The 60,948-nt window shown below is 56.9% G+C and overlaps 6 protein-coding genes across 6 annotated transcripts; all 6 read left to right on the top strand.

Moving 5' to 3' along the window:
* The first annotated feature begins 288 nt into the window (after positions 1-288).
* On the top strand, positions 289-6,290 carry LOC126049898 (uncharacterized). Its single transcript, XM_049827025.1, has 11 exons — positions 289-1,004; positions 1,458-1,611; positions 1,865-2,121; positions 2,510-2,595; positions 3,011-3,099; positions 3,185-3,308; positions 3,708-3,831; positions 4,278-4,413; positions 4,446-4,860; positions 5,148-5,273; positions 5,824-6,290. The coding sequence occupies exons 2-11, from the start codon at positions 1,491-1,493 to the stop codon at positions 5,888-5,890; spliced, it is 1,545 nt and encodes a 514-aa protein (XP_049682982.1). The 5' UTR covers positions 289-1,004; positions 1,458-1,490; the 3' UTR covers positions 5,891-6,290.
* Positions 6,291-14,565: 8,275 nt separating this feature from the next.
* LOC126049970 (outer dense fiber protein 3-like) lies at positions 14,566-18,058 on the top strand. The gene is made up of 6 exons (XM_049827150.1): positions 14,566-14,797; positions 15,596-15,796; positions 16,017-16,118; positions 16,476-16,597; positions 17,026-17,166; positions 17,972-18,058. The coding sequence occupies exons 1-6, from the start codon at positions 14,566-14,568 to the stop codon at positions 18,056-18,058; spliced, it is 885 nt and encodes a 294-aa protein (XP_049683107.1).
* A 3,498-nt stretch (positions 18,059-21,556) lies between these two features.
* LOC126049899 (coiled-coil domain-containing protein 81-like) lies at positions 21,557-25,990 on the top strand. Its single transcript, XM_049827026.1, has 9 exons — positions 21,557-21,767; positions 22,509-22,570; positions 23,024-23,177; positions 23,431-23,687; positions 24,076-24,161; positions 24,577-24,665; positions 24,751-24,874; positions 25,274-25,397; positions 25,844-25,990. The coding sequence occupies exons 1-9, from the start codon at positions 21,689-21,691 to the stop codon at positions 25,988-25,990; spliced, it is 1,122 nt and encodes a 373-aa protein (XP_049682983.1). The 5' UTR covers positions 21,557-21,688.
* Positions 25,991-35,424: 9,434 nt separating this feature from the next.
* On the top strand, positions 35,425-38,918 carry LOC126049972 (outer dense fiber protein 3-like). Its single transcript, XM_049827151.1, has 6 exons — positions 35,425-35,656; positions 36,455-36,655; positions 36,876-36,977; positions 37,336-37,457; positions 37,886-38,026; positions 38,832-38,918. Exons 1-6 carry the CDS (start codon positions 35,425-35,427, stop codon positions 38,916-38,918), a joined length of 885 nt encoding a protein of 294 aa, XP_049683108.1.
* Positions 38,919-42,416: 3,498 nt separating this feature from the next.
* Positions 42,417-46,850, top strand: LOC126049900 (coiled-coil domain-containing protein 81-like). Its single transcript, XM_049827027.1, has 9 exons — positions 42,417-42,627; positions 43,369-43,430; positions 43,884-44,037; positions 44,291-44,547; positions 44,936-45,021; positions 45,437-45,525; positions 45,611-45,734; positions 46,134-46,257; positions 46,704-46,850. Exons 1-9 carry the CDS (start codon positions 42,549-42,551, stop codon positions 46,848-46,850), a joined length of 1,122 nt encoding a protein of 373 aa, XP_049682984.1. The 5' UTR covers positions 42,417-42,548.
* A 10,130-nt stretch (positions 46,851-56,980) lies between these two features.
* Positions 56,981-60,464, top strand: LOC126049973 (outer dense fiber protein 3-like). The gene is made up of 6 exons (XM_049827152.1): positions 56,981-57,212; positions 58,001-58,201; positions 58,422-58,523; positions 58,882-59,003; positions 59,432-59,572; positions 60,378-60,464. The coding sequence occupies exons 1-6, from the start codon at positions 56,981-56,983 to the stop codon at positions 60,462-60,464; spliced, it is 885 nt and encodes a 294-aa protein (XP_049683109.1).
* The last annotated feature ends 484 nt before the right edge of the window (positions 60,465-60,948 follow it).

Genomic DNA, 60,948 nt, shown 5'->3' on the forward strand with positions numbered 1-60,948 from the left:
GGGCTGCGCTGGGGGGACCCGTTGTGACCGGCAGAGTAGCAGGGGCACATCGGAGAGGAGTTTTGGGCACGGAGCTGCGAAGAGCATCCCTTTTCCTGAGCGGAGGACAAGCGGCAGGCGCGATGGAGGGCTGCTGCACCGTGGCCATCAGCTTGGAGCTCAGCAGCTTGTTCCCCACACTCCTGCATCTCTCCACCAAGGGTAAGGGGTTTGGGAATTCCATTCTGAGGGGTTGCATGGGGGCTGGCCTCTGGAAAAAGCTGCAGGTGCCGGGCTGTGGGGGTGACTGGACAGGGCTGGGGGCTGCTGCGAGAGCCCTGCCTGGGGGTCCCACTGGACTCGGGGGACGACGTGGCAACCAGGTCCTGGTGCTGTCCGGAGCCCTGAGGCTCCCCTGGGAATGGCTCCGTCCCCTTGCGAGGGGGGCCATCCAGGGCCAGCTTTCCCTGGAAGCTGGCCCCTCGTGGGGTTCTGGCTCTGGGATGAAGAGGGCTTCTGCGTCCCGGGGGCTGGGGGGGACAGCTACAGCTCCCACAGGGCTCTCGCGAGCTGGCTGGAAATGCCTGTGCTGTAAATCAGCCCTTTCCCTTGAACAAAGTCTCCTTTGGGAGAACCTCTCGTCCTCCCCGTGGGACCCCCTTGTGCCACCATGCTGGCAGATCACGTCCTGGGCTCTGGGGTGCCAAGGCTTTCTGGGGGTTAGATGGCCACAGCCCCTGTCCTGAGCCCTTCCCACATCCCCATTTGTACCCCAGCCCTGCCCCGGGAGCAGAGTACGGCTAGCAGTCGGAAATTGGGGCACAGCCCAGCTCCGCAGCCGTGGCCGCGTTTGTCTGGGCTGTTTGCGGACGCTGGCATCTGTCAACCCCTGGGCGAGGAGCTTGCCGAGAGGCTGTGAGCTGGCTGGCCCGGAGCCCGACACCTCTTTCCTTTGCTTTCCAGAGGTTGTGGCTATTTGGGATGCTGTGTCTGCGTACATCCTGGGACAGCTGAAGCAGGACAAGGTAGGCTGGCGTCTTGGTCCCCCTTTGCCCCAGAGGGCCTGCACCCCGGGAAGCGAGCCCTCCCTGAGCATCGTGGCGGCACACTGAGACAAGCCCGTGTGCCCAGAGCTGCTTCTTGGTCAACCGGGAGAGAAACCAAGTCCAGATCTAGTCTGAGAAAGAATTCAGCACACGATAGGGCTTCACCCTTCGCTGTGGTCAGAGCGGAGAGGCCGAGCAGAGAGGCAGGCAATTATGCTGGTGCCACGCCAAGGATAATCCCTGGGAATCAGTCCCAGGGGTATTCCCTCCCTGTGCTGGAATTGCCTGGGATCTTCTCTAGCCAAGGGATGTTAGCGAATATTTTGAGGAGGGCAAGAAAACAAATGGAGAACACAGGCCTTTTCCTAAGCTTTTACTTTTCCCATCTCTGAAGTACTCGCTCATCAGCCTTTTTGTCTTTTTCCTGGGCAGGGTGTCCTGGTCGCAGGACTCGGGACCTTCGCTATGGTCCAAGAGCAATTCCAGGGCAAAGAAGAGGTGTATGTGGTTCGAAGACCCGTCTTCCGACTGGAGCTTGATGTGTTGTGTCTGCAGGAGCTCGCGTTCCCCACAGTGGTTATCCCCGGTGAGAAAGCAGCGGCCACCCTCCGCTTTCCCCCTCCATGTCTGGGGGGGGAACGTGTGCTCTCGGCTCTTTGGGAAGGGCTGGGAGAAGTAGGGAACTGCCTCTAAAGGTCAGGGGGTGGCTTGAGCTCCCCCAAAACTAACCGCTCCCCAAGGGCTGTTTCTGTGAGCACCCTTCCCTCTGGCATTTTGTTATGAATCTTACGTGGAAATTTGGCCTGCTGTGACAGTGACCACGTTCCTCTTCCTCGCAGGCAACGTCAAGATCAAGCCGCTGAACTACAAGCGGCTGTCGCGAGCCACCTCCTTCCCACAGCACGTGGTGAAGGACTGCGTGCAAGAGACCATCCTCTTGTACTCTTCCCAACTGAAGAACGGGCAGCGCCTCTCCTTCGCCTTCAAGGACATTGGTGTTCTGTCCTGCAACGACGACCTCCTGTGCATGCGGTTCTATTCTGACTGCGTCACAGGGCTGGAGAGGAAGGCCAGCCGGATTGCGCTGCTTCACACTGTAAGTTGCTCGAGGTTTTGAGGGCTGCTTCCGTGTCTTTGGGAAGCCTAAGGAAGGGTGAGCAACCCGGTCGCCGTTGGCCAGCCTGGACGTGGCAGGACAGTCAAACACCTTTCCCCGTGCTTGCCCCCGCTGACTTCTCCATTAGCAAAGAAAGTTTCTTCTGGGTCCTTGCCCTACAAAAAGCCCAGCGGTGTTATTGCGCGGTCTCAGTGTTGGCTGTGCAGCTTCTCCAGAGCAGAGCAAGGGCTAACGCTGATGGAGGAGGATTTGGCGGAGAGGTTTGGAGAAGCGGCTTGCTTTTGGAGCGGGAGACAGGTCTGCTTCCTTAGGGAGCCAAGAGGAAACTGCCTTGGAAACCTTCTGATAGGTCTGTGTCACTTTGCAGAGGCTGTGGATGCCTGGGGCAGCTGTCTCCGGTGGAGCGACCGCCGCTCAGGAGATGCAGGCTGCTCCTGCCCACGCGTTCCCGAGGTGAGTGCTTTTCCTCTGCAGCCCTTGACCGGCCGAGCGGGCGGCTTCCCAGCTCCTGCTCAGGAGCACGCGTTGTCAGGGCTTGACATTCGGCATCGAGTCAGGGATCAATCGTGAAGCGACTGGTTTCTGGTTAACTAATGCTGAGCTGGCACTATGCGTGTATTCTCCTGGAGTGACCCGGCATCGTGATCGTGTTTCTCACGCCCAGCCTGTTGTCATTGCCATCAGCGAGAGCCAACTGCACATGGTGAGGCAGCGTTGGGTTGGGGGAGATTGCCGATAAAACCTGTGCAGGGCCACAAAGGAAAAGGGATGCGACGCCTCGCACGACAGTCGGGAGGATTAGTGCTGGCAAGCTGCAGAAGGTAGGAGGTCACCATTCTTCAAGCCTGTGTCATCATTCGCGTTCCAGGTTTCAGTTCCTGGTGATCAGCAGATCGGCGTCCAAGGCTTTCTCCGCCTGGCACAAGAAGGTTGCAGAAAAGCACAGGGTCAGAAGAGGTACGGGAAGGGGTCCTTGCTGTCCAGAGCCCGGTTCAAACGCACTCCCCACGGGGCTGCTCTGAAGAGCTTCCTCCTTTCCCAGGTACAGAGGGAAGCCAGGCGCCTGACAAGCTGCTGGAGAGGCGGGTGAAGTATTCCCTCCCCGCGCTGCCAAACCAGGGGCCGGGCACCAGGCAGCAAGACACGGAGAAGAAGCCTTCTGCCAGGTGAGACCCTTGTGGGAAGGGGTGGAAGGGATGAAGGGGACCCTTGCGCCCACGTAGGAGAGATGTCCCCTTTGGAGACTCCGTCTGTAGGGACTCGGGAAGGTGCCTGGCACGTGCCCCACGGTTTTCATGAGCTTGTTTGCCCCATCACAGGCCCCATAGTGGGGAAGGCAGCGGAGGTTGAGCGCACGCCACATTACTCTGCTTGCTCCTACAGCAGACCTGAGGTGGTCCTCTCCCATCCATCCGATGGGGCTCAGGAAAGGCCCCCCCTTGCCATGGGAAACGGTCCCACCTCCACCGCTTCTTCTGCCAGCCTGGGGAGCTTTGATACCAGATGGAGAGCGTGGGGCACCCACCTGCCCCACGCTCACGCCGACTCCTGGTGTCTCTTTGCAGTCTGCTCCCACCATGTCCAGGCAGCTCCCCCAGGACGAAGGAGGCAAGCAGGCAGAAGCCAGCTCCTCCAGCCAGGCCCACCGCTGCGCTCCCGTCTTCTGAAGGCTGCAGGAGAGCGCTGCAGGTACGTGCTCTGCCTTGCTGTAACTACCGTGCTGTTCGAGACTCGGCAAAAGCCTCTTTGTGCAGAGAGCCGTCCTGAAAGGGTCCCTTGGTGTGCGTTCATCGTCACCTCCTTCAGATCTTCTTCAGGAAAAGGAAGGTGCTGCACACCCTTCCCGCCTGCTGTTGCCCCCGGGTTGTCATGAAACACTTTTTCTTCTGGCCAGGGGCTATGGAAAATGTACAAGTCCTTTCTAGGTCATTGACAGTGGAGGTCTTTGGTCACTCCGCTGTGTTTGCCATGAGTTGAGGAGCCTGGCGTGACTCCACGGCCCCCGATCTGTTAGGGCCAAAGCGCTGCTGACCAACCGGCTGAGGCAAGGGGCACCAACGCGGGTCAGACCCGAGGGAAGCCCTGCCGGGAGCTGAGACTAATCCTGACTGCTGCTGCGCTTCTGTCCCCTCCAGGAGGTCTGGAAGCTGTCTGCAGAGTGGGAGCGAGTGAAGACCCGGTGGGAAGAGCGGCGACAGCAAGCAAAGGCAGAATGGGCGGCATGGGAGGCCTGGTCTGCAGGGGAGGACCAACAACCACCCCAGGTACAGGGCAGCGATTGACACCGCTGAGAGCAGCAGCAGCCCTCTCCGTCGGGGCGGCAGGTCTCCAGGGGGGTGGGAGCGGGACTGACACGCAGCCGCAGGGCAGGGGTTTGCCCGCTCATCTCCGTGAGGGAGAGATTGGCAGCAGGACCCGAGGGGCAAAAGCAGCTGTCAGCCGTGATGACGGGCACGCTGGTGCTGAGCCTCCCGGCTCCCAGGTCCCGCTGCAGGCTCCTTTCGAGAGGTCCTCTGGGAAACGGCACCTCTGTTTGCCGTCTGGTTTGCTGACAGCGTCTCCTCCTCGGCAGGTGCTCAGCACTGAAGGCATTCGGGCTCCCCACCCTCCAGCCCAGCCCAGGAGAAAGGAGGTCGGCGGGAGGTGGAGGAAGGCTGAAAGCCCTCTCCCAGCAGAGGAGATGGCAGCAGCCGCCCAGCTGCAGAGACTCCAGCCTGAGTAAGTGTGCGCCGGCTCCGGCCGCAGCCTGGGGGCACTCGAGCGGCCGTGACCCCGCAGGGATGTCCGTGTCCCCCGTCCCTGCGTCCTGGGGTTGCGTAGGACACCTTCCGATGTCTCCTAACGCGGGGATGACCTGGGTTACCCCCGCAGCTAAGACCCAAAGCTCACCGCAGGGTGAAAGGCTGAGTACACGCAGCACCGGGTGGGTGCAGGGGCTGTGCGAGGGCAGAGGCAGACGGGGTCTCCGGCAGAGGCTGAGGGATGACGTTTCCCTGTTGTTGCAGCCACCTTTCCCCACGAGCGGCCCAGGTCCTCAGAAGGCTGGAGCCGCATCAGGAACGGAGGACCATCTTCAGGAATGTCACTGAGAACAAGCAGCGGAAGCTGGAGCAGCAGAGGCAGTTCCCCTGGTAACTATCTCCAAAGAGGGATGGTGCTTCCTCGGCTGCGAGGCCCGTCCCTCCACCGAGGGCAGCCCTGGGGGAAAGAGGGCATTTCTCTGACACCCCTGGTGAGACAGAAGCAGGTTCTGGAGGCTGGCTTTGGGCTGGACCTCCCTGGCAGCCAAGGGGGCTGCCTGGGCACCTAGAATTGGCTTTCCATGTGGGACGTGAAAGTCCTGGCTGAAGACAGAGGGATCCCTCCGATGGCTGCCTTTCCCCGTTCCAAACCAGAGAGCACGTCCTCCCCTCGCACAGTCCTGCCCCAAGACACCTTGCCCCGAGGGGCACCCCTGTACGGGACCCCCAAGGTCTCTGCCCCACTTGACTCAGCCCCAGGCTCATCAGCTGCACCTGGGACCTTCTCAGGGCCTCGGGCATCAGGGGCCTCCCCTCTTCATAGACAACTGGAGGCTTTGTCGCAAGCAGATCCCATCACCGGTGGCCTGAGTGACGCATGCAGGATTTCTCTGCCTTCTCCCTGTCCGTACGGTCACAGGCTTTCTTTCTTCCTCCCTAGCACGCGATGCTGGTACCGCAGTGGAGGAGAAGGTGCCGGAGGCGGCGGCTGTAGCAGTGGCTATTAGCAAAAAGGGGCTGGGAGGCTTCTCAGCTTCTCAGATCCACCTAAAAATACAAAATAAAGGGCTCTGGGGCTGTTCCCAGCTGGACTGACTAGTCTGTGCCTGGTGATGGTCTAAAGGGGTTACACACCCCCCGTGCGTGATCCCAGAACGGCTCGTAGGGGCAGGAGGGAGTAAAGTCCACGCATACCCCACAGCGCAAACACGTGCAGCCCCTCTCCCGCGCATCCCAACACAGAGGTAGCACGGTGGAGGAGGCTCTCGCCCCCTTCCCAGGGAAACCAGCACAGCTGGTGCTTCCCTGAAGTGCCCGCACACTCCCGCACGCAACGTGGAGAACCACTCGCAGGGCCAGAATCTGCGTGGGATTACAGGGCTGTGACCATGCTAGGACCATGGGGGTGTGGTGGATAGATGGCACCGTGGGAGGGCTGCGGTGGAGGGACGCAAGCTTGTCGGGAAGGACCGGCCGGGAAGGCGAGGAGATGTACTTGCCTCCTGCTTGGGGTGGGACAGGAGCCAGCCTGTGGTTCAGGGTCAGCAGACAGACCAAGATGGCTGCTGTGTTAGCAGGGATCTGCTAGAGACCTCCTGTTCAGGAGAAAGAGGTAGCTGAGGTCTTCTTCAAACCAGTAAAGAAGGAAGCCTCACGTTCACAGGCCCTGGTCCTCATGGGGGACCTGAACCACCCTGGTACTTGCTGGAAGGACGGTCCAGCAGGGCTTAGGCAATCTAGAACGCTTCTAGAGTGCAGTTCCTGGCACGGGTGATGGAGGAAGCAAGGAGATGGAGGAACCCAGAAGGAGAGGTGCTCTGCTGGACGTGGTGCTGGTGATGGAGGAACCCAGAAGGAGAGGGAGGAACCCAGAGGAGATGGAGGAACCCAGAAGGAGAGGTGCTCTGCTAGACCTGGTGCTGGTGATACAGGAACACGGAAGGAGATGGAGGAACCCAGAGGAGAGGGAGGAACCCAGAAGGAGATGAGGAACCCAGAGGAGAGGGAGGAACCCAGAAGGTGGAGGAACCCAGAGGAGATGGAGGAACCCAGAAGGAGAGGTGCTCTGCTGGACATGGTGCTGGTGATGGAGGAACCCAGAAGGACAGGGAGGAACCCAGAAGATGGAGGAACCCAGAAGGAGAGGTGCTCTGCTGGACCTGGTTCTGGTGATGGAGGAACCCACAAGGAGATGGAAGAACCCATGAGAGGTGCTCTGCTGGACCTGGTGCTGATGATAGAGGAACACGGAAGGAGATGGAGGAACCCAGAGGAGAGGGAGGAACCCAGAAGGAGATGAGGAACCCAGAGGAGAGGGAGGAACCCAGAAGTTGGAGGAACCCAGAGGAGATGGAGGAACCCAGAAGGAGAGGTGCTCTGCTGGACCTGGTGCTGGTGATAGAGGAACACGGAAGGATATGGAGGAACTCAGAAGATGGAGTAAGCCAGAAGGAGAGGAGGAACCCCAGAAGGAGGGGGAGGAACCCAGAAGGAGAGGTGCTGAGCTGGACCTGGTGCTGGTGAACAAGGAGGAACTGGTTGGGGATTTGAAAGTCGGCAGCAGCCTTGGCTGCAGTGACCCTGAGGTGGTGGAGCTGAGGATGCTGAGGGGAGGGAGCAGGGCGAAAAGCCAAGGCCACAGCCCTGGCTTGCAGGAGAGCGGACCGGGCCCAGCCTTGGGAACCAGCTGGTGGCAACAAGGAGACCTAACAAGGCGGGGGAAGAGCGGGGTGGGGAAGGCACGGCCTTAGTTCTGGCTGGGCTCCGGGACAGCATTCCGAGAAAAAGTCACGGACATCCCTCCGTGGATCCATCCGTCCACCTTCGCCAGCGGCAGGGGGCAGCTCTGTGAGGAGAGGCCTCATCTGCCCCTGCCGGCCTGGCAACAGCTGCGCCATTGGCCACGGCTGAGCCAATCAGCGGAGCCGGAGGCTGGCTGTCAGTCACAGATAGAGGGGGCGGGAGGCTGAGCAGCCTGAGGAGAAATTGCGGAGAGATGGGGTGGGGGCAGCCGGGGCGAGGAGGGGGATAGGGATAAGGATAGGGATAGGGATAGGGATAGGGATGGGGATAAGACCAGGACCAGGACCAGGACCAGGGGCAGGGGCAGGGGCAGGGGCAGGTATCTCCCAGCGTGGACGGGGCTGGGGGGGACCTGGATTCCTCACGGCCCACGGGCCCTTCCGTGGTCGCCAGCCCTGGGCCCGAGCGCCCAGCCCCAGGGACAACCCCACAACCAAGGTCGGAGCGGTTCCTGCGGCTGCCCCGAGGGTCGCCAGCCCCCCGTCAGCCCTGAGCATCTGAGCTGGGGTGAGGTGGAAGAGGCTGGAAAACAGTTGATGGAGAGGAGGCGATGGCAGCAGGTACAGGGCCTGTGGCTCCTGGGATTAACTGAGACTGTTACCGTTAAGTCGGCGCTTCAGAAACTCTCTAAGGCTCAATTTTGGAGTGTTAGAAAGCAGGCGTTCTTTTTTGCAGCGCTGGATGGACGGGGGGATCATTCTGCCTACCTGACAATTCCTGGTGCTGGAAGGTCAGTGCTGTATCCCCACCTCTGAGTGAGATGAAGGTGCTGATGCAGGGGCAAGCACCGAGCTTTCCCAATGCCTGCCTCAGTGCTGGAGAGGGGACGGATGCAGGGAGAAACTCCCACAATCTGCATCACCACAGAGGTATTCCTAAACCTCGCTAACTGAGAGCCGCCAGCAGCAAATTCTGCTGACTAACACCGGGCCCGACTCACCCTCCCCAGGAGGAAAACCATAGATTGAGAGACACCTGGAAAATAGGACACGAAAAAGAAGTTCCAGGTGTTCAAAGCTACATTCCTATTATTAGGTCAGCCCAACAGTATAAGAACACAAGGCTGCCAGATTAAACGCAGAAATTACATCAGTTTTTTCCCTCGTTGCATGTTTCTGCCGTGCAGACCTCATCAAGGTCTGGCCCTGCCAGCTGGACGTCCCCAGCTCCCCATCAGCCGTATGATGCAACAGCCCATAGGACAGGCGCCTGGAGCTCACATCTTCCCAGTCACAGCAGGCAAGAGCAGAAGGACAAAGCGCTGCCACCGAGTTCTCTTTTGGACCCTCTGTCCCTCCTTTCCGGCCTCTTTGTTGGCAGGAAAGCCCATCGGGTCTCCCAGGTTCCCCTGCCTTCCTCAGAGAGGACAGCTGCTCCCTACTGTAATGAAGCAACTCGCATGCTGCATCAAGGCCTGTCAGGAAGGCGCTCAATGCACACACCGTAAGACCACCTGTAGTTTGCCTGAAGAGCAGAGGGTAGTTCACATCTGTACAGCCAGGCCAGGGGATTCTCTTTGCGCTTTGGTCACCGTTATGCTTTGATTCAGCCTTCCAGCTCTGCCCCAAATTCCGCGGAGCTGTTCAGCCGTCACTCTGCAACCAAATTTCTTCTCCTTCCTGCACTAGTAAGGTACGTGCTGGTCTCCAACGGGAGGGAAATCCTTTTGGATGACTGACATTTCCCAGGCCCCCTGTTACCTTGCCGTAGAGCATGTGTGGGTTTTTTGCTCTAAAGGCCGTATGACGGGACTCAAGCCCTCAGTAACGGGTACTGCTCTGGCTCTCCTGAGCTCTGAGGAGCATGTTCCTGACCAGGTGTTTGCAGTTTCTCTTAAAAAGGATTTCTTGGCTTTTTCTGCAAGAAGGAAGCCTACAGTTGGTGCAGCAGCAATCACGTTGGAGAACAGGACCTGGAGCTGAGGAACGGGGAAAGGCCTTTGGCTACTGTAGAAACATAAGCTGCAGAATTATTCATGTCACAAAGACAGACGTGACACCGACCTCAACTTTCCAAGGAAAGGAGCTTTGCCACTTTGCTCCAATTCTCACTAACCTGGGCAACGAGGGTGGGAAATGGGTTATAGCCTTATCGAGAAGGAGACAGAGTTGAAGCGTGTCAAAAATCGCTGGGGCCGGGGTCTGTGATTTTGGGGGACGAGCAGTGAGGGCCTGTCACGACCCAGACTGGACAGACCAGGGAGTCGTGTTTAATTTGAAATTCCCTCGGGCTAAATTAAGGTGAAACGACACCAAACGATCGGTTAGAGATTTTATTCATGACCGAAGGCAACTGAACTGGGGAGGCGTGGTAGTAGGTGGCAGGGTTTCTCACAACAGGAATTGGCATCAGACTACTTCTGTAAACCGTGTAACCATATACATCAACTGAGGGAATAAGGAGATCCCTCCCGTTGAGTCAGGAGGGTCAGAGCAGACCCCCTTGCTTTCCAGACTCCTCCTCAGAGAAGGGTCTAGGGGCGGCTGGATCTACTCTTGGTCTCAGACTTGGTCAACAGTTTATATCTTGAAATGGATGAGGTGTAGGGACTGTGGCAAAGTAAAAGGAAAGAGAGAAGAAGACAGAGGGAGAAAAAGGAAGAGAGAAAGATTTCACCGGTCCTGGGTCTGTCCAGCCTTGGTTCAGTCAGCTGAGGTGTCCGGTCAGCCGAGGGGTCCAGTCCTGGTGGGCTTGTCCGGTGGACACATTTCCTCTTGTCCTATCACAAGTTACTTGATGGAAGAGACCAGCAGCCACCGCACTACAATCTCCTTTCAGGTAGTTGGAGAGAGCAATAAGGTCTCTCCTCAGCCTCCTTTTCTCCAGACTAAACACCCCCAGCTCCCTCAGCCGCTCCTCGTAAGACTTGTGCTCCAGGCCCCTCACCAGCTTGGTTGCCCTTCTCTGGACATGCTCCAGCATCTCCATGTCTTTCCTGTAGTGAGGGGCCCAAAACTGAACACAGGACTCGAGGTGCGTCCTCACCAATGCCGAGTACAGGGCAACAATCACCTCCGTTCTCATGCTGGCCACACTATTTCTGATACGGGCCAGAATGCCGTTGGCCTTCTTGGCCACCTGGGCACGTTGCTGGCTCATATTCAGCCGGCTGTCAACCAGCAGCCCCAGGTCCTTTTCCACCAGGCAGCTTCCCAGCCACTCTTCCCCAAGCCTGTAGCACTGCATGGGGTTGTTGTGACCGAAGTGAAGGACCTGGCACTTGGCCTCGTTGAACCTCATACAATTGGCCTCGGCCCATCTATCCAGCCTGTCCAGATCTCTCTGTAGAGCCTTCCTACCCTCAGGCAGACCAACCCTCCCTCCCAACTTGGTGTCGTCGTCAAACTTGCTGAGGGTGCACTGCATCCCCTCATGCAGATGGTTGATAAAGATATTAAACAGAGCCGGCCGCAATACTGAGCCCTGGGGAACACCACTTGTGACCCACATTTTCTCCTGCCTCCAGGGTTTGTCAGCTTTCTATCAGCCACAGCTTTGCCAGATTACCAGTCGAGGTGACTGGAGGCAGTTTTGCTCCTGCCCCACTTGGTTTATGTAGTTTTGGGCTGTCCCCCCTCGGGACATCTGGTATAACCCCTTGTTCCCACTCAAAACATAGCCCCATGCCAGCTACCGTGAAGAAAATTAACTCTATCCCAGCCCAAACCAGCACACCTCCCCTGTAAAAGAGAGGGGTTTGATGCCAGGACAAACGACAATTTGCCGACCTGGCAGAGTACGGGTGCCCTGAGATGTCTCAGGAGAGGCAGGCTGGGCTAAAGCTTCTCTCCTCCTCCTCCTCCTCCTCTCCGGGTTCTGTGGTCTAGCGGAGCAGCTGGGGCTTTGCCGCAAGGACACCCTGGGTCCCGGTCTGCTGTCCTGCAGGCAGCAGCACAAGCCAGGAATGACACTGTCTGCTCAGCACACTCTGGGTGTTCTCCATGGGAAGGACAGCATGGGACTGGGCTTGTTGTTCCAGCTTTATTAAAAAAAATAATTTCGTAAAATACAGCTGTTTTTCAGAGGAGGATTTCACTTCTTCAGGGCTCACCAGGGGCCAGCAGCACAGTGACTGCAGGCTCCATCCTGATCTTGGCATCTCTCTTATCAGGATGAAGATGGCCTCCGCTGCCAGAGTCCTGACCGAGAGTTCAGGGTCTTTCGCCAAGGGCAGAAGGGCTGCAAGAGAAGGAAGCAGAGCAGACATGACCCCCCACTGCCTGCAGAGACCCCCAGGAGTCCCCTCCAGACCATGGCACCCTGCCCAGGCCCCGTCCCCTGCCCCACCAGCCCCTCCTCGCCGTCACAGATATCCCGCAGCTTCTGCCTGCTCAGGTTCCTCGGGTGCCATGCGGCAAGACCTTGCTGCCAATGCGGTGGTGGGGACTGGGGCCAGGCTGGCAGAAGAGGAACCCTGGGGACTGTGGCCCACCGATGAACCTGATGGCCACCTCTGGCAAGGTGGCTTGAGTGTCCCGCAGGTACGGCAGCCTCTGCCAGAGGTCTTCTTCCACCCTCTTCCTGTTGTGCACTAACTAGAGAGAGCACAAGGGCACAGGGACTGGTACGGACCCTCCCAAGTTGGCCGGACCAGTACCTCCCCCCAGTACCCCCTTCTCCCTGGCGATTCCTGTCTCCCAGCCAGAGCTGGCAGAGGTTCAGACAGCCGCAGGCAGTGGGGGCCCAGGGATCCTGAGACCCCCTCTTTCATATTGCTAGGGCCCATATGAGTCAGCATTTCCAAAGGGCCGTTTCTAAAGCCTAAACCCAAGGATTTTGGCCCTAAAATGGGGCTTTGGACCCTACAACTGGGTCTTTGGATGCTCATTATATGCCTCGGACATTAAGGAAATGAGGCTTTGAGCCCTAAGTGAGGAGTTTGTACCTTAAAATGAGGGTTGGCACCCTACAATTGAAGTCTCTCAATCCTCGAATCAAAGCTTTGGACCCTAAGCCTGAGCTTTATGGACCTAAGCCTGAGGCTTTGAGCCCTAAAAGTGGGCTTTGGATGCTCCAAATGAGGGTTTGGACACTCCAGATGCAGCTTGCACCCTAAAAATGCCTGTCTGGATCCTAAAAAAGAGGCTTTGGACCCTGAAAATGAGACTATGCAAACTAACACTGAGCCTCTGCACCCTGAAAGTGAAGGTTTTGGAAACTAAAATGAGGCTTTGGAAGGCAAAACTAAGAGTTTGGAAAGTAAAAATAAGGCTTTGGACTGTATAAGTTTGGATTTAGACCCTACAGATGAGGCTGTGGTCCTTCCAGATCAGACTTTGGGGCTTAAAAATGATGCTCTGGGCCCTTAAAATGAGTCTCTGAACCTTAAACATGGAGCTTGGAACTAATAAATTAGTTTTTGTACTCCATATCTGTGGGTCTGGACCTTAAAATGACTGTTTGCACCCCCAGAAGTAGGCTTTGGTCTTTTAAATTTATGCTTTTTGCCCTAATATTGAGGCTTGCATTATAAAAATAAGGCTTTACACTTGAAAAAACTCAGGGTTGAATTTTAAAAACGATGCTTTGTAAAGCACAAAATCGTGCTTGTTCACTGTAGCTATCACCATGGCAGGTTAAATTTCTCGCCGTCTATTCTGTGTTTTAGTTTCCTCCTCACGCAAACCATGGTGACAAACAGTACCCAAAAGGCTCTGGTGCTTCCAGACAGTGGCTTGATGGCTTGCGTAACCTACCTCTAGCCCCATCCCACGGAACGTAGGAACGGTGTTACAAGTAAATAAGGTAGCGTCCTGCTTTAGGAAGAAATAAAAAAGGAAACCAACGGATGTGACAGCAACCACAGACCACCTTTCACCAGCAGGCAGATGCCCAGCCATCTTGGTGCAGTGGCTGCCTTGGAAAGACTCCCCCAGTCCCGGTTTTCTTGCTGAGCATGACACTACGTGGTATGGACCGTGGTGCCCCTTCGGTCAGCTCGGGGCAGCTGTCTCTGCTGTGTCCCCTCCCAGCCAGCTCCCTGGGGCAGCAGAGTGAGAAACAGAGAAGACCTTGGTTCTGCATAAGCACTGCTCAGCAGCAGCTAAACATCGGTGTGTGGTCAACGCCGAAAACAGCACCGTGCAGGGTGCAATGACAAAAAAATTACCTGTATCCCAGCCAGGCCCAGTACAGAAACCCTTCTGTGCCCGCTCACGATTCTTATTCCTGTGAGAAACCCATGAAAAATAGGGCATTTGACTTATCGGGGAGAAATGTGAACACACTCCCGATCTCTGGCTGGCATCTCGCTTTACTTGCATGACCTAGAAGGTACACACAAGTCTACGCGGTTTCTTCTGCACCTTGGGAAAGGGCTCTCTTGCCTCGATTTCCAGGGAGAAACTCCCCAAAGCGGCACCACAGAGGTATTCCTAAACCTCGCTAACTGAGAGCCGCCAGCAGCAAATTCTGCTGGCTAACACCGGGCCCGACTCACCCTCCCTAGGAGGAAAACCGTAGATTAAGGGACGCCTGGAAAATAGGACACGAAAAAGAAGTTCCAGGTGTTCAAAGCTACATTCCTATTATTAGGTCAGCCCAACAGTATAAGAACACAAGGCTGCCAGATTAAACACAGAAATCACACCAGTTTTTCCCTCGTTGCATGTTTCTGCCGTGCAGACCTCATCAAGGTCTGGCCCTGCCAGCTGGACGTCCCCAGCTCCCCATCAGCCGTATGATGCAACAGCCCATACGACAGGCGCCCGGAGCTCTATGACGTCACTGGGCGTCTCCGTGACGAGCCAAGGCCTCTCCCCAAGGCCACCTGGCAGCCGAGACCACAACCTCTCCTGCGCGATCGCTGCCTGCCCTCACTCTCGCCGTGCTCTGCGACCGAGAGGTGCAGCGGCCAACAAGCTCATCCGCACCCAGTCCGATGGCCAAGATGGAGAAAGGTGAAGCGTTGCTGCTCCTCCCGGGGAGGTTTCACGCCGGGCCTCCGCCAGGGAAGCCCCTCGGCAACTCTCCTGCTCTTGCCATAGGCTCAGTAGCTGCCTCCGACGTGGACGGAGCCTGGGTGGGCACCTGGAGACCTCATCGCCCACGCGGCCCCATCATGGCCCAGTTCACCAGCCCGGGACCCAAGTACTCGATCCCCGGGACAACAGGTAAAACCACCGTCGCAAGCGGGGTGCACCACATCCGCTGCCTCTGGGGGACAAGCAGCCACGGCTCCGTTCCCCGTTGCTCCAAGCCTCCATGCTCTCAGCTGCAGCAAGCACGCAGGTGGGCCAGAGGAAGGCTCAGGCTGCTCCGGGGAAAGGCCGGGAAAAGAGCTGCCGGACTCTGCTGAGCACAGAGGTGGCCGTAGCAGCACAGGAGGAAGCTTCTTCTCTGTCTTTGCTCTGAACTTCCTGCTCCCACCTCATCCTTTTCTTCTTCTCTTCTTTTTCTTCTCCTTCTCTTCTCCTCTTCTTCTCCTCCTTCTTCGTCTTCTCCTATTCTACTTCATCTTCTCTTCCTATTCTTCTCCCCCGTTTTCATCTTCTCTTCTTCTCCTTCAACACCACCTTCTCCTTCACCACCTTCTTCTCCTTCACTTTCTTCCTCTCCTCCTCCATAGTAGCAGGAAGGTTTCAATTTCTTTCCCACTGGGGCTGCGGGAAAGCAAAACGTGATAGAGGCAATCTTTACATCTGCTTTAAGTTAGCGTGGCAACTGTTTGGGGATTTAATACTTCATAATAATTGCATTTTGGTGGTATTCTGATTAATTGCACAGTGCCTACACTGTTCTTGCCGGAAGTCATTGTACCATTGTATTGGCCTGCCGGTATCATTCTTGGAGGACAAAAACCACACAGGAAGGGAAATTCTTGTGGCCGGCAACTCCAGCTACTCCACTTAGAAACTAGCTTTAACTATGGAGTTGCAGGCAGGTGTCCTTTCACAGGCTTTTCTTCCTAGGTTACCTGGTTCACAATCCCACCAAAACCAAAGCCCCTGCGTACACTTTCCAAAGGGCCAAACCTCCCGGCACAGACAGTTGCTCCCCGGGCCCTCGGTACTACGTCCAGCCCTCCATCACCAGGAACGGGAAGTACGTGGCTCCGGCACAGCACATGGGCAGACTTCCCAAGATAACGACCGAGGTCACCCCTGGACCAAGTGAGTACCATTTCTCCAGCACTTCTTCCAGGCGACACAAGCAGCACACCTGCCTTTTTGCCCTGTGCTACCGGGGCACAAAACCATCAGCTCGCGTCCCGAAGGAGCTTCAGAGGTTTCCAGGCAGAAGGCAAACGTGGCTGAGCACCTCCTCCTGACCTTTCCTCTTTGGCTTGAGGAAGAGAGCCCAGCTTCCCTGCTTTTCTCTGCTTCTCCCTAGGTGACTACTCCACCGACAAGGCCAACCAACACCTCTACAAATGCGCGCCGGCGCCGTCCATGGCCTTCCGGCACAAGGCCTTCAAAACCAGTGAAACTCCAGGTAAGGGAACTCGGGGAAATACACACGCTTGCAGCCCGCTGTCCTCCAGAGAAAACCTGCCGGGCAGCTTTTTTGACAGGCCTAGCGAAAAGCCTACACAGCAGGGCGCAAGGGTCTCTTGACGAGCTTGCTTGATGTCCCGGAGCACCATCTCCTCCCATCCCACAAAAGAACCGGCAACTCAGGCTTGGAGCTGCCGACACACGCCACGTGTGACAAAAGACAGAGGTGTTGGGAGAGGGGCGAGACATCCTTCAAGCTCCTTGCAGCAGGCTTGGCAGGCTGCTTCTCTCCCACTCAGGCGCTGCTCCTCTCCCTGCCGGACTCACACACGCTCTCTTCCCGTTCCCCTTCCAGGTCCTGGCACCTACACCCTGCCCAGGCTGGTGGGACCCAACACAGCCTACACCCACGCCAGCCCCTGCTACTCCATAAAAGGGAAGAGTAAGCACAACAGCTTTGCTGAAGACCTCGCCAAGGTGAGCTACACTTCTCTGCTGTCTCGCAGCTGCTCTCCTCAGGGCCGGAGGGCTCTGACTCCTGCTGCAGCCTCTCTTCATGCCCACTTCCCTGCACCAGCAGCAGCACCCAAGAAGCCGTGGGTCCCGTGGCTCTCCTACTGCCAACAGCAACGCCAACACCCGCAGTCCCTCGCTTTCCAGCCCTAACAGTTTTGGTGGGGCAAAACTCATCGGCAGTAATGGGAATCTCCCTCTCCCCTGCAAAATCTGCCTCTCTGCAGGGGAACAGGAGGGGCCCTTGTTCCAATCGCTCCGTGCCTCTCACACCACTTCTCTGGCCAGCCAGATCAACTAGCGCAGCCTGCGTGGGCACCCAGCAAGAATCAACTTTTGTTGTTCTTGTTTGCTGCCTTTTGTACCCAACAACCTCCCTGCCTCTCTTACAGACGCCAGGTCCTGCTGCATTCCCCAAGGTGGAAGTGGACACCTACAAAAAAAGGGCTCCCGTGTACACGATGGGAAGCAAAAGCGGAATTGGAGGCGACAAAACAGTGAAGCCAGGACCGGCAGACTACTGCCCGGGAAAGGTAAGGCAGCCTGCCCAAATCTCCTCCCCTGCTTTGCAACAACCAGCCCTTAAGCATCTGCCCCTTCCAACGGGGCTTCTCAGAACTCCAGACCACCTTACTGGAGTGACAAACCGCAGGACAGCAGGCCTGCTCCCTTGCCTTGGCCCAAAGCCGAGCAGAGTGAGGCCAAAGAACACATCTTTGCCTCTGCACTAGCTCAGGCGCTCAGTGCTGACACATGCTCACACATTACAAGCTCTTCAGGAGGACACCCTGCTGCAGAAGGCACAAGCGGAGCCAAGGGCAGACCTTTCTCACGCAGGGGGGATCAGCTGGGAGGGCAGCGGCGTCTAGCAAAGTCTGGCTGGAGCTAGAAAGGCTCTGGACTTGGAGCAGCCATGCTCCAGCCATGAGCTTGCCCTGCCAGACGGAGTGGGCATGTTGCTCCATTTTGTGTCAAACACAGGCTCTTTGCTTTGAGCGGCCCTCTGATAACGCTCGAGGGATGGATTTTACGTGCCCCTAAACTCTTTTTTTTTTTCTCTTGCCTTTATATGCCTCTCCAAAAAGGGAGAAATGCCAATCAGTAACAGCAGCAGACCCTTAGAAACGTCCTGATCCCACAGGAGGTTTCCATCAAGCGTGCCACTGGCACAGGGGGAGTTAGCTGAAAGTGCCCGGGCACGCACACAGCAACGCACGGCAAACGGCAAATGCACAGCCATCAACTTGTTATGCCAGACGGCCTTTGCTGAAGACAAAAGTCTTCTTGTGAACAAGGCACCACGGTCACCTTTTTTTCTTCTCGCTTTTCCCCTTCCAGGTGACGCTGATCAAGCCCCAGGCCCCTGCTCCCACTTTTGGACTCCGCCATTCCCTCTACACAACTCCTCTACTATCTCTGCAATAAAACAACATACCCCCAAAGGTCTGGTCTGTTCACCTTCAGCTGTGGAGAGAGGGGGTGCGCGAGGGTGAGGACGATGGGCCGTCCCCATTTTGTGTCTATGCCTCAGCCAAACATTGCAAGATGAGGTCGAGGGGAGAGCAGCGAGATCAACAGCGCAAGCAAGGCAGAGAGCTCTGACAGCACCGTTTCACCTGACCGCAGCTAAACGCTGCCCCGTGAAAGCAGTCCGGCCCTTCCCCACGCACTCTCACCCGACGGCCGAGCGTCCCGCAGGCACAGGCTTGCCCCCGAGGACACAGCCCACCTGGGCACCCCAATTTCAGTGCACGCGGGTGGCTTGTCTCCAGGGTGCAGCCAGAAACACAGCCGCTCGGCGTGACCTCTTGCCGTGGGCTGAATAGCACAGGCGAGTCCCCAGAACGACAACAGTTGAGGAGAAGGAGTCCAACAGACATGATGACAGTTGCGTCCTCTGGGTCACCTTATAAAAGTGCACGTTCTTGCTCAGGGCCCAGGAAAGACTCCTGTGCTGCCCCACTTGCCAATGGCCAGAGTGAGGGGACAACTCTATCATCAATGGAGATAGAGTAAATGGATGGAGGAGACAAAAATCGCAGAAGAAGGGGTGGAGGTCAGCAGGAGCACAGAAGACCATGCCTGACTGCAAGGAGGTGTTGGCCACCGTGGCCAGGAACCCGCCGATCCATGGCCCAGCTGCCGGCGGGATCTGGCCCTCACCAGGGCTGCACAGTGCAGCAGCCTGCAGACGGGCACGTCGTGATGAGAGGACGTCAGCGCCAGGAGTCAGCGCTCTGCTTCCATGAGAGAAGCCAAGCAGGAGAGTCGCAGGATGCGGCAGCAGACAACGATGGGTCTGTCCCCTCTGGGGAAGTTGGACAGAAGCCTGTGCAGGAAGGTGGAGCTGCAGCAGGCGTCCGGGGAGAGCAAGTGGCCCGGGAAGAGGGATGCAGCCGGGGTGCAGAGGGAGAGCAGCAAGAGAGGAACCTGCAGCCCAAGGTGACGGCTGCATCCCAGGAGCACGGCTGTTTGACGCAGCCCATGCCAAGGCATCCTGCCTGCTGGGGGCGGTTCATAAGCGTGAGCAATACTCGCTCGCTCCATCAGACTGCACGGCAGCCTTGCAATGAAGGCAATCTGGGAAGCGGGAGCCAGGTAGGAAGCTGGAGCTGTGGGATCTGGTGGTGTGAGCCCAGCCCTGAGCGGTAGAGCAGGGAGTGACAGTCGGTCGTTCCACGAGTCGCCGCCGTGCAGTATAGGACCCACAGCTGGTGGCTTTGGGGCCTGGATGGCATCACCCGTCATCCTGAGACATAGGCAAAGACTCTGCTTATGTCCTAATTAAAGAGGAGCCCAAGCACCCCTCGGGAGTCTGTGGATACCGAGAGGAGTGAGAGTGACATGTCCCCCCCTTACCGCCCCCACCTTGCAGCATGGACACCCCCCAGGCCATGTCCTGCCCGTAGGGGCTCCGCACCAGCCCTCAGCCATACTCGAACATACTCGGCAGCAGGGCGAGTACCGCGGGGCGGTGACGGTGACACTGACATGGTGACGGTGGCACGGTGACAGTGCCGCCATCCATCAGCAGGATGGGTACTGTGAGGTGGTGATGGTGACACACTGACACTAATGGTGTCCCCATTCCCAGAGGGCCAAGTACTGCATGGTGGGGTTGGTGACAGTGACATGGTGATGGTGACACAGTGACACAGTGATGGTGATGGTGACAGTGACACAGCGATGGTTACATGGCAACGGTGATAGTGACACAGTGATGATTACACGGTGACACAGTAATGGTGACAAGGGGACTGGTGCATTAAAGCGTAATGAAGTCTGGCAGAAAATAAACGCCCGTGCATTCCAGCTTGTCCTCAGATATCAGAGGGGCTGGGGGCGGCCAGGCTTAGATTCTGAGTGGTGCACAATTCAGCACTCTAAGTCCGGTCACGTTCGATTTATTGAACTATCACGATTACAGATGCACTGATAGTGCACTGTCCTTTCAATTTAGTCACGTTCAGCGAGCTATCACGGCTAGATTTTAATGAATAGTACAGTTTATTAAAGCAACAGGAGTACAGGTTCTTTTGGATTGCCGGTGACACGTACACTGTCTGCAAAGCACGTGCAAATAATAAGGCAGTCGACTACAAGCACACTAAATTATGGAAAAACTCTACAGAGTTTTCTGAGTTTCCTGGGGAGCACTCGGTATCACTGAGGGTCCGAATCTCACCCAGTAGTCATCTCATTGGGGGGTGGGGGGTGGGAGGAGACGTTCAGCCCCTTGACTGATGCCAGAAGTCAGCGATGTCCTCCCGACTTGTCTACGATGGTATCTTCCCCAGCATTCCTCCTCTCTAAGCCCTTTTATACTATTTTCTTCTTTTTAGGTGGAGCTTGAGTGACTCTAGTCATACATACCTTTGTTATGATTGGTGTAAAATCTCCTCGCTTTACTTTTAATGGCCTATGCTAGAGAAAATTCAGAGCGCATGCTCAGTGAGGGGTGGTGGCACCTTAGAGGCGGGTAGCTTTTGGGACAGAGGTGTGTTTTGCTATTATAATGAGCAAAGTTCCATGTCAGTACTCCAGAGCTGGGCGCTTACAAATCAGAAGTAAGACAACAGCGTTGACAGAACCCCATTGTTTCGCCTCCTTGCTGTAGTGGATTCAATGCAGGAACCTTCCATTCTTGTTCCTATGGTTCCAGTTCCCCATCCCTGCGGTGATTTTGCAGAGCCTGGCCACGGTGTCTCCGCTCTGCTCCGCCCTCTGTGTTGTTCCTCAGAGTCAGCACACCAAGCTCCCCTTGTGTTGCTGACATCTAAGGTTGCAGGTTATGTTGCTTAGGGAATTATTATGGAACAGATTCCGTGCGTATCCACTGTATTCCACCGTGGAGGCTCACCTTCCCTTAAGAGAGGCGGGGGGACATATCAATAAGTCACCTCCAGCAATTATTCCACACTGGGCTGGCATTCTTCTGAAGTTATGTCATTCTCTTGGAATCGTTTCCTTGGTCGTCTTCATTCTGCTCCCATCTGCCAGTTTCAGCTAGTTCTGGGTTAGCAGCATTAGCTTTATCAAAAAGTTGACTCTCGCTCAGCTCTCGCGGCCTGAGGCTTCAACTCCTTTAGCTTCTAGTGCTAAGCCAGGCTATTCATCCCAACGATTCCCAGCACAGGTAGCGGCAAGCTCTGCCGGAGCAACTCGGAGAGGACGGGGATGACTGCTTCCCAGGACAAGAAGGGAAATCCATCTTCTCTCTCCCCAGCTGTGCCGGCTCCCTGCTGGCGTCATAATGCACCTTCAAATGATGCGGGCTGATGTCACAGAGGGATGCCCCGCATCCCAGGGAGGTCTCCCCAGCGCTGCCGGCACTTCCCGGCGAGGCTTGGGCGCTGCTGGGCACTGCTCAGGGGCTCCCCACTGCTGCGCTTCAGAACTGCTCCACAGCCAGAAGCGGGATCGGGAGGCAGCGGGGCTGCGCTGGGGGGACCCGTTGTGACCGGCAGAGTAGCAGGGGCACGTCGGAGAGGAGTTTTGGGCACGGAGCTGCGAAGAGCATCCCTTTTCCTGAGCGGAGGACAAGCGGCAGGCGCGATGGAGGGCTGCTGCACCGTGGCCATCAGCTTGGAGCTCAGCAGCTTGTTCCCCACGCTCCTGCATCTCTCCACCAAGGGTAAGGGGTTTGGGAATTCCATTCTGAGGGGTTGCACGGGGGCTGGCCTCTGGAAAAAGCTGCAGCTGCCGGGCTGTGGGGGTGACTGGACAGGGCTGGGGGCTGCTGCGAGAGCCCTGCCTGGGGGTCCCACTGGACTCGGGGGACGACGTGGCAACCAGGTCCTGGTGCTGTCCGGAGCCCTGAGGCTCCCCTGGGAATGGCTCCGTCCCCTTGCGAGGGGGGCCATCCAGGGCCAGCTTTCCCTGGAAGCTGGCCCCTCGTGGGGTTCTGGCTCTGGGATGAAGAGGGCTTCTGCGTCCCGGGGGCTGGGGGGGACAGCTACAGCTCCCACAGGGCTCTCGCGAGCTGGCTGGAAATGCCTGTGCTGTAAATCAGCCCTTTCCCTTGAACAAAGTCTCCTTTGGGAGAACCTCTCGTCCTCCCCGTGGGACCCCCTTGTGCCACCATGCTGGCAGATCACGTCCTGGGCTCTGGGGTGCCAAGGCTTTCTGGGGGTTAGATGGCCACAGCCCCTGTCCTGAGCCCTTCCCACATCCCCATTTGTACCCCAGCCCTGCCCCGGGAGCAGAGTACGGCTAGCAGTCGGAAATTGGGGCACAGCCCAGCTCCGCAGCCGTGGCCGCGTTTGTCTGGGCTGTTTGCGGACGCTGGCATCTGTCAACCCCTGGGCGAGGAGCTTGCCGAGAGGCTGTGAGCTGGCTGGCCCGGAGCCCGACACCTCTTTCCTTTGCTTTCCAGACGTTGTGGCTATTTGGGATGCTGTGTCTGCGTACATCCTGGGACAGCTGAAGCAGGACAAGGTAGGCTGGCGTCTTGGTCCCCCTTTGCCCCAGAGGGCCTGCACCCCGGGAAGCGAGCCCTCCCTGAGCATCGTGGCGGCACACTGAGACAAGCCCGTGTGCCCAGAGCTGCTTCTTGGTCAACCGGGAGAGAAACCAAGTCCAGATCTAGTCTGAGAAAGAATTCAGCACACGATAGGGCTTCACCCTTCGCTGTGGTCAGAGCGGAGAGGCCGAGCAGAGAGGCAGGCAATTATGCTGGTGCCACGCCAAGGATAATCCCTGGGAATCAGTCCCAGGGGTATTCCCTCCCTGTGCTGGAATTGCCTGGGATCTTCTCTAGCCAAGGGATGTTAGCGAATATTTTGAGGAGGGCAAGAAAACAAATGGAGAACACAGGCCTTTTCCTAAGCTTTTACTTTTCCCATCTCTGAAGTACTCGCTCATCAGCCTTTTTGTCTTTTTCCTGGGCAGGGTGTCCTGGTCGCAGGACTCGGGACCTTCGCTATGGTCCAAGAGCAATTCCAGGGCAAAGAAGAGGTGTATGTGGTTCGAAGACCCGTCTTCCGACTGGAGCTTGATGTGTTGTGTCTGCAGGAGCTCGCGTTCCCCACAGTGGTTATCCCCGGTGAGAAAGCAGCGGCCACCCTCCGCTTTCCCCCTCCATGTCTGGGGGGGGAACGTGTGCTCTCGGCTCTTTGGGAAGGGCTGGGAGAAGTAGGGAACTGCCTCTAAAGGTCAGGGGGTGGCTTGAGCTCCCCCAAAACTAACTGCTCCCCAAGGGCTGTTTCTGTGAGCACCCTTCCCTCTGGCATTTTGTTATGAATCTTACGTGGAAATTTGGCCTGCTGTGACAGTGACCACGTTCCTCTTCCTCGCAGGCAACGTCAAGATCAAGCCGCTGAACTACAAGTGGCTGTCGCGAGCCACCTCCTTCCCACAGCACGTGGTGAAGGACTGCGTGCAAGAGACCATCCTCTTGTACTCTTCCCAACTGAAGAACGGGCAGCGCCTCTCCTTCGCCTTCAAGGACATTGGTGTTCTGTCCTGCAACGACGACCTCCTGTGCATGCGGTTCTATTCTGACTGCGTCACAGGGCTGGAGAGGAAGGCCAGCCGGATTGCGCTGCTTCACACTGTAAGTTGCTCGAGGTTTTGAGGGCTGCTTCCGTGTCTTTGGGAAGCCTAAGGAAGGGTGAGCAACCCGGTCGCCGTTGGCCAGCCTGGACGTGGCAGGACAGTCAAACACCTTTCCCCGTGCTTGCCCCCGCTGACTTCTCCATTAGCAAAGAAAGTTTCTTCTGGGTCCTTGCCCTACAAAAAGCCCAGCGGTGTTATTACGCGGTCTCAGTGTTGGCTGTGCAGCTTCTCCAGAGCAGAGCAAGGGCTAACGCTGATGGAGGAGGATTTGGCGGAGAGGTTTGGAGAAGCGGCTTGCTTTTGGAGCGGGAGACAGGTCTGCTTCCTTAGGGAGCCAAGAGGAAACTGCCTTGGAAACCTTCTGATAGGTCTGTGTCACTTTGCAGAGGCTGTGGATGCCTGGGGCAGCTGTCTCCGGTGGAGCGACCGCCGCTCAGGAGATGCAGGCTGCTCCTGCCCACGCGTTCCCGAGGTGAGTGCTTTTCCTCTGCAGCCCTTGACCGGCCGAGCGGGCGGCTTCCCAGCTCCTGCTCAGGAGCACGCGTTGTCAGGGCTTGACATTCGGCATCGAGTCAGGGATCAATCGTGAAGCGACTGGTTTCTGGTTAACTAATGCTGAGCTGGCACTATGCGTGTATTCTCCTGGAGTGACCCGGCATCGTGATCGTGTTTCTCACGCCCAGCCTGTTGTCATTGCCATCAGCGAGAGCCAACTGCACATGGTGAGGCAGCGTTGGGTTGGGGGAGATTGCCGATAAAACCTGTGCAGGGCCACAAAGGAAAAGGGATGCGACGCCTCGCACGACAGTCGGGAGGATTAGTGCTGGCAAGCTGCAGAAGGTAGGAGGTCACCATTCTTCAAGCCTGTGTCATCATTCGCGTTCCAGGTTTCAGTTCCTGGTGATCAGCAGATCGGCGTCCAAGGCTTTCTCCGCCTGGCACAAGAAGGTTGCAGAAAAGCACAGGGTCAGAAGAGGTACGGGAAGGGGTCCTTGCTGTCCAGAGCCCGGATCAAACGCACTCCCCACGGGGCTGCTCTGAAGAGCTTCCTCCTTTCCCAGGTACAGAGGGAAGCCAGGCGCCTGACAAGCTGCTGGAGAGGCGGGTGAAGTATTCCCTCCCCGCGCTGCCAAACCAGGGGCCGGGCACCAGGCAGCAAGACACGGAGAAGAAGCCTTCTGCCAGGTGAGACCCTTGTGGGAAGGGGTGGAAGGGATGAAGGGGACCCTTGCGCCCACGTAGGAGAGATGTCCCCTTTGGAGACTCCGTCTGTAGGGACTCGGGAAGGTGCCTGGCACGTGCCCCACGGTTTTCATGAGCTTGTTTGCCCCATCACAGGCCCCGTAGTGGGGAAGGCAGCGGAGGTTGAGCGCACGCCACATTACTCTGCTTGCTCCTACAGCAGACCTGAGGTGGTCCTCTCCCATCCATCTGATGGGGCTCAGGAAAGGCCCCCCCTTGCCATGGGAAACGGTCCCACCTCCACCGCTTCTTCTGCCAGCCTGGGGAGCTTTGATACCAGATGGAGAGCGTGGGGCACCCACCTGCCCCACGCTCACGCCGACTCCTGGTGTCTCTTTGCAGTCTGCTCCCACCATGTCCAGGCAGCTCCCCCAGGACGAAGGAGGCAAGCAGGCAGAAGCCAGCTCCTCCAGCCAGGCCCACCGCTGCGCTCCCGTCTTCTGAAGGCTGCAGGAGAGCGCTGCAGGTACGTGCTCTGCCTTGCTGTAACTACCGTGCTGTTCGAGACTCGGCAAAAGCCTCTTTGTGCAGAGAGCCGTCCTGAAAGGGTCCCTTGGTGTGCGTTCATCGTCACCTCCTTCAGATCTTCTTCAGGAAAAGGAAGGTGCTGCACACCCTTCCCGCCTGCTGTTGCCCCCGGGTTGTCATGAAACACTTTTTCTTCTGGCCAGGGGCTATGGAAAATGTACAAGTCCTTTCTAGGTCATTGACAGTGGAGGTCTTTGGTCACTCCGCTGTGTTTGCCATGAGTTGAGGAGCCTGGCGTGACTCCACGGCCCCCGATCTGTTAGGGCCAAAGCGCTGCTGACCAACCGGCTGAGGCAAGGGGCACCAACGCGGGTCAGACCCGAGGGAAGCCCTGCCGGGAGCTGAGACTAATCCTGACTGCTGCTGCGCTTCTGTCCCCTCCAGGAGGTCTGGAAGCTGTCTGCAGAGTGGGAGCGAGTGAAGACCCGGTGGGAAGAGCGGCGACAGCAAGCAAAGGCAGAATGGGCGGCATGGGAGGCCTGGTCTGCAGGGGAGGACCAACAACCACCCCAGGTACAGGGCAGCGATTGACACCGCTGAGAGCAGCAGCAGCCCTCTCCGTCGGGGCGGCAGGTCTCCAGGGGGGTGGGAGCGGGACTGACACGCAGCCGCAGGGCAGGGGTTTGCCCGCTCATCTCCGTGAGGGAGAGATTGGCAGCAGGACCCGAGGGGCAAAAGCAGCTGTCAGCCGTGATGACGGGCACGCTGGTGCTGAGCCTCCCGGCTCCCAGGTCCCGCTGCAGGCTCCTTTCGAGAGGTCCTCTGGGAAACGGCACCTCTGTTTGCCGTCTGGTTTGCTGACAGCGTCTCCTCCTCGGCAGGTGCTCAGCACTGAAGGCATTCGGGCTCCCCACCCTCCAGCCCAGCCCAGGAGAAAGGAGGTCGGCAGGAGGTGGAGGAAGGCTGAAAGCCCTCTCCCAGCAGAGGAGATGGCAGCAGCCGCCCAGCTGCAGAGACTCCAGCCTGAGTAAGTGTGCGCCGGCTCCGGCCGCAGCCTGGGGGCACTCGAGCGGCCGTGACCCCGCAGGGATGTCCGTGTCCCCCGTCCCTGCGTCCTGGGGTTGCGTAGGACACCTTCCGATGTCTCCTAACGCGGGGATGACCTGGGTTACCCCCGCAGCTAAGACCCAAAGCTCACCGCAGGGTGAAAGGCTGAGTACACGCAGCACCGGGTGGGTGCAGGGGCTGTGCGAGGGCAGAGGCAGACGGGGTCTCCGGCAGAGGCTGAGGGATGACGTTTCCCTGTTGTTGCAGCCACCTTTCCCCACGAGCGGCCCAGGTCCTCAGAAGGCTGGAGCCGCATCAGGAACGGAGGACCATCTTCAGGAATGTCACTGAGAACAAGCAGCGGAAGCTGGAGCAGCAGAGGCAGTTCCCCTGGTAACTATCTCCAAAGAGGGATGGTGCTTCCTCGGCTGCGAGGCCCGTCCCTCCACCGAGGGCAGCCCTGGGGGAAAGAGGGCATTTCTCTGACACCCCTGGTGAGACAGAAGCAGGTTCTGGAGGCTGGCTTTGGGCTGGACCTCCCTGGCAGCCAAGGGGGCTGCCTGGGCACCTAGAATTGGCTTTCCATGTGGGACGTGAAAGTCCTGGCTGAAGACAGAGGGATCCCTCCGATGGCTGCCTTTCCCCGTTCCAAACCAGAGAGCACGTCCTCCCCTCGCACAGTCCTGCCCCAAGACACCTTGCCCCGAGGGGCACCCCTGTACGGGACCCCCAAGGTCTCTGCCCCACTTGACTCAGCCCCAGGCTCATCAGCTGCACCTGGGACCTTCTCAGGGCCTCGGGCATCAGGGGCCTCCCCTCTTCATAGACAACTGGAGGCTTCGTCGCAAGCAGATCCCATCACCGGTGGCCTGAGTGACGCCTGCAGGATTTCTCTGCCTTCTCCCTGTCCGTACGGTCACAGGCTTTCTTTCTTCCTCCCTAGCACGCGATGCTGGTACCGCAGTGGAGGAGAAGGTGCCGGAGGCGGCGGCTGTAGCAGTGGCTATTAGCAAAAAGGGGCTGGGAGGCTTCTCAGCTTCTCAGATCCACCTAAAAATACAAAATAAAGGGCTCTGGGGCTGTTCCCAGCTGGACTGACTAGTCTGTGCCTGGTGATGGTCTAAAGGGGTTACACACCCCCCGTGCGTGATCCCAGAACGGCTCGTAGGGGCAGGAGGGAGTAAAGTCCACGCATACCCCACAGCGCAAACACGTGCAGCCCCTCTCCCGCGCATCCCAACACAGAGGTAGCACGGTGGAGGAGGCTCTCACCCCCTTCCCAGGGAAACCAGCACAGCTGGTGCGTCCCTGAAGTGCCCGCACACTCCCGCACGCAACGTGGAGAACCACTCGCAGGGCCAGAATCTGCGTGGGATTACAGGGCTGTGACCACGCTGGGACCACGAAGTGTGGTGGATAGATGGCACCGTGGGAGGGCTGCGGTGGAGGGACACGGGCTCGTCGGGAAGGACCGGCCGGGAAGGCGAGGAGATGTACTTGCCTCCTGCTTGGGGTGGGACAGGAGCCAGCCTGTGGTTCAGGGTCAGCAGACAGACCAAGATGGCTGCTGTGTTAGCAGGGAACTGCTAGGGACCTCCTGTTCAGGAGAAAGAGGTAGCCAAGGTCTTCTTCAAACCAGTAAAGAAGGAAGCCTCACGTTCACAGGCCCTGGTCCTCATGGGGGACCTGAACCACCCTGGTACTTGCTGGAAGGACGGTCCAGCAGGGCTTAGGCAATCTAGAACGCTTCTAGAGTGCAGTTCCTGGCACGGGTGATGGAGGAAGCAAGGAGATGGAGGAACCCAGAAGGAGAGGTGCTGAGCTGGACCTGGTGCTGGTGAACAAGGAGGAACTGGTTGGGGATTTGAAAGTCGGCAGCAGCCTTGGCTGCAGTGACCCTGAGGTGGTGGAGCTGAGGATGCTGAGGGGAGGGAGCAGGGCGAAAAGCCAAGGCCACAGCCCTGGCTTGCAGGAGAGCGGACCGGGCCCAGCCTTGGGAACCAGCTGGTGGCAACAAGGAGACCTAACAAGGCGGGGGAAGAGCGGGGTGGGGAAGGCACGGCCTTAGTTCTGGCTGGGCTCCGGGACAGCATTCCGAGAAAAAGTCACGGACATCCCTCCGTGGATCCATCCGTCCACCTTCGCCAGCGGCAGGGGGCAGCTCTGTGAGGAGAGGCCTCATCTGCCCCTGCCGGCCTGGCAACAGCTGCGCCATTGGCCACGGCTGAGCCAATCAGCGGAGCCGGAGGCTGGCTGTCAGTCACAGATAGAGGGGGCGGGAGGCTGAGCAGCCTGAGGAGAAATTGCGGAGAGATGGGGTGGGGGCAGCCGGGGCGAGGAGGGGGATAGGGATAAGGATAGGGATAGGGATAGGGATAGGGATGGGGATAAGACCAGGACCAGGACCAGGACCAGGGGCAGGGGCAGGGGCAGGGGCAGGTATCTCCCAGCGTGGACGGGGCTCGGGGGGGACCTGGATTCCTCACGGCCCACGGGCCCTTCCGTGGTCGCCAGCCCTGGGCCCGAGCGCCCAGCCCCAGGGACAACCCCACAACCAAGGTCGGAGCGGTTCCTGCGGCTGCCCCGAGGGTCGCCAGCCCCCCGTCAGCCCTGAGCATCTGAGCTGGGGTGAGGTGGAAGAGGCTGGAAAACAGTTGATGGAGAGGAGGCGATGGCAGCAGGTACAGGGCCTGTGGCTCCTGGGATTAACTGAGACTGTTACCGTTAAGTCGGCGCTTCAGAAACTCTCTAAGGCTCAATTTTGGAGTGTTAGAAAGCAGGCGTTCTTTTTTGCAGCGCTGGATGGACGGGGGGATCATTCTGCCTACCTGACAATTCCTGGTGCTGGAAGGTCAGTGCTGTATCCCCACCTCTGAGTGAGATGAAGGTACTGATGCAGGGGCAAGCACCGAGCTTTCCCAATGCCTGCCTCAGTGCTGGAGAGGGGACGGATGCAGGGAGAAACTCCCACAATCTGCATCACCACAGAGGTATTCCTAAACCTCGCTAACTGAGAGCCGCCAGCAGCAAATTCTGCTGACTAACACCGGGCCCGACTCACCCTCCCTAGGAGGAAAACCATAGATTGAGAGACACCTGGAAAATAGGACACGAAAAAGAAGTTCCAGGTGTTCAAAGCTACATTCCTATTATTAGGTCAGCCCAACAGTATAAGAACACAAGGCTGCCAGATTAAACGCAGAAATTACATCAGTTTTTTCCCTCGTTGCATGTTTCTGCCGTGCAGACCTCATCAAGGTCTGGCCCTGCCAGCTGGACGTCCCCAGCTCCCCATCAGCCGTATGATGCAACAGCCCATAGGACAGGCGCCTGGAGCTCACATCTTCCCAGTCACAGCAGGCAAGAGCAGAAGGACAAAGCGCTGCCACCGAGTTCTCTTTTGGACCCTCTGTCCCTCCTTTCCGGCCTCTTTGTTGGCAGGAAAGCCCATCGGGTCTCCCAGGTTCCCCTGCCTTCCTCAGAGAGGACAGCTGCTCCCTACTGTAATGAAGCAACTCGCATGCTGCATCAAGGCCTGTCAGGAAGGCGCTCAATGCACACACCGTAAGACCACCTGTAGTTTGCCTGAAGAGCAGAGGGTAGTTCACATCTGTACAGCCAGGCCAGGGGATTCTCTTTGCGCTTTGGTCACCGTTATGCTTTGATTCAGCCTTCCAGCTCTGCCCCAAATTCCGCGGAGCTGTTCAGCCGTCACTCTGCAACCAAATTTCTTCTCCTTCCTGCACTAGTAAGGTACGTGCTGGTCTCCAACGGGAGGGAAATCCTTTTGGATGACTGACATTTCCCAGGCCCCCTGTTACCTTGCCGTAGAGCATGTGTGGGTTTTTTGCTCTAAAGGCCGTATGACGGGACTCAAGCCCTCAGTAACGGGTACTGCTCTGGCTCTCCTGAGCTCTGAGGAGCATGTTCCTGACCAGGTGTTTGCAGTTTCTCTTAAAAAGGATTTCTTGGCTTTTTCTGCAAGAAGGAAGCCTACAGTTGGTGCAGCAGCAATCACGTTGGAGAACAGGACCTGGAGCTGAGGAACGGGGAAAGGCCTTTGGCTACTGTAGAAACATAAGCTGCAGAATTATTCATGTCACAAAGACAGACGTGACACCGACCTCAACTTTCCAAGGAAAGGAGCTTTGCCACTTTGCTCCAATTCTCACTAACCTGGGCAACGAGGGTGGGAAATGGGTTATAGCCTTATCGAGAAGGAGACAGAGTTGAAGCGTGTCAAAAATCGCTGGGGCCGGGGTCTGTGATTTTGGGGGACGAGCAGTGAGGGCCTGTCACGACCCAGACTGGACAGACCAGGGAGTCGTGTTTAATTTGAAATTCCCTCGGGCTAAATTAAGGTGAAACGACACCAAACGATCGGTTAGAGATTTTATTCATGACCGAAGGCAACTGAACTGGGGAGGCGTGGTAGTAGGTGGCAGGGTTTCTCACAACAGGAATTGGCATCAGACTACTTCTGTAAACCGTGTAACCATATACATCAACTGAGGGAATAAGGAGATCCCTCCCGTTGAGTCAGGAGGGTCAGAGCAGACCCCCTTGCTTTCCAGACTCCTCCTCAGAGAAGGGTCTAGGGGCGGCTGGATCTACTCTTGGTCTCAGACTTGGTCAACAGTTTATATCTTGAAATGGATGAGGTGTAGGGACTGTGGCAAAGTAAAAGGAAAGAGAGAAGAAGACAGAGGGAGAAAAAGGAAGAGAGAAAGATTTCACCGGTCCTGGGTCTGTCCAGCCTTGGTTCAGTCAGCTGAGGTGTCTGGTCAGCCGAGGGGTCCAGTCCTGGTGGGCTTGTCCGGTGGACACATTTCCTCTTGTCCTATCACAAGTTACTTGATGGAAGAGACCAGCAGCCACCGCACTACAATCTCCTTTCAGGTAGTTGGAGAGAGCAATAAGGTCTCTCCTCAGCCTCCTTTTCTCCAGACTAAACACCCCCAGCTCCCTCAGCCGCTCCTCGTAAGACTTGTGCTCTAGGCCCCTCACCAGCTTGGTTGCCCTTCTCTGGACATGCTCCAGCATCTCCATGTCTTTCCTGTAGTGAGGGGCCCAAAACTGAACACAGGACTCGAGGTGCGTCCTCACCAATGCCGAGTACAGGGCAACAATCACCTCCGTTCTCATGCTGGCCACACTATTTCTGATACGGGCCAGAATGCCGTTGGCCTTCTTGGCCACCTGGGCACGTTGCTGGCTCATATTCAGCCGGCTGTCAACCAGCAGCCCCAGGTCCTTTTCCACCAGGCAGCTTCCCAGCCACTCTTCCCCAAGCCTGTAGCACTGCATGGGGTTGTTGTGACCGAAGTGAAGGACCTGGCACTTGGCCTCGTTGAACCTCATACAATTGGCCTCGGCCCATCTATCCAGCCTGTCCAGATCTCTCTGTAGAGCCTTCCTACCCTCAGGCAGACCAACCCTCCCTCCCAACTTGGTGTCGTCGTCAAACTTGCTGAGGGTGCACTGCATCCCCTCATGCAGATGGTTGATAAAGATATTAAACAGAGCCGGCCGCAATACTGAGCCCTGGGGAACACCACTTGTGACCCACATTTTCTCCTGCCTCCAGGGTTTGTCAGCTTTCTATCAGCCACAGCTTTGCCAGATTACCAGTCGAGGTGACTGGAGGCAGTTTTGCTCCTGCCCCACTTGGTTTATGTAGTTTTGGGCTGTCCCCCCTCGGGACATCTGGTATAACCCCTTGTTCCCACTCAAAACATAGCCCCATGCCAGCTACCGTGAAGAAAATTAACTCTATCCCAGCCCAAACCAGCACACCTCCCCTGTAAAAGAGAGGGGTTTGATGCCAGGACAAACGACAATTTGCCGACCTGGCAGAGTACGGGTGCCCTGAGATGTCTCAGGAGAGGCAGGCTGGGCTAAAGCTTCTCTCCTCCTCCTCCTCCTCCTCTCCGGGTTCTGTGGTCTAGCGGAGCAGCTGGGGCTTTGCCGCAAGGACACCCTGGGTCCCGGTCTGCTGTCCTGCAGGCAGCAGCACAAGCCAGGAATGACACTGTCTGCTCAGCACACTCTGGGTGTTCTCCATGGGAAGGACAGCATGGGACTGGGCTTGTTGTTCCAGCTTTATTAAAAAAAATAATTTCGTAAAATACAGCTGTTTTTCAGAGGAGGATTTCACTTCTTCAGGGCTCACCAGGGGCCAGCAGCACAGTGACTGCAGGCTCCATCCTGATCTTGGCATCTCTCTTATCAGGATGAAGATGGCCTCCGCTGCCAGAGTCCTGACCGAGAGTTCAGGGTCTTTCGCCAAGGGCAGAAGGGCTGCAAGAGAAGGAAGCAGAGCAGACATGACCCCCCACTGCCTGCAGAGACCCCCAGGAGTCCCCTCCAGACCATGGCACCCTGCCCAGGCCCCGTCCCCTGCCCCACCAGCCCCTCCTCGCCGTCACAGATATCCCGCAGCTTCTGCCTGCTCAGGTTCCTCGGGTGCCATGCGGCAAGACCTTGCTGCCAATGCGGTGGTGGGGACTGGGGCCAGGCTGGCAGAAGAGGAACCCTGGGGACTGTGGCCCACCGATGAACCTGATGGCCACCTCTGGCAAGGTGGCTTGAGTGTCCCGCAGGTACGGCAGCCTCTGCCAGAGGTCTTCTTCCACCCTCTTCCTGTTGTGCACTAACTAGAGAGAGCACAAGGGCACAGGGACTGGTACGGACCCTCCCAAGTTGGCCGGACCAGTACCTCCCCCCAGTACCCCCTTCTCCCTGGCGATTCCTGTCTCCCAGCCAGAGCTGGCAGAGGTTCAGACAGCCGCAGGCAGTGGGGGCCCAGGGATCCTGAGACCCCCTCTTTCATATTGCTAGGGCCCATATGAGTCAGCATTTCCAAAGGGCCGTTTCTAAAGCCTAAACCCAAGGATTTTGGCCCTAAAATGGGGCTTTGGACCCTACAACTGGGTCTTTGGATGCTCATTATATGCCTCGGACATTAAGGAAATGAGGCTTTGAGCCCTAAGTGAGGAGTTTGTACCTTAAAATGAGGGTTGGCACCCTACAATTGAAGTCTCTCAATCCTCGAATCAAAGCTTTGGACCCTAAGCCTGAGCTTTTGGGACCTAAGCCTGAGGCTTTGAGCCCTAAAAGTGGGCTTTGGATGCTCCAAATGAGGGTTTGGACACTCCAGATGCAGCTTGCACCCTAAAAATGCCTGTCTGGATCCTAAAAAAGAGGCTTTGGACCCTGAAAATGAGACTATGCAAACTAACACTGAGCCTCTGCACCCTAAAAGTGAAGGTTTTGGAAACTAAAATGAGGCTTTGGAAGGCAAAACTAAGAGTTTGGAAAGTAAAAATAAGGCTTTGGACTGTATAAATTTGGATTTAGACTCTACAGATGAGGCTGTGGTCCTTCCAGATCAGACTTTGGGGCTTAAAAATGATGCTCTGGGCCCTTAAAATGAGTCTCTGAACCTTAAACAGTTTTTGTACTCCATATATGTGGGTCTGGACCTTAAAATGACTGTTTGCACCCCCAGAAGTAGGCTTTGGTCTTTTAAATTTATGCTTTTTGCCCTAACATTGAGGCTTGCATTATAAAAATAAGGCTTTACACTTGAAAAAACTCAGGGTTGAATTTTAAAAATGATGCTTTGTAAAGCACAAAATCGTGCTTGTTCACTGTAGCTATCACCATGGCAGGTTAAATTTCTCGCCGTCTATTCTGTGTTTTAGTTTCCTCCTCACGCAAACCATGGTGACAAACAGTACCCAAAAGGCTCTGGTGCTTCCAGACAGTGGCTTGATGGCTTGCGTAACCTACCTCTAGCCCCATCCCACGGAACGTAGGAACAGTGTTACAAGTAAATAAGGTAGCGTCCTGCTTTAGGAAGAAATAAAAAAGGAAACCAACGGATGTGACAGCAACCACAGACCACCTTTCACCAGCAGGCAGATGCCCAGCCATCTTGGTGCAGTGGCTGCCTTGGAAAGACTCCCCCAGTCCCGGTTTTCTTGCTGAGCATGACACTACGTGGTATGGACCGTGGTGCCCCTTCGGTCAGCTCGGGGCAGCTGTCTCTGCTGTGTCCCCTCCCAGCCAGCTCCCTGGGGCAGCAGAGTGAGAAACAGAGAAGACCTTGGTTCTGCATAAGCACTGCTCAGCAGCAGCTAAACATCGGTGTGTGGTCAACGCCGAAAACAGCACCGTGCAGGGTGCAATGACAAAAAAATTACCTGTATCCCAGCCAGGCCCAGTACAGAAACCCTTCTGTGCCCGCTCACGATTCTTATTCCTGTGAGAAACCCATGAAAAATAGGGCATTTGACTTATCGGGGAGAAATGTGAACACACTCCCGATCTCTGGCTGGCATCTCGCTTTACATGCATGACCTAGAAGGTACACACAAGTCTACGCGGTTTCTTCTGCACCTTGGGAAAGGGCTCTCTTGCCTCGATTTCCAGGGAGAAACTCCCCAAAGCGGCACCACAGAGGTATTCCTAAACCTCGCTAACTGAGAGCCGCCAGCAGCAAATTCTGCTGGCTAACACCGGGCCCGACTCACCCTCCCTAGGAGGAAAACCGTAGATTAAGGGACGCCTGGAAAATAGGACACGAAAAAGAAGTTCCAGGTGTTCAAAGCTACATTCCTATTATTAGGTCAGCCCAACAGTATAAGAACACAAGGCTGCCAGATTAAACACAGAAATCACACCAGTTTTTCCCTCGTTGCATGTTTCTGCCGTGCAGACCTCATCAAGGTCTGGCCCTGCCAGCTGGACGTCCCCAGCTCCCCATCAGCCGTATGATGCAACAGCCCATACGACAGGCGCCCGGAGCTCTATGACGTCACTGGGCGTCTCCGTGACGAGCCAAGGCCTCTCCCCAAGGCCACCTGGCAGCCGAGACCACAACCTCTCCTGCGCGATCGCTGCCTGCCCTCACTCTCGCCGTGCTCTGCGACCGAGAGGTGCAGCGGCCAACAAGCTCATCCGCACCCAGTCCGATGGCCAAGATGGAGAAAGGTGAAGCGTTGCTGCTCCTCCCGGGGAGGTTTCACGCCGGGCCTCCGCCAGGGAAGCCCCTCGGCAACTCTCCTGCTCTTGCCATAGGCTCAGTAGCTGCCTCCGACGTGGACGGAGCCTGGGTGGGCACCTGGAGACCTCATCGCCCACGCGGCCCCATCATGGCCCAGTTCACCAGCCCGGGACCCAAGTACTCGATCCCCGGGACAACAGGTAAAACCACCGTCGCAAGCGGGGTGCACCACATCCGCTGCCTCTGGGGGACAAGCAGCCACGGCTCCGTTCCCCGTTGCTCCAAGCCTCCATGCTCTCAGCTGCAGCAAGCACGCAGGTGGGCCAGAGGAAGGCTCAGGCTGCTCCGGGGAAAGGCCGGGAAAAGAGCTGCCGGACTCTGCTGAGCACAGAGGTGGCCGTAGCAGCACAGGAGGAAGCTTCTTCTCTGTCTTTGCTCTGAACTTCCTGCTCCCACCTCATCCTTTTCTTCTTCTCTTCTTTTTCTTCTCCTTCTCTTCTCCTCTTCTTCTCCTCCTTCTTCGTCTTCTCCTATTCTACTTCATCTTCTCTTCCTATTCTTCTCCCCCGTTTTCATCTTCTCTTCTTCTCCTTCAACACCACCTTCTCCTTCACCACCTTCTTCTCCTTCACTTTCTTCCTCTCCTCCTCCATAGTAGCAGGAAGGTTTCAATTTCTTTCCCACTGGGGCTGCGGGAAAGCAAAACGTGATAGAGGCAATCTTTACATCTGCTTTAAGTTAGCGTGGCAACTGTTTGGGGATTTAATACTTCATAATAATTGCATTTTGGTGGTATTCTGATTAATTGCACAGTGCCTACACTGTTCTTGCCGGAAGTCATTGTACCATTGTATTGGCCTGCCGGTATCATTCTTGGAGGACAAAAACCACACAGGAAGGGAAATTCTTGTGGCCGGCAACTCCAGCTACTCCACTTAGAAACTAGCTTTAACTATGGAGTTGCAGGCAGGTGTCCTTTCACAGGCTTTTCTTCCTAGGTTACCTGGTTCACAATCCCACCAAAACCAAAGCCCCTGCGTACACTTTCCAAAGGGCCAAACCTCCCGGCACAGACAGTTGCTCCCCGGGCCCTCGGTACTACGTCCAGCCCTCCATCACCAGGAACGGGAAGTACGTGGCTCCGGCACAGCACATGGGCAGACTTCCCAAGATAACGACCGAGGTCACCCCTGGACCAAGTGAGTACCATTTCTCCAGCACTTCTTCCAGGCGACACAAGCAGCACACCTGCCTTTTTGCCCTGTGCTACCGGGGCACAAAACCATCAGCTCGCGTCCCGAAGGAGCTTCAGAGGTTTCCAGGCAGAAGGCAAACGTGGCTGAGCACCTCCTCCTGACCTTTCCTCTTTGGCTTGAGGAAGAGAGCCCAGCTTCCCTGCTTTTCTCTGCTTCTCCCTAGGTGACTACTCCACCGACAAGGCCAACCAACACCTCTACAAATGCGCGCCGGCGCCGTCCATGGCCTTCCGGCACAAGGCCTTCAAAACCAGTGAAACTCCAGGTAAGGGAACTCGGGGAAATACACACGCTTGCAGCCCGCTGTCCTCCAGAGAAAACCTGCCGGGCAGCTTTTTTGACAGGCCTAGCGAAAAGCCTACACAGCAGGGCGCAAGGGTCTCTTGACGAGCTTGCTTGATGTCCCGGAGCACCATCTCCTCCCATCCCACAAAAGAACCGGCAACTCGGGCTTGGAGCTGCCGACACAACGCCACGTGCGACAAAAGACAGAGGTGTTGGGAGAGGGGCGAGACATCCTTCAAGCTCCTTGCAGCAGGCTTGGCAGGCTGCTTCTCTCCCACTCAGGCGCTGCTCCTCTCCCTGCCGGACTCACACACGCTCTCTTCCCGTTCCCCTTCCAGGTCCTGGCACCTACACCCTGCCCAGGCTGGTGGGACCCAACACAGCCTACACCCACGCCAGCCCCTGCTACTCCATAAAAGGGAAGAGTAAGCACAACAGCTTTGCTGAAGACCTCGCCAAGGTGAGCTACACTTCTCTGCTGTCTCGCAGCTGCTCTCCTCAGGGCCGGAGGGCTCTGACTCCTGCTGCAGCCTCTCTTCATGCCCACTTCCCTGCACCAGCAGCAGCACCCAAGAAGCCGTGGGTCCCGTGGCTCTCCTACTGCCAACAGCAACGCCAACACCCGCAGTCCCTCGCTTTCCAGCACTAACAGTTTTGGTGGGGCAAAACTCATCGGCAGTAATGGGAATCTCCCTCTCCCCTGCAAAATCTGCCTCTCTGCAGGGGAACAGGAGGGGCCCTTGTTCCAATCGCTCCGTGCCTCTCACACCACTTCTCTGGCCAGCCAGATCAACTAGCGCAGCCTGCGTGGGCACCCAGCAAGAATCAACTTTTGTTGTTCTTGTTTGCTGCCTTTTGTACCCAATAACCTCCCTGCCTCTCTTACAGACGCCAGGTCCTGCTGCATTCCCCAAGGTGGAAGTGGACACCTACAAAAAAAGGGCTCCCGTGTACACGATGGGAAGCAAAAGCGGAATTGGAGGCGACAAAACAGTGAAGCCAGGACCGGCAGACTACTGCCCGGGAAAGGTAAGGCAGCCTGCCCAAATCTCCTCCCCTGCTTTGCAACAACCAGCCCTTAAGCATCTGCCCCTTCCAACGGGGCTTCTCAGAACTCCAGACCACCTTACTGGAGTGACAAACCGCAGGAGAGCAGGCCTGCTCCCTTGCCTTGGCCCAAAGCCGAGCAGAGTGAGGCCAAAGAACACATCTTTGCCTCTGCACTAGCTCAGGCGCTCAGTGCTGACACATGCTCACACATTACAAGCTCTTCAGGAGGACACCCTGCTGCAGAAGGCACAAGCGGAGCCAAGGGCAGACCTTTCTCACGCAGGGGGGATCAGCTGGGAGGGCAGCGGCGTCTAGCAAAGTCTGGCTGGAGCTAGAAAGGCTCTGGACTTGGAGCAGCCATGCTCCAGCCATGAGCTTGCCCTGCCAGACGGAGTGGGCATGTTGCTCCATTTTGTGTCAAACACAGGCTCTTTGCTTTGAGCGGCCCTCTGAAAACACTCGAGGGATGGATTTTACGTGCCCCTAAACTCTTTTTTTTTTTCTCTTGCCTTTATATGCCTCTCCAAAAAGGGAGAAATGCCAATCAGTAACAGCAGCAGACCCTTAGAAACGTCCTGATCACACAGGAGGTTTCCATCAAGCGTGCCACTGGCACAGGGGGAGTTAGCTGAAAGTGCCCGGGCACGCACACAGCAACGCACGGCAAACGGCAAATGCACAGCCATCAACTTGTTATGCCAGACGGCCTTTGCTGAAGACAAAAGTCTTCTTGTGAACAAGGCACCACGGTCACCTTTTTTTCTTCTCGCTTTTCCCCTTCCAGGTGACGCTGATCAAGCCCCAGGCCCCTGCTCCCACTTTTGGACTCCGCCATTCCCTCTACACAACTCCTCTACTATCTCTGCAATAAAACAACATACCCCCAAAGGTCTGGTCTGTTCACCTTCAGCTGTGGAGAGAGGGGGTGCGCGAGGGTGAGGACGATGGGCCGTCCCCATTTTGTGTCTATGCCTCAGCCAAACATTGCAAGATGAGGTCGAGGGGAGAGCAGCGAGATCAACAGCGCAAGCAAGGCAGAGAGCTCTGACAGCACCGTTTCACCTGACCGCAGCTAAACGCTGCCCCGTGAAAGCAGTCCGGCCCTTCCCCACGCACTCTCACCCGACGGCCGAGCGTCCCGCAGGCACAGGCTTGCCCCCGAGGACACAGCCCACCTGGGCACCCCAATTTCAGTGCACGCGGGTGGCTTGTCTCCAGGGTGCAGCCAGAAACACAGCCGCTCGGCGTGACCTCTTGCCGTGGGCTGAATAGCACAGGCGAGTCCCCAGAACGACAACAGTTGAGGAGAAGGAGTCCAACAGACATGATGACAGTTGCGTCCTCTGGGTCACCTTATAAAAGTGCACGTTCTTGCTCAGGGCCCAGGAAAGACTCCTGTGCTGCCCCACTTGCCAATGGCCAGAGTGAGGGGACAACTCTATCATCAATGGAGATAGAGTAAATGGATGGAGGAGACAAAAATCGCAGAAGAAGGGGTGGAGGTCAGCAGGAGCACAGAAGACCATGCCTGACTGCAAGGAGGTGTTGGCCACCGTGGCCAGGAACCCGCCGATCCATGGCCCAGCTGCCGGCGGGATCTGGCCCTCACCAGGGCTGCACAGTGCAGCAGCCTGCAGACGGGCACGTCGTGATGAGAGGACGTCAGCGCCAGGAGTCAGCGCTCTGCTTCCATGAGAGAAGCCAAGCAGGAGAGTCGCAGGATGCGGCAGCAGACAACGATGGGTCTGTCCCCTCTGGGGAAGTTGGACAGAAGCCTGTGCAGGAAGGTGGAGCTGCAGCAGGCGTCCGGGGAGAGCAAGTGGCCCGGGAAGAGGGATGCAGCCGGGGTGCAGAGGGAGAGCAGCAAGAGAGGAACCTGCAGCCCAAGGTGACGGCTGCATCCCAGGAGCACGGCTGTTTGACGCAGCCCATGCCAAGGCATCCTGCCTGCTGGGGGCGGTTCATAAGCGTGAGCAATACTCGCTCGCTCCATCAGACTGCACGGCAGCCTTGCAATGAAGGCAATCTGGGAAGCGGGAGCCAGGTAGGAAGCTGGAGCTGTGGGATCTGGTGGTGTGAGCCCAGCCCTGAGCGGTAGAGCAGGGAGTGACAGTCGGTCGTTCCACGAGTCGCCGCCGTGCAGTATAGGACCCACAGCTGGTGGCTTTGGGGCCTGGATGGCATCACCCGTCATCCTGAGACATAGGCAAAGACTCTGCTTATGTCCTAATTAAAGAGGAGCCCAAGCACCCCTCGGGAGTCTGTGGATACCGAGAGGAGTGAGAGTGACATGTCCCCCCCTTACCGCCCCCACCTTGCAGCATGGACACCCCCCAGGCCATGTCCTGCCCGTAGGGGCTCCGCACCAGCCCTCAGCCATACTCGAACATACTCGGCAGCAGGGCGAGTACCGCGGGGTGGTGACGGTGACACTGACATGGTGACGGTGGCACGGTGACAGTGCCGCCATCCATCAGCAGGATGGGTACTGTGAGGTGGTGATGGTGACACACTGACACTAATGGTGTCCCCATTCCCAGAGGGCCAAGTACTGCATGGTGGGGTTGGTGACAGTGACATGGTGATGGTGACACAGTGACACAGTGATGGTGATGGTGACAGTGACACAGCGATGGTTACATGGCAACGGTGATAGTGACACAGTGATGATTACACGGTGACACAGTAATGGTGACAAGGGGACTGGTGCATTAAAGCGTAATGAAGTCTGGCAGAAAATAAACGCCCGTGCATTCCAGCTTGTCCTCAGATATCAGAGGGGCTGGGGGCGGCCAGGCTTAGATTCTGAGTGGTGCACAATTCAGCACTCTAAGTCCGGTCACGTTCGATTTATTGAACTATCACGATTACAGATGCACTGATAGTGCACTGTCCTTTCAATTTAGTCACGTTCAGCGAGCTATCACGGCTAGATTTTAATGAATAGTACAGTTTATTAAAGCAACAGGAGTACAGGTTCTTTTGGATTGCCGGTGACACGTACACTGTCTGCAAAGCACGTGCAAATAATAAGGCAGTCGACTACAAGCACACTAAATTATGGAAAAACTCTACAGAGTTTTCTGAGTTTCCTGGGGAGCACTCGGTATCACTGAGGGTCCGAATCTCACCCAGTAGTCATCTCATTGGGGGGTGGGGGGTGGGAGGAGACGTTCAGCCCCTTGACTGATGCCAGAAGTCAGCGATGTCCTCCCGACTTGTCTACGATGGTATCTTCCCCAGCATTCCTCCTCTCTAAGCCCTTTTATACTATTTTCTTCTTTTTAGGTGGAGCTTGAGTGACTCTAGTCATACATACCTTTGTTATGATTGGTGTAAAATCTCCTCGCTTTACTTTTAATGGCCTATGCTAGAGAAAATTCAGAGCGCATGCTCAGTGAGGGGTGGTGGCACCTTAGAGGCGGGTAGCTTTTGGGACAGAGGTGTGTTTTGCTATTATAATGAGCAAAGTTCCATGTCAGTACTCCAGAGCTGGGCGCTTACAAATCAGAAGTAAGACAACAGCGTTGACAGAACCCCATTGTTTCGCCTCCTTGCTGTAGTGGATTCAATGCAGGAACCTTCCATTCTTGTTCCTATGGTTCCAGTTCCCCATCCCTGCGGTGATTTTGCAGAGCCTGGCCACGGTGTCTCCGCTCTGCTCCGCCCTCTGTGTTGTTCCTCAGAGTCAGCACACCAAGCTCCCCTTGTGTTGCTGACATCTAAGGTTGCAGGTTATGTTGCTTAGGGAATTATTATGGAACAGATTCCGTGCGTATCCACTGTATTCCACCGTGGAGGCTCACCTTCCCTTAAGAGAGGCGGGGGGACATATCAATAAGTCACCTCCAGCAATTATTCCACACTGGGCTGGCATTCTTCTGAAGTTATGTCATTCTCTTGGAATCGTTTCCTTGGTCGTCTTCATTCTGCTCCCATCTGCCAGTTTCAGCTAGTTCTGGGTTAGCAGCATTAGCTTTATCAAAAAGTTGACTCTCGCTCAGCTCTCGCGGCCTGAGGCTTCAACTCCTTTAGCTTCTAGTGCTAAGCCAGGCTATTCATCCCAACGATTCCCAGCACAGGTAGCGGCAAGCTCTGCCGGAGCAACTCGGAGAGGACGGGGATGACTGCTTCCCAGGACAAGAAGGGAAATCCATCTTCTCTCTCCCCAGCTGTGCCGGCTCCCTGCTGGCGTCATAATGCACCTTCAAATGATGCGGGCTGATGTCACAGAGGGATGCCCCGCATCCCAGGGAGGTCTCCCCAGCGCTGCCGGCACTTCCCGGCGAGGCTTGGGCGCTGCTGGGCACTGCTCAGGGGCTCCCCACTGCTGCGCTTCAGAACTGCTCCACAGCCAGAAGCGGGATCGGGAGGCAGCGGGGCTGCGCTGGGGGGACCCGTTGTGACCGGCAGAGTAGCAGGGGCACGTCGGAGAGGAGTTTTGGGCACGGAGCTGCGAAGAGCATCCCTTTTCCTGAGCGGAGGACAAGCGGCAGGCGCGATGGAGGGCTGCTGCACCGTGGCCATCAGCTTGGAGCTCAGCAGCTTGTTCCCCACGCTCCTGCATCTCTCCACCAAGGGTAAGGGGTTTGGGAATTCCATTCTGAGGGGTTGCACGGGGGCTGGCCTCTGGAAAAAGCTGCAGCTGCCGGGCTGTGGGGGTGACTGGACAGGGCTGGGGGCTGCTGCGAGAGCCCTGCCTGGGGGTCCCACTGGACTCGGGGGACGACGTGGCAACCAGGTCCTGGTGCTGTCCGGAGCCCTGAGGCTCCCCTGGGAATGGCTCCGTCCCCTTGCGAGGGGGGCCATCCAGGGCCAGCTTTCCCTGGAAGCTGGCCCCTCGTGGGGTTCTGGCTCTGGGATGAAGAGGGCTTCTGCGTCCCGGGGGCTGGGGGGGACAGCTACAGCTCCCACAGGGCTCTCGCGAGCTGGCTGGAAATGCCTGTGCTGTAAATCAGCCCTTTCCCTTGAACAAAGTCTCCTTTGGGAGAACCTCTCGTCCTCCCCGTGGGACCCCCTTGTGCCACCATGCTGGCAGATCACGTCCTGGGCTCTGGGGTGCCAAGGCTTTCTGGGGGTTAGATGGCCACAGCCCCTGTCCTGAGCCCTTCCCACATCCCCATTTGTACCCCAGCCCTGCCCCGGGAGCAGAGTACGGCTAGCAGTCGGAAATTGGGGCACAGCCCAGCTCCGCAGCCGTGGCCGCGTTTGTCTGGGCTGTTTGCGGACGCTGGCATCTGTCAACCCCTGGGCGAGGAGCTTGCCGAGAGGCTGTGAGCTGGCTGGCCCGGAGCCCGACACCTCTTTCCTTTGCTTTCCAGACGTTGTGGCTATTTGGGATGCTGTGTCTGCGTACATCCTGGGACAGCTGAAGCAGGACAAGGTAGGCTGGCGTCTTGGTCCCCCTTTGCCCCAGAGGGCCTGCACCCCGGGAAGCGAGCCCTCCCTGAGCATCGTGGCGGCACACTGAGACAAGCCCGTGTGCCCAGAGCTGCTTCTTGGTCAACCGGGAGAGAAACCAAGTCCAGATCTAGTCTGAGAAAGAATTCAGCACACGATAGGGCTTCACCCTTCGCTGTGGTCAGAGCGGAGAGGCCGAGCAGAGAGGCAGGCAATTATGCTGGTGCCACGCCAAGGATAATCCCTGGGAATCAGTCCCAGGGGTATTCCCTCCCTGTGCTGGAATTGCCTGGGATCTTCTCTAGCCAAGGGATGTTAGCGAATATTTTGAGGAGGGCAAGAAAACAAATGGAGAACACAGGCCTTTTCCTAAGCTTTTACTTTTCCCATCTCTGAAGTACTCGCTCATCAGCCTTTTTGTCTTTTTCCTGGGCAGGGTGTCCTGGTCGCAGGACTCGGGACCTTCGCTATGGTCCAAGAGCAATTCCAGGGCAAAGAAGAGGTGTATGTGGTTCGAAGACCCGTCTTCCGACTGGAGCTTGATGTGTTGTGTCTGCAGGAGCTCGCGTTCCCCACAGTGGTTATCCCCGGTGAGAAAGCAGCGGCCACCCTCCGCTTTCCCCCTCCATGTCTGGGGGGGGAACGTGTGCTCTCGGCTCTTTGGGAAGGGCTGGGAGAAGTAGGGAACTGCCTCTAAAGGTCAGGGGGTGGCTTGAGCTCCCCCAAAACTAACCGCTCCCCAAGGGCTGTTTCTGTGAGCACCCTTCCCTCTGGCATTTTGTTATGAATCTTACGTGGAAATTTGGCCTGCTGTGACAGTGACCACGTTCCTCTTCCTCGCAGGCAACGTCAAGATCAAGCCGCTGAACTACAAGCGGCTGTCGCGAGCCACCTCCTTCCCACAGCACGTGGTGAAGGACTGCGTGCAAGAGACCATCCTCTTGTACTCTTCCCAGCTGAAGAACGGGCAGCGCCTCTCCTTCGCCTTCAAGGACATTGGTGTTCTGTCCTGCAACGACGACCTCCTGTGCATGCGGTTCTATTCTGACTGCGTCACAGGGCTGGAGAGGAAGGCCAGCCGGATTGCGCTGCTTCACACTGTAAGTTGCTCGAGGTTTTGAGGGCTGCTTCCGTGTCTTTGGGAAGCCTAAGGAAGGGTGAGCAACCCGGTCGCCGTTGGCCAGCCTGGACGTGGCAGGACAGTCAAACACCTTTCCCCGTGCTTGCCCCCGCTGACTTCTCCATTAGCAAAGAAAGTTTCTTCTGGGTCCTTGCCCTACAAAAAGCCCAGCGGTGTTATTGCGCGGTCTCAGTGTTGGCTGTGCAGCTTCTCCAGAGCAGAGCAAGGGCTAACGCTGATGGAGGAGGATTTGGCGGAGAGGTTTGGAGAAGCGGCTTGCTTTTGGAGCGGGAGACAGGTCTGCTTCCTTAGGGAGCCAAGAGGAAACTGCCTTGGAAACCTTCTGATGGGTCTGTGTCACTTTGCAGAGGCTGTGGATGCCTGGGGCAGCTGTCTCCGGTGGAGCGACCGCCGCTCAGGAGATGCAGGCTGCTCCTGCCCACGCGTTCCCGAGGTGAGTGCTTTTCCTCTGCAGCCCTTGACCGGCCGAGCGGGCGGCTTCCCAGCTCCTGCTCAGGAGCACGCGTTGTCAGGGCTTGACATTCGGCATCGAGTCAGGGATCAATCGTGAAGCGACTGGTTTCTGGTTAACTAATGCTGAGCTGGCACTATGCGTGTATTCTCCTGGAGTGACCCGGCATCGTGATCGTGTTTCTCACGCCCAGCCTGTTGTCATTGCCATCAGCGAGAGCCAACTGCACATGGTGAGGCAGCGTTGGGTTGGGGGAGATTGCCGATAAAACCTGTGCAGGGCCACAAAGGAAAAGGGATGCGACGCCTCGCACGACAGTCGGGAGGATTAGTGCTGGCAAGCTGCAGAAGGTAGGAGGTCACCATTCTTCAAGCCTGTGTCATCATTCGCGTTCCAGGTTTCAGTTCCTGGTGATCAGCAGATCGGCGTCCAAGGCTTTCTCCGCCTGGCACAAGAAGGTTGCAGAAAAGCACAGGGTCAGAAGAGGTACGGGAAGGGGTCCTTGCTGTCCAGAGCCCGGATCAAACGCACTCCCCACGGGGCTGCTCTGAAGAGCTTCCTCCTTTCCCAGGTACAGAGGGAAGCCAGGCGCCTGACAAGCTGCTGGAGAGGCGGGTGAAGTATTCCCTCCCCGCGCTGCCAAACCAGGGGCCGGGCACCAGGCAGCAAGACACGGAGAAGAAGCCTTCTGCCAGGTGAGACCCTTGTGGGAAGGGGTGGAATGGATGAAGGGGACCCTTGCGCCCACGTAGGAGAGATGTCCCCTTTGGAGACTCCGTCTGTAGGGACTCGGGAAGGTGCCTGGCACGTGCCCCACGGTTTTCATGAGCTTGTTTGCCCCATCACAGGCCCCGTAGTGGGGAAGGCAGCGGAGGTTGAGCGCACGCCACATTACTCTGCTTGCTCCTACAGCAGACCTGAGGTGGTCCTCTCCCATCCATCCGATGGGGCTCAGGAAAGGCCCCCCCTTGCCATGGGAAACGGTCCCACCTCCACCGCTTCTTCTGCCAGCCTGGGGAGCTTTGATACCAGATGGAGAGCGTGGGGCACCCACCTGCCCCACGCTCACGCCGACTCCTGGTGTCTCTTTGCAGTCTGCTCCCACCATGTCCAGGCAGCTCCCCCAGGACGAAGGAGGCAAGCAGGCAGAAGCCAGCTCCTCCAGCCAGGCCCACCGCTGCGCTCCCGTCTTCTGAAGGCTGCAGGAGAGCGCTGCAGGTACGTGCTCTGCCTTGCTGTAACTACCGTGCTGTTCGAGACTCGGCAAAAGCCTCTTTGTGCAGAGAGCCGTCCTGAAAGGGTCCCTTGGTGTGCGTTCATCGTCACCTCCTTCAGATCTTCTTCAGGAAAGGGAAGGTGCTGCACACCCTTCCCGCCTGCTGTTGCCCCCGGGTTGTCATGAAACACTTTTTCTTCTGGCCAGGGGCTATGGAAAATGTACAAGTCCTTTCTAGGTCGTTGACAGTGGAGGTCTTTGGTCACTCCGCTGTGTTTGCCATGAGTTGAGGAGCCTGGCGTGACTCCACGGCCCCCGATCTGTTAGGGCCAAAGCGCTGCTGACCAACCGGCTGAGGCAAGGGGCACCAACGCGGGTCAGACCCGAGGGAAGCCCTGCCGGGAGCTGAGACTAATCCTGACTGCTGCTGCGCTTCTGTCCCCTCCAGGAGGTCTGGAAGCTGTCTGCAGAGTGGGAGCGAGTGAAGACCCGGTGGGAAGAGCGGCGACAGCAAGCAAAGGCAGAATGGGCGGCATGGGAGGCCTGGTCTGCAGGGGAGGACCAACAACCACCCCAGGTACAGGGCAGCGATTGACACCGCTGAGAGCAGCAGCAGCCCTCTCCGTCGGGGCGGCAGGTCTCCAGGGGGGTGGGAGCGGGACTGACACGCAGCCGCAGGGCAGGGGTTTGCCCGCTCATCTCCGTGAGGGAGAGATTGGCAGCAGGACCCGAGGGGCAAAAGCAGCTGTCAGCCGTGATGACGGGCACGCTGGTGCTGAGCCTCCCGGCTCCCAGGTCCCGCTGCAGGCTCCTTTCGAGAGGTCCTCTGGGAAACGGCACCTCTGTTTGCCGTCTGGTTTGCTGACAGCGTCTCCTCCTCGGCAGGTGCTCAGCACTGAAGGCATTCGGGCTCCCCACCCTCCAGCCCAGCCCAGGAGAAAGGAGGTCGGCAGGAGGTGGAGGAAGGCTGAAAGCCCTCTCCCAGCAGAGGAGATGGCAGCAGCCGCCCAGCTGCAGAGACTCCAGCCTGAGTAAGTGTGCGCCGGCTCCGGCCGCAGCCTGGGGGCACTCGAGCGGCCGTGACCCCGCAGGGATGTCCGTGTCCCCCGTCCCTGCGTCCTGGGGTTGCGTAGGACACCTTCTGATGTCTCCTAACGCGGGGATGACCTGGGTTACCCCCGCAGCTAAGACCCAAAGCTCACCGCAGGGTGAAAGGCTGAGTACACGCAGCACCGGGTGGGTGCAGGGGCTGTGCGAGGGCAGAGGCAGACGGGGTCTCCGGCAGAGGCTGAGGGATGACGTTTCCCTGTTGTTGCAGCCACCTTTCCCCACGAGCGGCCCAGGTCCTCAGAAGGCTGGAGCCGCATCAGGAACGGAGGACCATCTTCAGGAATGTCACTGAGAACAAGCAGCGGAAGCTGGAGCAGCAGAGGCAGTTCCCCTGGTAACTATCTCCAAAGAGGGATGGTGCTTCCTCGGCTGCGAGGCCCGTCCCTCCACCGAGGGCAGCCCTGGGGGAAAGAGGGCATTTCTCTGACACCCCTGGTGAGACAGAAGCAGGTTCTGGAGGCTGGCTTTGGGCTGGACCTCCCTGGCAGCCAAGGGGGCTGCCTGGGCACCTAGAATTGGCTTTCCATGTGGGACGTGAAAGTCCTGGCTGAAGACAGAGGGATCCCTCCGATGGCTGCCTTTCCCCGTTCCAAACCAGAGAGCACGTCCTCCCCTCGCACAGTCCTGCCCCAAGACACCTTGCCCCGAGGGGCACCCCTGTACGGGACCCCCAAGGTCTCTGCCCCACTTGACTCAGCCCCAGGCTCATCAGCTGCACCTGGGACCTTCTCAGGGCCTCGGGCATCAGGGGCCTCCCCTCTTCATAGACAACTGGAGGCTTCGTCGCAAGCAGATCCCATCACCGGTGGCCTGAGTGACGCCTGCAGGATTTCTCTGCCTTCTCCCTGTCCGTACAGTCACAGGCTTTCTTTCTTCCTCCCTAGCACGCGATGCTGGTACCGCAGTGGAGGAGAAGGTGCCGGAGGCGGCGGCTGTAGCAGTGGCTATTAGCAAAAAGGGGCTGGGAGGCTTCTCAGCTTCTCAGATCCACCTAAAAATACAAAATAAAGGGCTCTGGGGCTGTTCCCAGCTGGACTGACTAGTCTGTGCCTGGTGATGGTCTAAAGGGGTTACACACCCCCCGTGCGTGATCCCAGAACGGCTCGTAGGGGCAGGAGGGAGTAAAGTCCACGCATACCCCACAGCGCAAACACGTGCAGCCCCTCTCCCGCGCATCCCAACACAGAGGTAGCACGGTGGAGGAGGCTCTCGCCCCCTTCCCAGGGAAACCAGCACAGCTCGTGCTTCCCTGAAGTGCCCGCACACTCCCGCACGGAACGTGGAGAACCACTCGCAGGGCCAGAATCTGCGTGGGATTACAGGGCTGTGACCATGCTAGGACCATGGGGGTGTGGTGGATAGATGGCACCGTGGGAGGGCTGCGGTGGAGGGACGCAAGCTTGTCGGGAAGGACCGGCCGGGAAGGCAAGGAGATGTACTTGCCTCCTGCTTGGGGTGGGACAGGAGCCAGCCTGTGGTTCAGGGTCAGCAGACAGACCAAGATGGCTGCTGTGTTAGCAGGGATCTGCTAGAGACCTCCTGTTCAGGAGAAAGAGGTAGCTGAGGTCTTCTTCAAACCAGTAAAGAAGGAAGCCTCACGTTCACAGGCCCTGGTCCTCATGGGGGACCTGAACCACCCTGGTACTTGCTGGAAGGACGGTCCAGCAGGGCTTAGGCAATCTAGAACGCTTCTAGAGTGCAGTTCCTGGCACGGGTGATGGAGGAAGCAAGGAGATGGAGGAACCCAGAAGGAGAGGTGCTCTGCTGGACGTGGTGCTGGTGATGGAGGAACCCAGAAGGAGAGGGAGGAACCCAGAGGAGATGGAGGAAGCCAGAAGGAGAGGTGCTCTGCTAGACCTGGTGCTGGTGATAGAGGAACACGGAAGGAGATGGAGGAACCCAGAGGAGAGGGAGGAACCCAGAAGGAGATGAGGAACCCAGAGGAGAGGGAGGAACCCAGAAGGTGGAGGAACCCAGAGGAGATGGAGGAACCCAGAAGGAGAGGTGCTCTGCTGGACATGGTGCTGGTGATGGAGGAACCCAGAAGGACAGGGAGGAACCCAGAAGATGGAGGAACCCAGAAGGAGAGGTGCTCTGCTGGACCTGGTTCTGGTGATGGAGGAACCCACAAGGAGATGGAAGAACCCATGAGAGGTGCTCTGCTGGACCTGGTGCTGATGATAGAGGAACACGGAAGGAGATGGAGGAACCCAGAGGAGAGGGAGGAACCCAGAAGGAGATGAGGAACCCAGAGGAGAGGGAGGAACCCAGAAGTTGGAGGAACCCAGAGGAGATGGAGGAACCCAGAAGGAGAGGTGCTCTGCTGGACCTGGTGCTGGTGATAGAGGAACACGGAAGGATATGGAGGAACTCAGAAGAAGGAGTAAGCCAGAAGGAGAGGAGGAACCCCAGAAGGAGGGGGAGGAACCCAGAAGGAGAGGTGCTGAGCTGGACCTGGTGCTGGTGAACAAGGAGGAACTGGTTGGGGATTTGAAAGTCGGCAGCAGCCTTGGCTGCAGTGACCCTGAGGTGGTGGAGCTGAGGATGCTGAGGGGAGGGAGCAGGGCGAAAAGCCAAGGCCACAGCCCTGGCTTGCAGGAGAGCGGACCGGGCCCAGCCTTGGGAACCAGCTGGTGGCAACAAGGAGACCTAACAAGGCGGGGGAAGAGCGGGGTGGGGAAGGCACGGCCCTAGTTCTGGCTGGGCTCCGGGACAGCATTCCGAGAAAAAGTCACGGACATCCCTCCGTGGATCCATCCGTCCACCCTCGCCAGCGGCAGGGGGCAGCTCTGTGAGGAGAGGCCTCATCTGCCCCTGCCGGCCTGGCAACAGCTGCGCCATTGGCCACGGCTGAGCCAATCAGCGGAGCCGGAGGCTGGCTGTCAGTCACAGATAGAGGGGGCGGGAGGCTGAGCAGCCTGAGGAGAAATGGAGGAGAGGTGGGGTGGGGGCAGCCGGGGCGAGGAGGGGGATAGGGATAAGGATAGGGATAGGGATAGGGATAGGGATGGGGATAAGACCAGGACCAGGACCAGGACCAGGACCAGGGGCAGGGGCAGGGGCAGGGGCAGGGGCAGGTATCTCCCAGCGTGGACGGGGCTGGGGGGGACCTGGATTCCTCACGGCCCACGGGCCCTTCCGTGGTCGCCAGCCCTGGGCCCGAGCGCCCAGCCCCAGGGACAACCCCACAACCAAGGTCGGAGCGGTTCCTGCGGCTGCCCCGAGGGTCGCCAGCCCCCCGTCAGCCCTGAGCATCTGAGCTGGGGTGAGGTGGAAGAGGCTGGAAAACAGTTGATGGAGAGGAGGCGATGGCAGCAGGTACAGGGCCTGTGGCTCCTGGGATTAACTGAGACTGTTACCGTTAAGTCGGCGCTTCAGAAACTCTCTAAGGCTCAATTTTGGAGTGTTAGAAAGCAGGCGTTCTTTTTTGCAGCGCTGGATGGACGGGGGGATCATTCTGCCTACCTGACAATTCCTGGTGCTGGAAGGTCAGTGCTGTATCCCAACCTCTGAGTGAGATGAAGGTGCTGATGCAGGGGCAAGCACCGAGCTTTCCCAATGCCTGCCTCAGTGCTGGAGAGGGGACGGATGCAGGGAGAAACTCCCACAATCTGCATCACCACAGAGGTATTCCTAAACCTCGCTAACTGAGAGCCACCAGCAGCAAATTCTGCTGACTAACACCGGGCCCGACTCACCCTCCCTAGGAGGAAAACCATAGATTGAGAGACACCTGGAAAATAGGACACGAAAAAGAAGTTCCAGGTGTTCAAAGCTACATTCCTATTATTAGGTCAGCCCAACAGTATAAGAACACAAGGCTGCCAGATTAAACACAGAAATTACATCAGTTTTTTCCCTCGTTGCATGTTTCTGCTGTGCAGACCTCATCAAGGTCTGGCCCTGCCAGCTGGACGTCCCCAGCTCCCCATCAGCCGTATGATGCAACAGCCCATAGGACAGGCGCCTGGAGCTCACATCTTCCCAGTCACAGCAGGCAAGAGCAGAAGGACAAAGCGCTGCCACCGAGTTCTCTTTTGGACCCTCTGTCCCTCCTTTCCGGCCTCTTTGTTGGCAGGAAAGCCCATCGGGTCTCCCAGGTTCCCCTGCCTTCCTCAGAGAGGACAGCTGCTCCCTACTGTAATGAAGCAACTCGCATGCTGCATCAAGGCCTGTCAGGAAGGCGCTCAATGCACACACCGTAAGACCACCTGTAGTTTGCCTGAAGAGCAGAGGGTAGTTCACATCTGTACAGCCAGGCCAGGGGATTCTCTTTGCGCTTTGGTCACCGTTATGCTTTGATTCAGCCTTCCAGCTCTGCCCCAAATTCCGCGGAGCTGTTCAGCCGTCACTCTGCAACCAAATTTCTTCTCCTTCCTGCACTAGTAAGGTACGTGCTGGTCTCCAACGGGAGGGAAATCCTTTTGGATGACTGACATTTCCCAGGCCCCCTGTTACCTTGCCTTAGAGCACGTCTGAGTTTTTTGCTCTAAAGGGCATATGACGGGACTCAAGCCCTCAGTAACAGGTACTGCTCTGGCTCTCCTGAGCTCTGAGGAGCATGTTCCTGACCAGGTGTTTGCAGTCTATCTTAAAAAGGATTTCTTGGCTTTTTCTGCAAGAAGGAAGCCTACAGTTGGTGCAGCAGCAATCACGTTGGAGAACAGGACCTGGAGCTGAGGAACGGGGAAAGGCCTTTGGCTACTGTAGAAACATAAGCTGCAGAATTATTCATGTCACAAAGACAGACGTGACACCGACCTCAACTTTCCAAGGAAAGGAGCTTTGCCACTTTGCTCCAATTCTCACTAACCTGGGCAACGAGGGTGGGAAATGGGTTATAGCCTTATCGAGAAGGAGACAGAGTTGAAGCGTGTCAAAAATCGCTGGGGCCGGGGTCTGTGATTTTGGGGGACGAGCAGTGAGGGCCTGTCACGACCCAGACTGGACAGACCAGGGAGTCGTGTTTAATTTGAAATTCCCTCGGGCTAAATTAAGGTGAAACGACACCAAACGATCGGTTAGAGATTTTATTCATGACCGAAGGCAACAGAACTGGGGAGGCGTGGTAGTAGGTGGCAGGGTTTCTCACAACAGGAATTGGCATCAGACTACTTCTGTAAACCGTGTAACCATATACATCAACTGAGGGAATAAGGAGATCCCTCCCGTTGAGTCAGGAGGGTCAGAGCAGACCCCCTTGCTTTCCAGACTCCTCCTCAGAGAAGGGTCTAGGGGCGGCTGGATCTACTCTTGGTCTCAGACTTGGTCAACAGTTTATATCTTGAAATGGATGAGGTGTAGGGACTGTGGCAAAGTAAAAGGAAAGAGAGAAGAAGACAGAGGGAGAAAAAGGAAGAGAGAAAGATTTCACCGGTCCTGGGTCTGTCCAGCCTTGGTTCAGTCAGCTGAGGTGTCCGGTCAGCCGAGGGGTCCAGTCCTGGTGGGCTTGTCCGGTGGACACATTTCCTCTTGTCCTATCACAAGTTACTTGATGGAAGAGACCAGCAGCCACCGCACTACAATCTCCTTTCAGGTAGTTGGAGAGAGCAATAAGGTCTCTCCTCAGCCTCCTTTTCTCCAGACTAAACACCCCCAGCTCCCTCAGCCGCTCCTCGTAAGACTTGTGCTCTAGGCCCCTCACCAGCTTGGTTGCCCTTCTCTGGACATGCTCCAGCATCTCCATGTCTTTCCTGTAGTGAGGGGCCCAAAACTGAACACAGGACTCGAGGTGCGTCCTCACCAATGCCGAGTACAGGGCAACAATCACCTCCGTTCTCATGCTGGCCACACTATTTCTGATACGGGCCAGAATGCCGTTGGCCTTCTTGGCCACCTGGGCACGTTGCTGGCTCATATTCAGCCGGCTGTCAACCAGCAGCCCCAGGTCCTTTTCCACCAGGCAGCTTCCCAGCCACTCTTCCCCAAGCCTGTAGCACTGCATGGGGTTGTTGTGACCGAAGTGAAGGACCTGGCACTTGGCCTCGTTGAACCTCATACAATTGGCCTCGGCCCATCTATCCAGCCTGTCCAGATCTCTCTGTAGAGCCTTCCTACCCTCAGGCAGACCAACCCTCCCTCCCAACTTGGTGTCGTCGTCAAACTTGCTGAGGGTGCACTGCATCCCTTCATGCAGATGGTTGATAAAGATATTAAACAGAGCCGGCCGCAATACTGAGCCCTGGGGAACACCACTTGTGACCCACATTTTCTCCTGCCTCCAGGGTTTGTCAGCTTTCTATCAGCCACAGCTTTGCCAGATTACCAGTCGAGGTGACTGGAGGCAGTTTTGCTCCTGCCCCACTTGGTTTATGTAGTTTTGGGCTGTCCCCCCTCGGGACATCTGGTATAACCCCTTGTTCCCACTCAAAACATAGCCCCATGCCAGCTACCGTGAAGAAAATTAACTCTATCCCAGCCCAAACCAGCACACCTCCCCTGTAAAAGAGAGGGGTTTGATGCCAGGACAAACGACAATTTGCCGACCTGGCAGAGTACGGGTGCCCTGAGATGTCTCAGGAGAGGCAGGCTGGGCTAAAGCTTCTCTCCTCCTCCTCCTCCTCCTCTCCGGGTTCTGTGGTCTAGCGGAGCAGCTGGGGCTTTGCCGCAAGGACACCCTGGGTCCCGGTCTGCTGTCCTGCAGGCAGCAGCACAAGCCAGGAATGACACTGTCTGCTCAGCACACTCTGGGTGTTCTCCATGGGAGGGACAGCATGGGACTGGGCTTGTTGTTCCAGCTTTATTAAAAAAAATAATTTCGTAAAATACAGCTGTTTTTCAGAGGAGGATTTCACTTCTTCAGGGCTCACCAGGGGCCAGCAGCACAGTGACTGCAGGCTCCATCCTGATCTTGGCATCTCTCTTATCAGGATGAAGATGGCCTCCGCTGCCAGAGTCCTGACCGAGAGTTCAGGGTCTTTCGCCAAGGGCAGAAGGGCTGCAAGAGAAGGAAGCAGAGCAGACATGACCCCCCACTGCCTGCAGAGACCCCCAGGAGTCCCCTCCAGACCATGGCACCCTGCCCAGGCCCCGTCCCCTGCCCCACCAGCCCCTCCTCGCCGTCACAGATATCCCGCAGCTTCTGCCTGCTCAGGTTCCTCGGGTGCCATGCGGCAAGACCTTGCTGCCAATGCGGTGGTGGGGACTGGGGCCAGGCTGGCAGAAGAGGAACCCTGGGGACTGTGGCCCACCGATGAACCTGATGGCCACCTCTGGCAAGGTGGCTTGAGTGTCCCGCAGGTACGGCAGCCTCTGCCAGAGGTCTTCTTCCACCCTCTTCCTGTTGTGCACTAACTAGAGAGAGCACAAGGGCACAGGGACTGGTACGGACCCTCCCAAGTTGGCCGGACCAGTACCTCCCCCCAGTACCCCTTTCTCCCTGGCGATTCCTGTCTCCCAGCCAGAGCTGGCAGAGGTTCAGACAGCCGCAGGCAGTGGGGGCCCAGGGATCCTGAGACCCCCTCTTTCATATTGCTAGGGCCCATATGAGTCAGCATTTCCAAAGGGCCGTTTCTAAAGCCTAAACCCAAGGATTTTGGCCCTAAAATGGGGCTTTGGACCCTACAACTGGGTCTTTGGATGCTCATTATATGCCTCGGACATTAAGGAAATGAGGCTTTGAGCCCTAAGTGAGGAGTTTGTACCTTAAAATGAGGGTTGGCACCCTACAATTGAAGTCTCTCAATCCTCGAATCAAAGCTTTGGACCCTAAGCCTGAGCTTTTGGGACCTAAGCCTGAGGCTTTGAGCCCTAAAAGTGGGCTTTGGATGCTCCAAATGAGGGTTTGGACACTCCAGATGCAGCTTGCACCCTAAAAATGCCTGTCTGGATCCTAAAAAAGAGGCTTTGGACCCTGAAAATGAGACTATGCAAACTAACACTGAGCCTCTGCACCCTAAAAGTGAAGGTTTTGGAAACTAAAATGAGGCTTTGGAAGGCAAAACTAAGAGTTTGGAAAGTAAAAATAAGGCTTTGGACTGTATAAATTTGGATTTAGACTCTACAGATGAGGCTGTGGTCCTTCCAGATCAGACTTTGGGGCTTAAAAATGATGCTCTGGGCCCTTAAAATGAGTCTCTGAACCTTAAACAGTTTTTGTACTCCATATATGTGGGTCTGGACCTTAAAATGACTGTTTGCACCCCCAGAAGTAGGCTTTGGTCTTTTAAATTTATGCTTTTTGCCCTAACATTGAGGCTTGCATTATAAAAATAAGGCTTTACACCTGAAAAAACTCAGGGTTGAATTTTAAAAATGATGCTTTGTAAAGCACAAAATCGTGCTTGTTCACTGTAGCTATCACCATGGCAGGTTAAATTTCTCGCCGTCTATTCTGTGTTTTAGTTTCCTCCTCACGCAAACCATGGTGACAAACAGTACCCAAAAGGCTCTGGTGCTTCCAGACAGTGGCTTGATGGCTTGCGTAACCTACCTCTAGCCCCATCCCACGGAACGTAGGAACGGTGTTACAAGTAAATAAGGTAGCGTCCTGCTTTAGGAAGAAATAAAAAAGGAAACCAACGGATGTGACAGCAACCACAGACCACCTTTCACCAGCAGGCAGATGCCCAGCCATCTTGGTGCAGTGGCTGCCTTGGAAAGACTCCCCCAGTCCCGGTTTTCTTGCTGAGCATGACACTACGTGGTATGGACCGTGGTGCCCCTTCGGTCAGCTCGGGGCAGCTGTCTCTGCTGTGTCCCCTCCCAGCCAGCTCCCTGGGGCAGCAGAGTGAGAAACAGAGAAGACCTTGGTTCTGCATAAGCACTGCTCAGCAGCAGCTAAACATCGGTGTGTGGTCAACGCCGAAAACAGCACCGTGCAGGGTGCAATGACAAAAAAATTACCTGTATCCCAGCCAGGCCCAGTACAGAAACCCTTCTGTGCCCGCTCACGATTCTTATTCCTGTGAGAAACCCATGAAAAATAGGGCATTTGACTTATCGGGGAGAAATGTGAACACACTCCCGATCTCTGGCTGGCATCTCGCTTTACTTGCATGACCTAGAAGGTACACACAAGTCTACGCGGTTTCTTCTGCACCTTGGGAAAGGGCTCTCTTGCCTCGATTTCCAGGGAGAAACTCCCCAAAGCGGCACCACAGAGGTATTCCTAAACCTCGCTAACTGAGAGCCGCCAGCAGCAAATTCGGCTGGCTAACACCGGGCCCGACTCACCCTCCCTAGGAGGAAAACCGTAGATTAAGGGACGCCTGGAAAATAGGACACGAAAAAGAAGTTCCAGGTGTTCAAAGCTACATTCCTATTATTAGGTCAGCCCAACAGTATAAGAACACAAGGCTGCCAGATTAAACACAGAAATCACACCAGTTTTTCCCTCGTTGCATGTTTCTGCCGTGCAGACCTCATCAAGGTCTGGCCCTGCCAGCTGGACGTCCCCAGCTCCCCATCAGCCGTATGATGCAACAGCCCATACGACAGGCGCCCGGAGCTCTATGACGTCACTGGGCGTCTCCGTGACGAGCCAAGGCCTCTCCCCAAGGCCACCTGGCAGCCGAGACCGCAACCTCTCCTGCGCGATCGCTGCCTGCCCTCACTCTCGCCGTGCTCTGCGACCGAGAGGTGCAGCGGCCAACAAGCTCATCCGCACCCAGTCCGATGGCCAAGATGGAGAAAGGTGAAGCGTTGCTGCTCCTCCCGGGGAGGTTTCACGCCGGGCCTCCGCCAGGGAAGCCCCTCGGCAACTCTCCTGCTCTTGCCATAGGCTCAGTAGCTGCCTCCGACGTGGACGGAGCCTGGGTGGGCACCTGGAGACCTCATCGCCCACGCGGCCCCATCATGGCCCAGTTCACCAGCCCGGGACCCAAGTACTCGATCCCCGGGACAACAGGTAAAACCACCGTCGCAACCACATCCGCTGCCTCTGGGGGACAAGCAGCCACGGCTCCGTTCCCCGTTGCTCCAAGCCTCCATGCTCTCAGCTGCAGCAAGCACGCAGGTGGGCCAGAGGAAGGCTCAGGCTGCTCCGGGGAAAGGCCGGGAAAAGAGCTGCCGGACTCTGCTGAGCACAGAGGTGGCCGTAGCAGCACAGGAGGAAGCTTCTTCTCTGTCTTTGCTCTGAACTTCCTGCTCCCACCTCATCCTTTTCTTCTTCTCTTCTTTTTCTTCTCCTTCTCTTCTCCTCTTCTTCTCCTCCTTCTTCGTCTTCTCCTATTCTACTTCATCTTCTCTTCCTATTCTTCTCCCCCGTTTTCATCTTCTCTTCTTCTCCTTCAACACCACCTTCTCCTTCACCACCTTCTTCTCCTTCACTTTCTTCCTCTCCTCCTCCATAGTAGCAGGAAGGTTTCAATTTCTTTCCCACTGGGGCTGCGGGAAAGCAAAACGTGATAGAGGCAATCTTTACATCTGCTTTAAGTTAGCGTGGCAACTGTTTGGGGATTTAATACTTCATAATAATTGCATTTTGGTGGTATTCTGATTAATTGCACAGTGCCTACACTGTTCTTGCCGGAAGTCATTGTACCATTGTATTGGCCTGCCGGTATCATTCTTGGAGGACAAAAACCACACAGGAAGGGAAATTCTTGTGGCCGGCAACTCCAGCTACTCCACTTAGAAACTAGCTTTAACTATGGAGTTGCAGGCAGGTGTCCTTTCACAGGCTTTTCTTCCTAGGTTACCTGGTTCACAATCCCACCAAAACCAAAGCCCCTGCGTACACTTTCCAAAGGGCCAAACCTCCCGGCACAGACAGTTGCTCCCCGGGCCCTCGGTACTACGTCCAGCCCTCCATCACCAGGAACGGGAAGTACGTGGCTCCGGCACAGCACATGGGCAGACTTCCCAAGATAACGACCGAGGTCACCCCTGGACCAAGTGAGTACCATTTCTCCAGCACTTCTTCCAGGCGACACAAGCAGCACACCTGCCTTTTTGCCCTGTGCTACCGGGGCACAAAACCATCAGCTCGCGTCCCGAAGGAGCTTCAGAGGTTTCCAGGCAGAAGGCAAACGTGGCTGAGCACCTCCTCCTGACCTTTCCTCTTTGGCTTGAGGAAGAGAGCCCAGCTTCCCTGCTTTTCTCTGCTTCTCCCTAGGTGACTACTCCACCGACAAGGCCAACCAACACCTCTACAAATGCGCGCCGGCGCCGTCCATGGCCTTCCGGCACAAGGCCTTCAAAACCAGTGAAACTCCAGGTAAGGGAACTCGGGGAAATACACACGCTTGCAGCCCGCTGTCCTCCAGAGAAAACCTGCCGGGCAGCTTTTTTGACAGGCCTAGCGAAAAGCCTACACAGCAGGGCGCAAGGGTCTCTTGACGAGCTTGCTTGATGTCCCGGAGCACCATCTCCTCCCATCCCACAAAAGAACCGGCAACTCGGGCTTGGAGCTGCCGACACAACGCCACGTGCGACAAAAGACAGAGGTGTTGGGAGAGGGGCGAGACATCCTTCAAGCTCCTTGCAGCAGGCTTGGCAGGCTGCTTCTCTCCCACTCAGGCGCTGCTCCTCTCCCTGCCGGACTCACACACAGTCTCTTCCCGTTCCCCTTCCAGGTCCTGGCACCTACACCCTGCCCAGGCTGGTGGGACCCAACACAGCCTACACCCACGCCAGCCCCTGCTACTCCATAAAAGGGAAGAGTAAGCACAACAGCTTTGCTGAAGACCTCGCCAAGGTGAGCTACACTTCTCTGCTGTCTCGCAGCTGCTCTCCTCAGGGCCGGAGGGCTCTGACTCCTGCTGCAGCCTCTCTTCATGCCCACTTCCCTGCACCAGCAGCAGCACCCAAGAAGCCGTGGGTCCCGTGGCTCTCCTACTGCCAACAGCAACGCCAACACCCGCAGTCCCTCGCTTTCCAGCACTAACAGTTTTGGTGGGGCAAAACTCATCGGCAGTAATGGGAATCTCCCTCTCCCCTGCAAAATCTGCCTCTCTGCAGGGGAACAGGAGGGGCCCTTGTTCCAATCGCTCCGTGCCTCTCACACCACTTCTCTGGCCAGCCAGATCAACTAGCGCAGCCTGCGTGGGCACCCAGCAAGAATCAACTTTTGTTGTTCTTGTTTGCTGCCTTTTGTACCCAATAACCTCCCTGCCTCTCTTACAGACGCCAGGTCCTGCTGCATTCCCCAAGGTGGAAGTGGACACCTACAAAAAAAGGGCTCCCGTGTACACGATGGGAAGCAAAAGCGGAATTGGAGGCGACAAAACAGTGAAGCCAGGACCGGCAGACTACTGCCCGGGAAAGGTAAGGCAGCCTGCCCAAATCTCCTCCCCTGCTTTGCAACAACCAGCCCTTAAGCATCTGCCCCTTCCAACGGGGCTTCTCAGAACTCCAGACCACCTTACTGGAGTGACAAACCGCAGGAGAGCAGGCCTGCTCCCTTGCCTTGGCCCAAAGCCGAGCAGAGTGAGGCCAAAGAACACATCTTTGCCTCTGCACTAGCTCAGGCGCTCAGTGCTGACACATGCTCACACATTACAAGCTCTTCAGGAGGACACCCTGCTGCAGAAGGCACAAGCGGAGCCAAGGGCAGACCTTTCTCACGCAGGGGGGATCAGCTGGGAGGGCAGCGGCGTCTAGCAAAGTCTGGCTGGAGCTAGAAAGGCTCTGGACTTGGAGCAGCCATGCTCCAGCCATGAGCTTGCCCTGCCAGACGGAGTGGGCATGTTGCTCCATTTTGTGTCAAACACAGGCTCTTTGCTTTGAGCGGCCCTCTGAAAACACTCGAGGGATGGATTTTACGTGCCCCTAAACTCTTTTTTTTTTTCTCTTGCCTTTATATGCCTCTCCAAAAAGGGAGAAATGCCAATCAGTAACAGCAGCAGACCCTTAGAAACGTCCTGATCACACAGGAGGTTTCCATCAAGCGTGCCACTGGCACAGGGGGAGTTAGCTGAAAGTGCCCGGGCACGCACACAGCAATGCACGGCAAACGGCAAATGCACAGCCATCAACTTGTTATGCCAGACGGCCTTTGCTGAAGACAAAAGTCTTCTTGCGAACAAGGCACCACGGTCACCTTTTTTTCTTCTCGCTTTTCCCCTTCCAGGTGACGCTGATCAAGCCCCAGGCCCCTGCTCCCACTTTTGGACTCCGCCATTCCCTCTACACAACTCCTCTACTATCTCTGCAATAAAACAACATACCCCCAAAGGTCTGGTCTGTTCACCTTCAGCTGTGGAGAGAGGGGGTGCGCGAGGGTGAGGACGATGGGCCGTCCCCATTTTGTGTCTATGCCTCAGCCAAACATTGCAAGATGAGGTCGAGGGGAGAGCAGCGAGATCAACAGCGCAAGCAAGGCAGAGAGCTCTGACAGCACCGTTTCACCTGACCGCAGCTAAACGCTGCCCCGTGAAAGCAGTCCGGCCCTTCCCCACGCACTCTCACCCGACGGCCGAGCGTCCCGCAGGCACAGGCTTGCCCCCGAGGACACAGCCCACCTGGGCACCCCAATTTCAGTGCACGCGGGTGGCTTGTCTCCAGGGTGCAGCCAGAAACACAGCCGCTCGGCGTGACCTCTTGCCGTGGGCTGAATAGCACAGGTGAGTCCCCAGAACGACAACAGTTGAGGAGAAGGAGTCCAACAGACGTGATGACAGTTGCGTCCTCTGGGTCACCTT

This window comes from Accipiter gentilis, chromosome 23, assembly GCF_929443795.1.
Source record: "Accipiter gentilis chromosome 23, bAccGen1.1, whole genome shotgun sequence".
NCBI lineage: Eukaryota > Metazoa > Chordata > Aves > Accipitriformes > Accipitridae > Astur > Astur gentilis.

What these genes read in the sequence shown, in the direction of transcription:
- LOC126049898 (XM_049827025.1), top strand. Translation starts at nt 1,491, where the DNA reads ATGGTCCAAGAGCAATTCCAGGGCAAAGAAGAGGTGTATGTGGTTCGA. An exon ending in CTGCAGAGACTCCAGCCTGA is followed by an intron (nt 4,861 to 5,147) that starts GTAAGTGTGCGC and finishes CTGTTGTTGCAG; the next exon opens with CCACCTTTCCCCACGAGCGG. An exon ending in CAGCAGAGGCAGTTCCCCTG is followed by an intron (nt 5,274 to 5,823) that starts GTAACTATCTCC and finishes CTTCCTCCCTAG; the next exon opens with CACGCGATGCTGGTACCGCA.
- LOC126049970 (XM_049827150.1), top strand. Translation starts at nt 14,566, where the DNA reads ATGGCCAAGATGGAGAAAGGTGAAGCGTTGCTGCTCCTCCCGGGGAGG. An exon ending in CGAGGTCACCCCTGGACCAA is followed by an intron (nt 15,797 to 16,016) that starts GTGAGTACCATT and finishes GCTTCTCCCTAG; the next exon opens with GTGACTACTCCACCGACAAG. An exon ending in TTGCTGAAGACCTCGCCAAG is followed by an intron (nt 16,598 to 17,025) that starts GTGAGCTACACT and finishes CCTCTCTTACAG; the next exon opens with ACGCCAGGTCCTGCTGCATT.
- LOC126049899 (XM_049827026.1), top strand. Translation starts at nt 21,689, where the DNA reads ATGGAGGGCTGCTGCACCGTGGCCATCAGCTTGGAGCTCAGCAGCTTG. An exon ending in GACAGCTGAAGCAGGACAAG is followed by an intron (nt 22,571 to 23,023) that starts GTAGGCTGGCGT and finishes TTTCCTGGGCAG; the next exon opens with GGTGTCCTGGTCGCAGGACT. An exon ending in GAGAAGAAGCCTTCTGCCAG is followed by an intron (nt 24,875 to 25,273) that starts GTGAGACCCTTG and finishes GTCTCTTTGCAG; the next exon opens with TCTGCTCCCACCATGTCCAG.
- LOC126049972 (XM_049827151.1), top strand. Translation starts at nt 35,425, where the DNA reads ATGGCCAAGATGGAGAAAGGTGAAGCGTTGCTGCTCCTCCCGGGGAGG. An exon ending in CTCGATCCCCGGGACAACAG is followed by an intron (nt 35,657 to 36,454) that starts GTAAAACCACCG and finishes TTTTCTTCCTAG; the next exon opens with GTTACCTGGTTCACAATCCC. An exon ending in CAGACTACTGCCCGGGAAAG is followed by an intron (nt 38,027 to 38,831) that starts GTAAGGCAGCCT and finishes TTCCCCTTCCAG; the next exon opens with GTGACGCTGATCAAGCCCCA.
- LOC126049900 (XM_049827027.1), top strand. Translation starts at nt 42,549, where the DNA reads ATGGAGGGCTGCTGCACCGTGGCCATCAGCTTGGAGCTCAGCAGCTTG. An exon ending in CCTGCATCTCTCCACCAAGG is followed by an intron (nt 42,628 to 43,368) that starts GTAAGGGGTTTG and finishes TTTGCTTTCCAG; the next exon opens with ACGTTGTGGCTATTTGGGAT. An exon ending in AAAGCACAGGGTCAGAAGAG is followed by an intron (nt 45,526 to 45,610) that starts GTACGGGAAGGG and finishes CTCCTTTCCCAG; the next exon opens with GTACAGAGGGAAGCCAGGCG.
- LOC126049973 (XM_049827152.1), top strand. Translation starts at nt 56,981, where the DNA reads ATGGCCAAGATGGAGAAAGGTGAAGCGTTGCTGCTCCTCCCGGGGAGG. An exon ending in CTCGATCCCCGGGACAACAG is followed by an intron (nt 57,213 to 58,000) that starts GTAAAACCACCG and finishes TTTTCTTCCTAG; the next exon opens with GTTACCTGGTTCACAATCCC. An exon ending in CAAAACCAGTGAAACTCCAG is followed by an intron (nt 58,524 to 58,881) that starts GTAAGGGAACTC and finishes TTCCCCTTCCAG; the next exon opens with GTCCTGGCACCTACACCCTG.